This window comes from Miscanthus floridulus, chromosome 8, assembly GCF_019320115.1.
Source record: "Miscanthus floridulus cultivar M001 chromosome 8, ASM1932011v1, whole genome shotgun sequence".
Taxonomy (NCBI): domain Eukaryota; kingdom Viridiplantae; phylum Streptophyta; class Magnoliopsida; order Poales; family Poaceae; genus Miscanthus; species Miscanthus floridulus.
The window spans coordinates 181689643-181761731 of record NC_089587.1 but is presented as its reverse complement, the minus strand read 5'-3'; the positions used below and the strand labels follow the sequence as shown (position 1 = coordinate 181761731).

At 45.3% G+C, this 72089-nt stretch overlaps 2 protein-coding genes across 3 annotated transcripts; both read right to left on the bottom strand.

Annotated features, from left to right (window-relative positions):
• Positions 1 to 17565: 17565 nt before the first annotated feature.
• On the bottom strand, positions 17566 to 25086 carry LOC136474198 (DNA topoisomerase 2-like). Its single transcript, XM_066471796.1, has 8 exons — positions 24854 to 25086; positions 24306 to 24402; positions 23561 to 23757; positions 22705 to 22996; positions 22563 to 22632; positions 22214 to 22478; positions 18957 to 19109; positions 17566 to 17885 (listed from the first exon to the last, which is right to left on the bottom strand). Exons 2-5 carry the CDS (start codon positions 24391 to 24393, stop codon positions 22616 to 22618), a joined length of 594 nt encoding a protein of 197 aa, XP_066327893.1. The 5' UTR covers positions 24394 to 24402; positions 24854 to 25086; the 3' UTR covers positions 17566 to 17885; positions 18957 to 19109; positions 22214 to 22478; positions 22563 to 22615.
• A 623-nt stretch (positions 25087 to 25709) lies between these two features.
• LOC136474197 (acetolactate synthase small subunit 1, chloroplastic-like) lies at positions 25710 to 30726 on the bottom strand. Of its 2 annotated transcripts, none has more exons than XM_066471794.1 (12): positions 30399 to 30726; positions 30028 to 30253; positions 29101 to 29184; positions 28916 to 28984; positions 28737 to 28820; positions 28502 to 28657; positions 27630 to 27719; positions 27260 to 27364; positions 27060 to 27182; positions 26824 to 26976; positions 26449 to 26514; positions 25710 to 26030 (listed from the first exon to the last, which is right to left on the bottom strand). In XM_066471794.1, exons 1-12 carry the CDS (start codon positions 30635 to 30637, stop codon positions 25947 to 25949), a joined length of 1479 nt encoding a protein of 492 aa, XP_066327891.1. In that variant the 5' UTR covers positions 30638 to 30726; the 3' UTR covers positions 25710 to 25946. The 2 variants fall into 2 exon arrangements, with proteins under 2 accessions (XP_066327891.1, XP_066327892.1); XM_066471795.1 differs by having other exon boundaries at positions 30028 to 30241.
• Between the last annotated feature and the right edge of the window lie 41363 nt (positions 30727 to 72089).

Here is a 72089-nt window from a genome sequence, read left to right as displayed (position 1 = left end):
AGATGGACTAGTAATAAGGAACAAAGGAAGATTAGTGGCTCAAGGTTACACTCAAGTTGAAGGTCTTGACTTTGGAGAAACATATGCCCCGGTTGCAAGATTGGAAGCAATTAGGATCTTGTTAGCCTATGCTTGTGCCCACAACATCAAGTTGTACCAAATGGATGTGAAGAGTGTATTTCTCAATGTGTACATCAATAAGCTTGTGTATGTTGAGCAACCTCCCGGTTTTGAAGATGAAAAGAAATCCAACCACGTTTACAAGTTGAGAAAAGCTTTGTATGGATTAAAACAAGCACCTAGAGCATGGTATGAGAGATTTCCTACTCTCTAAGGGATTCAAGATGGGAAAGATTGACACCACTCTCTTCACCAAGAAGCTTAGAAATGACTTGTTTGTAATGCAAATCTATGTTGATGATATCATATTTGGGTCAACAAATCAAGATTTTTGTAAGGAGTTTGGTAAGATGATGGCAAGTGAGTTTGAGATGTCTATGATTGGAGAGCTTAGTTACTTCCTTGGTCTTCAAATCAAGCAAATGAAGAATGGTACATTTGTGAGTCAAGGCAAGTATATCAAGGACATGCTCAAGAAGTTTGGAATGGATGATAGTAAAGCTATTAGTATACTAATGGGGACAAGTGGAAGCTTGGATAGTGATGCTAGTGGCAACATAGTGGATCAAAAGATGTATCGGTCTATGATTGAAAGCCTACTCTATATGACCGCATCAAGGCCGGATGTGATGTTTAGTGTATGCATGTGTGCTAGATTCTAAGCCTCGCCAAGAGAAAGTCATTTGAAAGCAACAAAGAGAATATTGAGGTACTTGAAGCATACATAAAATGTTGGATTGTGGTATCCCAAAAAAGCAAGATTTGAGTTGATTGGATATTCGAACTCCGATTATGCAGGATGCAAAATTGAGAGAAAGAGCACATCGGACACATGTCAGCTATTGGGAAGATCGCTTGTGTCTTGGTCATCAAAGAAGCAAAATAGTGTAACACTTTCAACCGCCAAAGCGGAGTATATTTCGGTCGGTAGTTGTTGTGCTCAATTACTTTGGATGAAGTCTACTTTGAGTGACTTTGGAATTAAATTCAAGCAAGTGCCATTGCTATGTGACAATGAGAGTGTCGTAAAGCTCACCAACAGCCCGGTTCAATATTTAAGAACAAAGCATATTGATGTCCGCCATCATTTCATAAGAGATCACCAACAAAAAGGGGACATTTGCATTGAGAGTGTGGGCACCGAAGATCAACTTGTCGATATCTTCACCAAGCCACTTGATGAGAAGAGGTTTTACAAGCTAAGGAATGAATTGAACATACTTGACTTCTCCAATATGTGTTGATGCACCCCCAATTTATATGACATACCTCTCCTTTGAGCAATTCAAGGTAAAAGTTAATTGGCATGGCATACATCCTTGCTAAGGAAATGTTTAGTGCATCTAGACATATTTCACATTTGAATAGGCTCATTCATAAAAACAAATGAATTTGATGCTTATATGGTACCACTATTGCTTGTATGCTTGAAATGATCTAGTGGTAGCATATGATATGTTTATGGGCTTATAAACCTAGTGTTTGATCTAGAAAATAAGCTATAAGTGTTTAACTCAACATGGTACAAGATAACCCTTATTTGGAGGTGTGAAAAAGCTTGTCCTTGGATCAAACCGAGTTAAATATCTTTTACAAGTGATCTAGATTGAACCAAATTCGGAAAATGATCCTCATTTCACACGGTTTCACCCCAACCTATCTATAATTTGAACTCACCTTTTGTGCTAATTATTGACAAAGGGGGAGAGAAATTCACAAAGATAGTAAGATAGGAGGAGAAAACAAATGAAATAACATTGTAAAGGGATTATAAAAAAAATTACACACAAGTAGGGGGAGCAAGCTCATAAACTTGTATGTTGCATTTGAATGTGCATTTCATATATTTGCTTGCATGGCACAAGTTCAAAATTTCAATATTCATGCTTGTGTGGTGATGCTAGTTATAGGTTTGAATGATGAAATGAAAAACTAGCATGCATAGGCTGAAGTAACTAGACTTATGTTCATTCTATGGAAACTAGACCCTTGCTTCTAATGTTGATCTCATAGGGTATTCTAGTTTTTGTGTATGTCTAGTTACTAATGGTGCTAAGAAAGGTATATTGATGCACTCCGATTGGTATCACGCTTCAAAGGTCCATCTCTTATACCTTAGCATCATTTGGTAGACATTGTCTCCTATATTTCCTATCTAAGCATATGTGCAAGCTACAATCCAAACACTTAGCATATATGTAGGGGGAGCAATTACTACTATTTGGGATTCATGAAACTTGTTCATATCCTTTACACATGGTAAATATGCTTGGGCAAGCAATATGGATTCAATTAAATTTCAACTCATATCTTTGTGAAAGAGTTGTCATCAATTACCAAAAAGGGGGAGATTGAAAGCTCTAGTTTGATTTTGGTTAATTGATAAAACCCTAAGTGCTAACCTTGTTTATCAAAGTGATTATGAGATAGGTAGCACTACTCCAAGTGATGAAGTAATGGCGAAGATCATGACGATGGTAATGGCATGGTGATGATCAAATGCTTGAACTTGGAAAAGAAGAAAGAGAAAAACAAAAGGCTCAAGGCAAATGTATAAATAGTAGAAGCCATTTTGTTTCGATGATCAAGACACTTAGCGAGTATGATCACATTTAGGTTAGATAGCCGTACTATTAAGAGGGGTGAAACTCGTATTGAAATGCAGTTATCAAAGTGCCACTAGATGCACTAACTCATTGCATATGCATTTAGGATCCAGTGGAGTGCTAACACCCTTAAAAATGTTTGTGAAAATATGCCAACACATATGCATAAGGTGATATACTTGGTCGTTGGCACATTTGAGCAAGGGTTCGAAACTTCACCGGCGGAGTGTCCGCCCGTAGAGTGCGGATAGTCCAACGGTGCCACCGGCGCCCTATACAAAAATGACAGGGGTTCACAGAGTGACCGGACGCTGGTGGCATAGTGACCGGATGCTGAGGTCCTGAGTCTGGTCAGTAGCAGCAGTGGCACGCGTCTCGGCCTTGTGACCGGATGCTGGCGCGAAGAGTGACCGGACGCTGGCAGAGTGCGTCCGGTCAGTGCTGACCTACGCTGACGTGAGGTGCACAGAGGAAACGTTGAGTGACCGGACGCTGGGTGTGTCCAGTCGTGAAATTTTGTGTTTGGAACCTTACTAGAAATGACCGGACACTGGGGCCCTACGTCCGGTCACTTTCTAACTGACGCGTCCGGTCATCACTTGACCGTTGAGATCGGACGATCGGCGTTTGAAGCCGATGACACATGGCAAGCATCGGGCGATCGGACACTGGGGTCCTGCGTCCGGTCGAACTGATTGGAGCGTCCGGTCACCCCGAGTTGTGCCCAGTAAAGGGGTACAACATCTTTATTTCGTGGGGGCTTCTATTTAAGCCCCATGACCGGCTCAGGCACACTCTCTTGGCCATTTGCATTGACATAGCAACCTTGTAAGCTTAGCCAAAGCCCTCCCACTCATCTCCATCATTGTTTCATCATCATTGTAAGATTGGGAGAGAATCCAAGTGCATTGCTTGAGTGATTGCATCTAGTGGCACTTGGCATTCGTGTTTCGCTATGGGATTCACTTGTTACTCTTGATGGTTGCCGCCACCTAGACGGCTTGAAGCAGTGAGGATCATTAAGCGGAGGTTGGTGATTGTCTCCAGCTCCGATCGTGGTGATTGTGAGGGGTCTTGTGCCTTCCTCTACGAAGAGCCTAAAGGTAACTCTAGTGGATTACTCGTGTCATTGAGTTACCTCACTTGTGGGTAGGTTCTTGCGGTGTCCAATTGTGTGGACGAGGTTCGTGCAACACCTCTTAGCCACCGAACCACCAAGTGTTGGTCGACACAACAGGGACTAGCGTGCTGGCAAGCACGTGAACCTCGAAAGAAAAATTGGTTGTCTCTTGCTCTTTGATATTCTCCTGATGATTGATTTAATATTCATCTTGTGATTGGTTCACTCCCCTACATGGCGGTATAATCACCCTACTCACTCTTTTATATTCTTGCAAACTAGTTGTGGCAAGCTCTTTAGTGTAATTAAAATTGAGAGCTTGCTTTGTTATTTTAAGTTCATCTAGTGGAGCTCTTTAGAGTAGCAAGATTGTGAGCTCTTAGTGAGTAGTAACATTGCAAGTTGTGTACCTAGTAATCATTGCAACTAGAATTGTTGGATAGGTGGCTTGCAACCTTTGTAGAGCTAGAGCAAGTTTGCATTTTGCTATTTGTCATACTAATCAAATTGCTCTAGTTGATTTGTAGATTTTTAAATAGGCTATTCACCCCCCTCTAGCCATATTAGGACCTTTCACTTATATGTTACACAAGCAAGAAGATAACTAGCAAGCTCCATAGGCTAACTAATTACAAGAGCAACTACACAAGCACAATATATGAAATGTAAATACAAGCTTGTGTAAAGGAGAATGCAAACCAATGGGAAGACAAGGATGACACGGTGATTTTTATCCCGAGGTTCACTTGATTGCCACCAAGCTAGTCCCCGTTGAGACAAGCTTCAAGGTTGCCGTCAGTCCTCTTGCTAGTGGTGACCCGCAAGTCACACTCTTCCACGTGGAGTGCTTACCACAAACTCTAGCACTTGACATGACTGGACCACTTGTCACCCTTCATGTCTCGCTCTACTAGAGTTGCTCTTCGCGGCTCCCGCGAGGTGAGCACAACACCCCTCACAATCTTCTCTGGAGCACCGCACAAGCTTCCTTACGTGCTTCGACGGAGATCACGCCACCAAGCCGTCTAGGAGGTGACAACCTCCAAGAGTAACAAGCACCACCGACTTACGACTCGAACACCTAGTGCCACTCGATGCAATCTCACAATGCAATCGCACTAGAATCACTCACTCGCAATCGATTCACACTCTTGCAAGCACAAGTGAGTTAAAGGGCTCTCAAGCACGGACACAAAGTCTCCCAAGGTGCTCAACCACAGCCATGGCCGAGACCCCCTTCTATTTATAGCCTAAGAGCCAAAAATAGCCATTACCCCTTCACTGGGCTAAGCCCGCAGCGACCGGACGCGTAGGTCGAATTGACTGGATGCGGCGGTGCCTGCATACGATCGCACCAGCGACGCCATGTGTCACTAGCCGTTTAAAAATAGTTGTTGCCGCCCAACGGCTCTCTTCACGCGTGCATGCCACCAACTGACTGGACGCATAGGTCGCATGACCAGACTCACCAAGCGACAGCGTTCGATCGAGTCCAGTAAGCTTCTAGAGACGCCAAAACGCGATCGAACGTGTCCATTCATCAACGACCAGACACACCACCGCGTCCGCTCCTTACTACGCTTGCACAGAGCGGTGATGTCAGCGTACGTTAGCGACAACCTGACACAGGAGCGTCGTGTCCGATCACCTCCAGGAGCCAGCGTCCGGTCATTTGACTAGGACCGCGCCTCTCTGCTTACACTAATCGGACGCGCTAGGCAGAGTCCGGTCCTACCGAGGCTAGCGTCCGATCACTCTCTCTCTCACACTATTCCTCAACAAGAATTTCTTGCTTAGCAAAGGGAATTGCCGGCTTAGACTTAGCACCACTATTTTCACCATTTTAAAGTGCTATTTCTTCTCCATTTTCACCACCTTTGCAAATGTGCTAACACCACCAAGTGTTCACCATCTTGTACAGGTGTGTTAGCTTTTCATAAATATTTTTCAAAAGATTAGTCACTCAATTCACCACGCCACTCGATCCTAGCAACGATGCAAAGTTAGATCACTCGAATAGCACTAGATGACCGATATGCAAACAAGTTTACCCCTCTTGATAGTACGACCATCTATCCTAAACCCGGTTATAAAGTTCTCTACATACTTATGACCGGTGAAATAAAATGCCCTACAAATATATCTTTGCCTTGCGCATTCTATTCCAACTCCTCCATCATTGATGCAACACATGCACCAACTATATCACAAATGATATGATCCACTTCATATCATCACGTGACCTTGTTGGTTCATCGATCTTGACCTCACTTGTTTTTCACAATTGCCTTCGTCCATCGGTGCCAAGTCTTGCTCAAGCTTCACCGCCACGCGGTCCATCGCTCCAAAGTCTCCAACTTGCCTTTCACGCATGTAACCGATCCATCAAGCAAGTCTTGTCTTGATCTTCTCCACCTTAGTCACATGACTCCATGTCATGTCTCATATGCAATGAGCTCCTTCATCACATGTGTGAGCCTTACAACAAACCCAAGCCATCTTCACCGTCATGGCATGAGTTGCTCACACAAGTGTACCTGTGGACTAATCACCTGTGTATCTCATAATTAAACACATTAGTCCGACTAGGTTGTCACTCAATTACCAAAATCAAACTAGGGACCTTTCAATCCCCTTCAGTCAGAATTAGGGTGCAACTATGGGAGTCCTGGGCACCAGCACAGAGCGCATCCTTGAGATTCTAGATGCTAGTGACTCTGCACTTCTCCGATCCATCAGTTTCCACAGGCTCCTTGCTTATTTTCAAATTAGAATGCAAGAAGACCTTGCTTAGGTTTTTGTAACAGAACCGACCAAATCAGAAGAATGTAAGTACAAAAACAATCACCGAAGTGATCAAATTCCTGTACTTAAGCTCCCATAATCCCGGTAGTCCGGAAATCACGAAGGATTTCAACCAACTCTCGACATACAAACCAAGATCGTAGTGATTCAACACAACACATCATCTGTTACAACATTTCACAAGTAGCATTCGGATTACATCCATCAGAGTTTAAATAAAATATTACAAACCAAGTTCGAATGTGCGGAAGCAACATAGTTTAGTACATAACTTCATATTTTCAATTACATTGCCAGATCAGAGTCATGTCCCACAAAAGCATCATCAGGTACGAGAACTAGTAGAGATCACGCCCAACGGTCTAGTCTTCATCCCCAGCTGGGAGAAGGCAGTACTTGTAGCAACCAAAGTAGAACTGGTCATCTACAACAGGTGGGAGATAAACCCTGAGTACGAAAAGGTACTCAGCTAGACTTACCCGTCAAAACCAGAAATAAAAGACACCAAGAGTCATGCAAGGCTTTGAGGTGGGCTAGCTTGACACAGTTGCATAAAAGAGCTTATGAATATAGTGACCAATTTAAACTTAGCATCAAGCTTATCATCATTTACCTGTCCACTAGATTTGCACCTGTACTAGAGCACTCACTTATTAGGAGCAAACAATATTAACCATAGCAGGTATAATAAGGCTGTCATCATCATATCATTATTTCCGAACCATTATGTTATTTAGTGTATCTACATTGGAGATAAGCCCGTCAAGTTCTCACTAATCGGGAGAGACGGCGACTCGAATCGAATTACAACTCATCTGAGGGGGTATTCCTAACTCTCACCCTGGCATACTTAGCAAGGGTAGCCGTGGGTCACCTTTGGAACAACTCAGGAACCAAATTCACGGGTTCGATCAGCGCCAGCACTCTCAGGGATTACCCTTCTGCCAGGACGATCAGGACTTTTAAATCACCTAGCCCTTGGACTCACGCCTACGGCTCCCTTCCGAGGCGCACTTTATACTTATCGACTCCCGGCCTGAGGTGAGCTACTCGGCTTCGTGGTTGGTCTCCAGACCCGGCCAACTAAGAGAGAGGCATGCGTTCAACATGAACAGGAAAGGCTCCAAGATTCAGTCCTTAATCGACACAGACGGAGTCACTGCAAACCGGCAAGCCTCCGTCCGGTCTTCATTTCAAATTAAGATTGGTTCTTTTCCACGATAGCAAATATAGCCAACCGTGCCACATGTATATTCCTATATCTCGCAGGTGACAGGAAATCACCCTGACTTCTACCACGTTTAAGTAGGGCTAAGCACTATGCGAACCTAAGCTACATAGGATTCAGGGTAACAATATCTGGACAAGGATTGGATAACCAATGCAGCAAGTGTTTGTATCCAACACCTAAACTTAATGCAACAATATATATATGTAACAATAATACTATAACTGCATTTCGGAAATTAGGAGGCTTAATATGCTCCGGGGCTTGCCTTTCACAAAGTTGCACGGACGGTGATCCGGGCACTCAACGGCGACCTCGTCTGGCACTTCTCCTGAAGGCTGCACCTCCTGAACCTCCGGTGTCGGCTGCTGCTGCTCGCTCGGTTCCTCGAATTCCAGCAGTGTTACTCCCTCCGGTATACCTATTGCATGCCGATGCATAAGATAAATATCATGGATGCATAAGGAATGACATGATGTTCATGATGAATGAATCACAGTAAATGTTTAACGAAAACATCACTGGACACCCGTTTACCGAATAAAATAGCTCTATTCAAATTACTTTAAGCATGTATCTAACTTAACTTAAAGAACAAGATCAACTTATCTAACTTGCATAACCTAAGATAAAAATGCTCATCTTCAGTTAAAGGCCTAACACCTAGGAACATTACCATAAACTTAGAAATAGTAAATGCATACATAAATTAACATTTAAAGTTTCATATGCACACAAGTAGTCCCTTAACTCAATCACAACTAGAGTTCTACAATTCCAAATGACTTGCATGAGGATATTCTGGAAAGCTTATGAAATTCTCTACAAATCAATTGTAAACATCAAAGCATGATTCTTACGTTAACCAAATCGAATTCCAGTAAACCTAGAATCTGTCCAGAAATGACAGGGTTACTAACTTAATTATTTAATGATGATGCAAAAGCATAATTTGACCAAACCAAGTTTACCAACTTGTTGCACATACCAGAGGAACACTAGAAAGTATAGTGCTAACTTCTAAATAAATTATTTAATATCATTTTCAATTTATTTAGTTAATTAGGTGATTAAAGCAATATATAGTAAAAATGTTCATAAAAATCTACAAAAATTACAGTAGCTATCTTATGCTTCACATAGACTATCATAAAAATTTCAAAGCCATTGAGCAAGCAGAACTTGCTGTATCCAAAATAACAGGTGGCATGTCTATTTTAGCATAATTAGGAAACCCTATTCAAAAGTGTCAAGCAACAGATTTCTCATTTTCCTAGCCTCATTCTAGCATAAGAACAGCACTCACCAAATTTTACCTTTACTGGATCTATAGAAAAATTATGAAAATTCACACAAAATCCATCCATGCAAACAAGAGAATTTTCTAACTCCTACAAACAGTGTCCAAAATGTATGAAAATTTAACTACAAGCTATTCATGATATGAGCAGTACACCATAAAAATTTCATGCCATTTGGAGCTTACATAGAAAAAGATATAATTACCCCTAATTCCCACATGAATAAAAGAGATAATTAGTAATTCTATTTTCATAACAGAACATGGCATATATTATATTTTTAATATAAACTAGACATTATCATGAACTCAACAAAATTGGAACCACATCATTTGGATCTACCAACAAGGAGATACACATTTTTGAAAATGTACACAAATCTGTGAAAAGAATAAAAACAAAACAAAATAAGAAAACCAATTCAACTACTGGGCCGGCTCGAACAAATCCGGTGGCCCGCGAAGCTGGCGTAGGCGCGGCCTAGAAACGGCGCGGCCCAGCTGGCTCCCGCCTCAGCCTCAGCGGCTGACAACCGGGACCCGCCCGACAGAGAGACAGACAGGAGAGAAGGAGACAGTGGCGTAGCTCGTCGCCGATGGCTCCTCCGGCGAGGTCAGCGGTGCTACGACGTTCGCCTTGCCCGTGCGCATCTAGCGGTGTCCTCAATCGATGCTATTGTCGCGGCTACCGGGGTTGGCGACGAGCACGGCGGCGCGCGGCCACGGCATGGCCGGCTCCGGCGAGACTACGGCTCGAATGGGTGACCCTACGAGCTTCAGCAGCGCTCCTAGGACCTAGCGCAAGAGAGAGATAGGACGGGAAGGCCACGGTGGCGGCTGGCCGCGTGGAGCGCCATCTCCGGCGAGGTCAGCCATGGCGGTGGTGGAAGGAAACTGCGATTTCGCCCTTACCAAGGCCAAATTGGCACGACGGTGAGGTGGAGGAGGTAGAGAAGATCACGGCGAGGCTTCTGACGAACTGGGCAACTCGTTTTCACAGTGGCGAGCGCGCACGATGACGGCGACGCTCAGTCGGGAATGGCGGACGGCTGTTGCTCTGTTGCTGCGGAGCTACGGGCGAGCGAAGGAAATGGAAATGGGACTGATGAGCTGGTTGACAGGCACGTTGGGCGAGCTCAAGTCGTGGGTGGCCGTGCCAGGGCATCCGCAGCGCATGGCAGCGTGAGCAGGCGACCGGCGACACGCGGCGTACACGCGTCGGAGGTTTTCTGAAACGGCCAGCACTGTAGCTGGTCTGAAACGCGATTCAGTCATCCATTGACCCGACTGACAGAGCAAGTTTGACGGTGATTAGCTCCTAATCTATGACGATCTAGGTTATGCCATAGTTAACAAAGTTGAACATCTATATGTGAATTACAACTCTTACTATTGGAGCTCGAGCTGGTTTGGCTTTGTTAGGGAGATACAAGGTGAAAAAGTTGGGTACATGAAACTGAATCCAGTTATAACACTTAGAAATTTTTCAAGTGTTTGAATCAGCCTTCAATTTAGACTTGTGGGCCATGTTTGAGGTTGTTCCACACATTTTCATGAGTTGATCATAAAATAACTTTTGTTCCTTGATAAATTAGCTACAACTTTGGTAAAGAGTGCACAGCCATGCAAAGTCTCTAAGTTGGTCTTTTGAATCGGTCAAACTGTGGCACTCTAAGGGTCAATTCAAGTCAAACCTCTCCCAAGGGGCAACTTTGTCATTTTGATCTACATGAATAATGTCCAAACAATTACCCTAAGTGTAGTTAAGGTGTATTAGACCATGATCAACCACTTTACACAATTGTTATACCAATTCAAATGATCACATGTGATGAAACAACAAAACAAGCATTTCACCCAATTGTTGCAATGCAATGTTTCACATGTTTCATGACTTTGTTGTTATTTTATACTTGTCACATTACTACCATGTTGCCATGTTTCAAGGTATGAGAAATCCATGTTGCATTCACATGTTGCACTACCACCATTCATAAGCAATAAAGTACGAAACAAACAGAATATGCGAATGTTGCATATGTATGTTTCAATGATAATGGCATGATGACATAGATGATGCATATGTTTATGAAATGACATGCAATTTAGTGGAAGCCAAACACCTAGGGTGGTACAGCCCTCCCCCTTAGAAAAATCTCGTCCTGAGATTTGGAAAGCGTACCATTTAGTATAGAAAGTTGGATGATTTTCCTTTAAATAATCTTTCCGCTCCCAGGTTGCATCCCGTTCACTATGATTACTCCAAACTACCTTGTATAATTTAACTACTCGCGTACGAGTCACTCTTTCTTGAGTATCCAGAACTTGCACGGGCTTCTCCTCATAAGAAAGATCAGATTTCAAGTTGACTTTCCTTGTTGCTATTCTTTCCTCGGGAATACGAAGACACTTCTTCAGCTGGGACACATGGAATACCAGAAATATAGCTCCCATTTCATGTGGTAGATCGAGTTTATAGGCTACTCTTCCACTTTTCTTGATAATGCGGTAAGGTCCAACATATCGAGGCTCAAGCTTCCTTTTGATTCCAAAACGTTTTACTCCTTTCATAGGGGATACCTTCAGATAAACGTGATCACCTACTTCAAACTCAATAGGTTTTCTTCTCTTGTCAGCATAGCTCTTTTGTCTAGCCTGTGCGGCAGTCATATTCTTCTGTATAGTTCGGACTTGCTCTTTGGCTTCTTTTACAAAGTCAATACCATAGAATCTTCTTTCCCCGGGTTCCACCTAGTTCAAAGGAGTTCTACACTTGTGGCCATAAAGAGCTTCAAAAGGAACCATTTTGATACTCTCTTGATAACTGTTGTTATAAGAGAATTCAACGAGAGGTAACCAGTCCTCTCAAGAGCCTTTGCAAGAGATAAGACAAGCTCTAAGCATGTCTTCAAGGATTTGATTAACACGCTCAGTCTGTCCTGATGTTTGCGGATAATAGGCAGAACTGTGGATTAAATGAGTGCCAAGATTCTGATGTAAGCACTCCCAAAAGCGAGCCGTGAATTGCGGTTCTCTATCTGAAACAATGGATTTGGGTACACCATGGAGACGTACCACTTGTTGAAAGTAAATCTCAGCATAATTGTGAGGATGATAGGTAGACTTGACCGGAATAAAGTGAACGGATTTAGTTAGACGATCTACAATAACCCAGATGGAATCACAACCCTTTTTGGTAGTGGGTAATCCAATAATGAAATCCATGCTAATTTCTTCCCACTTCTAGCCAGGAATAGAGAGTGGCTACAATAATCCGGGCCTCATGTGAATAGCCTTGACTCTGCAACAGTTATCACACCTTGCCACGTAGGCTGCGATTTCTTTCTTCATCTTGGTCCACCAATAATACAGCTTGAGATCTTGATACATTTTACTGCTATCAGGATGGATGGACAATTTAGAAGAATGGGCTTCAGCCATAATTTGATTTCTAAGTTCTTTGTCTTTGGGTACCACAAGCCTATCATTAAACCAGAGAATTCCTTTGTCATCGACCCTAAAGTGCTTGGTCTCTTGATCTTTCATCTTCCGCTTGATATGAAACACACCCACATCAGTCTTCTGGAGTTCGATAATTCGACTTCTAAGAGAGCAATCCACAGTGATATTGTGGAGCACTACAGGATGAAGGAGGTGTGCCAGATGAAAGTCTTCACTAACTAAGGAATTGCAATGGGCCTTTCTGCTGAAGGCATCAGCAACCACATTTGCCTTACCAGGATGGTAGTGAACTTGAAGGTTGTAGTCTTTGATTAATTCTAACCATCGTCGTTGACGCATGTTCAACTCGGGTTGAGTAAAGATGCACTTGAGGCTTTTATGGTCAGTATAGATGTTGCACACATTACCCAGCAAGTAATGTCTCCAAATCTTCAGGGCATGAACAACTACGGCTAGCTCTAAGTCATGGGTAGGATAGTTGACTTCATGTTTTCGAAGCTGGCGCGAAGCATAAGTAATGACCCGGCCCTCCTGCATAAGAACACACCCCAAACCGGTGCCACATGCATCACAGTAGACATCAAAAGGCCTCTCGATGTCAGATTGTGCCAATACAGGAGCAGAGGTTAATAAGGTCCGCAAAGTGTGGAAAACCTCTTCACACTTCAGAGTCCACACAAACTTCTCATCCTTTTGAATTAATCGAGTCATGGGCTTGGCGATTTTAGAGAAATCCGGGATAAAGCGACGATAATAGCCGGCCAATCCTAGGAAACTTCGGACTTCTGTGACCGTAGTAGGTGCCTTCCACTCAAGGACTTCTTGCACCTTAGTAGGGTCAACCGAAATTCCATCTCCAGATAACACATGACCTAGAAAAGGTATCTTGTTCAACCAGAATTCGCACTTGCTAAACTTAGCATAAAGCTGGTTGTCACGTAACCGAGTTAAAACAATTCTCAGATGTTCAGCATGTTCTTCTTCATTCTGAGAATATACAAGGATATCATCAATGAACACGACGACAAACTTGTCCAATTCCGGCATGAATATAGAATTCATCAGGTACATAAAGTGTGCCAGAGCATTTGTCAACCCAAAGGACATGATGAGGTATTCGAACAAGCCATAACGAGTAGAGAAAGCTGTCTTTGGTATATCTTCAGGATGAATTTTGATCTGATGGTAGCCAGACCTCAAATCGATCTTGGAGAATACCTTAGCTTTGGAGAGCTGATCAAACAGAATATCGATGCGAGGAAGAGGGTATTTGTTCTTGATGGTAACAGCATTAAGGGGGCGATAATCCACGCACATGCGCAGAGACTCGTCCTTCTTCTTTACAAAGATAGCCGGACAACCCCAAGGAGAAGAACTAGGCCGAATCAAGCCTTTCTTTAGTAGCTCATTTAACTGACTCTTCAGCTCAGCCAACTCATTGGGCGGCATTCTATAGGGCCTTCGAGAAATAGGAGCCGTACCCGGAATGAGTTCTATCTTGAATTCTACATCACGGTCCGGAGGTAATCCAGGCAAGTCATCAGGGAAGACATCTGAAAACTCACAGACAACCGGTAGATCCTCAATGGCTTTGGCTAGGGTAGCATTGGCCGTATTGTGGATAGAGATATCACGAGGTAACTGCACTAGAAAACCCTTCTTATCCACAGGATCCCTCAACATTACCACATGGGTTGATGTATCGATCAACACTCCATTCCTGCCCATCCACTTCATTCCTAGGATTACATCGATTCCTACCCCCGGTAGAACTACAAGATCCATAAGGAACTCTCGATCCCCAATCTCAATCTTTACATCTTTAACTACTTGGTTAGTCAGGATATTATTTCCAGCAGCACTAATACAATAACCACCCTTGACAATTGTAATCACATTCATCTTATGCTTAGATGCAAAAGTAGAACTCACAAAGGAATGCGAAGCACCTGAATCAAAGAGCACAACTGCAGGGTGATCATTAACAAGGAACTTACCAGTGGTGACCACTTCACCAGCAGGAATTTCCTCCACAGTCGTGTAGTGAACACGCCCCTGACGGACGTTTCCTTGAGCATTCTTGGGAGGATAGGGACACTTATTAGCCCAATGACCCGGCTGGTTACAGTTCCAGCATGACCTGTTAGCTGGTGGAACATTGGAGCTGCTCTGCCCAGAGGTATTCTTTGGCAAGGAAATTGTGTACCCCTTGCGGAAACCAGTTTTAGCTTGATTCTTCTTCTGAGGTGGGCGGTACCGGACATTAGCATTGGGTGGACGGTACTGGGTCTTGGATACCACTGGTGCTTTGGACTGAGAAGCACCTGCCTCAAAGTTTCTTTTACGATTCTTGGAAGCAGCATATATCTTATCATTGTTCTCCTGAGTTAGGGTGTCACTAATAAACTCATTGAAGGTGACACACTTGCAGTTGCCCATAGACTTCATTAGTTTAGGGGAAATCCCCTCTTGAAACTAGCTATTCTTTTAGCGTTAGTATCCACGAACTCGGGAGCATACCTTGCCAGGTTGTTGAATGCCTGGAGGTATTCATTAAGACTCTTGTTGCCCTAGGTTAGCTTCATAAACTCGGTATGCTTAATGGCCATGAGACCAGGAGGGATAAAGTGTCCCTGGAAAGCTGTCTGGAACTGGTGCCAAACTATCTCAACGTTAGCAGGGAAGGTGGTCCTGTGATGGGTCCACCAGATGTCTGCAGGGCCTTGGAGCTGGTGTCCTGCATATGAAGCCTTCGTGCCTTCTGTCAAACAGAGCAATCCAAACCTTTGCTCTATCGTGCTCAACCATTCATCAGCTTGTAATGGTTCTTCTGCCTCTCTAAAGATAGGAGACTTTGTGTCCATGAAGTCCTTAAAGCTACTGTACTGGTTCGGCTCGGGTCCCTGGCGGACATGCCGATCCTCACGGTTAGCCATATGGCGCATAGCCTCAGCTAGCATACGCTGACTTTCCATGACTGTCTGCATTAGCTCAGCTGGTGTGGGCGGTGGAGGAGGTGGTTGTTCCTCATCTCCCATGCTACGACCGCGACGAAGGTTATAAGCCATCTGCAAAAGGTATAGCCAATGAGCACTGACGATGTGGAAACTTTTGTAGATGAATTGTATAATTATGCCAAACTGATTCCATCGGAGAGAATGCATTTATAATCAACAGAGGCACAATCATTCATCACAATCACACAACTCATCAAGCGCATCAATTAACACATAAATGCAATGAACTTAACCAACAACGAGATCCATAGACCGTAAAGATGAAATTCAGCAAAAGCTCACATACCTGGAGCATAACACGTTTGATAAGTTACATCCAAGCCATAGTGGTTCCAAACTGACATCAAAGATAACTTAGGGTCCGATATTACATCCCAACGATTAACTTATTATAAAGTTACTCGTTCATGCATGAGGATCAACAAAAGACTAGCTCTAGCGCATTAGCTAAGTAGTAAGCTAAACTACGCATCGTCCTCGGAGTCAGTGTCGAAAATCTCTCCTCCATCTTCATCACTAGCAGGCTCTAACTCCTCATCTTCCTCCTCATCAGGTGGAACGTCCTCAGGTCCATTGACCTCAATGCCATCATCATCTTCAGCCATGATGACACCAGAGCCCATCTCATCCTCATCATCAGGTGGCAGGAGAGGGTGAAGTTGATTGTGTAACAGGTGAACCTCCTCATGGAGATGGTCATTGTACTCTTCGGCAACTGCCAACTGCTGCTCTAGCTCCACCTGTCGCGCTCTCAACACATTCTCTTCGTGCCAGGCTTCATTCCGTTGGTTCATCACGTGAATCAACATATGTTCACAATTGCGGTGAGCAACTGTCAACCTCTGAACCTCTAGGGTCTCTTGGTCCCGTTCCTGTGTTACTTGCTCCAAACGCTGCTGAGCCGCATTCCTCTCAGCAGTCACCCAGGCCAGCTCTGTCCTCAGCCTTTCCGCCTCAGTAGGCTTAGGACGGGGCTCACGAGGAGCTAAACGGTGACGAGGCGCCCTGCCTCTAGCGGACTTGCGAGCAGTGAGTTTCGTGCGCACCATCTGTAGCAAAAAGTTGCAACGTAGGGGGAGAATCATTTAAGGGATACAAAATTTAATTAGTCGGGACAATCATATTTTAAGGGAGGGAGTAATGCAAGAAATGCCATGTATGCTTGAACATGATGCATGCATGATCCGTACGTCCTCACAAACCTAGAAAAAAAATTTAAAGGCTAGCGAAATATACGGTGGCATACATACGTTCTCTCGTATATGGTAGCTAGTCGATCTACAACGATACGTTGTTAGTGTACCTGCAGAAAAATTTCATTTCAGCCCAATAACTTCCCAACAAGGCATGTAAACTAAATACTTTCATACATACATCCCTGATGCATATACTCTAATATCACAGCTACCCGTCAGAGATACCCACATTTAAGTACTCTCATAGATACATGATTGAACATGTAAGTATGCGAGCAACCACAACCACTCTCCCCTAGACCGACGGTTGGACGGTCATGCTCTCACAACTCCCACTTACCAGAGCGTAGAGGTATTTTGATCCATACATTACCACCCAAGAGGATGGCATCCATACCATAGCACGCCGTATGAACGACAAAACAGAAACAAGCAGGAACCCCCAAGTTAGTACTTTAATAAGCCACCTAAGAGTCCTTATTTAGGCATAAGGGATATGACCACTAGCAATACTTAGTATTTAATTTAGGATTTTCGCAAATACTTTTGTTTTAAATACACAAATGACATGTTTAGTGTCGAATCTTGCTCTGATGCCAGCTGTAACAGAATCGACCAAATCATAAGAACGTAAGTACAAAAACAATCACCGAAGTGATCAAATTCCTATACTTAAGCTCCCATAATCCCGGTAGTCCGGAAATTACGAAGGATTTCAACCAACTCTCGACATACAAACCAAGATCGTAGTGATTCAACACAACACATCATCCGTTACAACATTTCACAAGTAGCATTCGGATTACATCCATCAGAGTTTAAATAAAATATTACAAACCAAGTTCGAATGTGCGGAAGCAACATAGTTTAGTACATAACTTCATATTTTCAATTACATTGACAGATCAGAGTCATGTCCCACAAAAGCATCATCAGGTACGAGAACTAGTAGAGACCGTGCCCAACGGTCTAGTCTTCATCCCCAGCTAGGAGAAGGCAGTACTTGCAGCAACCAAAGTAGAACTGGTCATCTACAACAGGTGGGAGATAAACCCTGAGTACGAGAAGGTACTCAGCTAGACTTACCCGTCAAAACCAGAAATAAAAGACACCAAGGGTCATGCAAGGCTTTTGAGGTGGGCTAGCTTGACACAGTTGCATAAAAGAGCTTATGAATATAGTGACCAATTTAAACTTAGCATCAAGCTTATCATCATTTACCTGTCCACTAGATTTGCACATGTACTAGAGCACTCACTTATTAGGAGCAAACAATATTAACCATAGCAGGTATAATAAGGCTGTCATCATCATATCATCATTTCCAAACCATTATGTTATTTAGTGTATCTACATTGGAGATAAGCCCGTCAAGTTCTCACTAACCGGGAGAGACGGCGACTCGAATCGAATTACAACTCATCTGAGGGGGTATTCCTAACTCTCACCCTGGCATACTTAGCAAGGGTAGCCGTGGGTCACCTTTGGAACAACTCAGGAACCAAATTCGCGGGTTCGATCAGCGCCAACACTCTCAGGGATTACCCTTCTGCCAGGACGATCAGAACTTTTAAATCACCTGCCCTTGGACTCACGCCTACGGCTCCCTTCCGAGGCGCACTTTATACTTATCGACTCCCGGCCTGAGGTGAGCTACTCGGCTTCGTGGTCGATCTCCAGACCCGGCCAACTAAGAGAGAGGCATGCGTTCAACATGAACAGGAAAGGCTCCAAGATTCAGTCCTTAATCGACACAGACGGAGTCACTGCAAACCGGCAAGCCTCCGTCCGGTCTTCATTTCAAATTAAGACTGGTTCTTTTCCACGATAGCAAATATAGCCAACCGTGCCATATGTATATTCCTATAGCTTGCAGGTGACAGGAAATCACCCGACTTCTACCGCGTTTAAGCAGGGCTAAGCACTATGCGAACCTAAGCTACATAGGATTCAGGATAACAATATCTGGACAAGGATTGGATAACCAATGCAGCAATTGTTTGCATCCAACATCTAAACTTAATGCAACAATATATATATGTAACAATAATACTGTAACTGCATTTCGGAAATTAGGAGGCTTAATATGCTCCAGGGCTTGCCTTTCACAAAGTTGCACGGACGGTGATCCGGACACTCAACAGCGACCTCGTCTGGCACTTCTCCTGAAGGCTGCACCTCCTGAACCTCCGGTGTCGGCTGCTGCTGCTCGCTCGGTTCCTCAAATTCCAGCAGTGTTACTCCCTCCGATACACCTATTGCATGCCGATGCACATGATAAATATCATGGATGCATAAAGAATGACATGATGTTCATGATGAATGAATCACAGTAAATGTTTAACGAAAACATCATTGGACACCCGTTTACCGAGTAAAATAGCTCTATTCAAATTACTTTAAGCATGTATCTAACTTAACTTAAAGAACAAGATCAACTTACCTAACTTGCATAACCTAAGATAAACATGCTCATCTTCAGTTAAAGGCCTAACACCTAGGAACATTACCACAAACTTAGAAATAGTAATGGCATACATAAATTAACATTTAAAGTTTCATATGCACACAAGTAGTCCCTTAATTCAATCACAACTAGAGTTCTACAATTCCAAATGACTTGCATGAGGACATTCTAGAAAGCTTATGAAATTCTCTACAAATCAATTGTAAACATCAAAGCATGATTCTTACGTTAATCAAATCGAATTCCAGTAAATCTAGAATCTGTCCAGAAATGACAGGGTTACTAACTTAATTATTTAATGATGATGCAAAAGCATAATTTGACCAAACCAAGTTTACCAACTTGTTGCATATACCAGAGGAACACTAGAAAGTATAGTGCTAACTTCGAAATAAATTATTTAATATCCTTTTCAATTTATTTAGTTAATTAGGTGATTAAAGCAATATATAGTAAAAATATTCATAAAAATCTACAAAAATTACAGTAGCTATCTCATGCTTCACATAGACTACCATAAAAATTTCAAAGCCATTGAGCAAGCAGAACTTGCTGTATCCAAAATAACAGGTGGCATGTCTATTTTAGCATAATTAGGAAACCCTATTCAAAAGTGTCAAGCAACAGATTTCTCATTTTCCTAGCCTCATTCTAGCATAAGAACAGCACTCACCAAATTTTACCTTTACTGGATCTATAGAAAAATTATGAAAATTCACACAAAATCCATCCATGCAAACAAGAGAATTTTCTAACTCCTACAAACAGTGTCCAAAATGTATGAAAATTTAACTACAAGCTATTCATGATATGAGCAGTACACCATAAAAATTTCATGCCATTTGGAGCTTACATAGAAAAAGATATAATTACCCCTAATTCCCACATGAATAAAAGAGATAATTAGTAACTCTATTTTCATAACAGAACATGGCATATATTATATTTTTAATATAAACTAGACATTATCATGAACTCAACAAAATTGGAACCACATCATTTGGATCTACCAACAAGGAGATACACATTTTTGAAAATGTACACAAATCTGTGAAAAGAATAAAAACAAAACAAAATAAGAAAACCAATTCAACTACTGGGCCGGCTCGAACAAATCCGGCGGCCCGCGAAGCCGGCGTAGGCGTGGCCTAGAAACGGCGCGGCCCAGCTGGCTCCCGCCTCAGCCTCAGCGGCTGACAACCGGGACCCGCCCGACAGAGAGACAGACAGGAGAGAAGGAGACGACGGCGTAGCTCGTCGCCGGTGGCTCCTCCGACGAGGTCAGCGGTGCTACGACGTTCGCCTTGCCCGTGCGCATCTAGCGGTGTCCTCAATCGATGCTATTGTCGCGGCTACCGAGGTTGGCGACGAGCACGGCGGCGCGCGGCCACGGCATGGCCGACTGCGGCGAGACTACGGCACTACGGCTCGAATGGGTGACCCTACGAGCTTCAGTAGCGCTCCTAGGACCTAGCGCGAGAGAGAGATAGGACGGGAAGGCCACGGTGGCGGCTGGCCGCATGGAGCGCCATCTCCGGCGAGGTCAGCCATGGCGGCGGTGGAAGGAAACTGCGATTTCACCCTTACCAAGGCCAAATTGGCACGACGGTGAGGTGGAGGAGGTAGAGAAGATCACGGCGAGGCTTCTGACGGACTGGACAACTCGTTTTCGCGGTGGCAAGCGCGCACGACGACGGCGACGCTCGGTCGGGAATGGCGGACGGCTGTTGCTCTGTTGCTGCGGAGCTACGGGCGAGCGAAGGAAATGGAAATGGGACTGATGAGCTGGTTGACAGGCACGTTGGGCGAGCTCAAGTCGTGGCCGGCCGTGCCAGGGCATCCGCGGCGCGTGGCAGTGTGAGCAGGCGACCGGCGACGCGCGGCGTACACGCGTCGGAGGTTTTCTGAAACGGCCAGCACTGTAGCTGGTCTGAAACGCGATTCAGTCATCCATTGACCCGACTGACAGAGCAAGTTTGACAGTGATTAGCTCCTAATCTATGACGATCTAGGTTATGCCATAGTTAACAAAGTTGAACAACTATATGTGAACTACAACTCTTACTATTGGAGCTCGAGCTGGTTTGGCTTTGTTAGGGAGATACAAGGTGAAAAAGTTGGGTACACGAAACTGAATCCAGTTATAACACTTAGAAATTTTTCAAGTGTTTGAATCAGCCTTCAATTTAGACTTGTGGGCCATGTTTGAGGTTGTTCCACATATTTTCATAAGTTGATCATAAAATAACTTTTGTTCCTTGATAAATTAGCTACAACTTTGGTAAAGAGTGCACAGCCATGCAAAGTCTCTAAGTTGGTCTTTTGAATCGGTCAAACTGTGGCACTCTAAGGGTCAATTCAAGTCAAACCTCTCCCAAGGGGCAACTTTGTCATTTTGATCTACATGAACAATGTCCAAACAATTACCCTAAGTGTAGTTAAGGTGTATTAGACCATGATCAACCACTTTACACAATTGTTATACCAATTCAAATGATCACATGTGATGAAACAACAAAACAAGCATTTCACCCAATTGTTGCAATGCAATGTTTCACATGTTTCATGACTTTGTTGTTATTTTATACTTGTCACATTATTACCATGTTGCCATGTTTCAAGGTATGAGAAATCCATGTTGCATTCACATGTTGCACTACCACCATTCATAAGCAATAAAGTACGAAACAAACAGAATATGCGAATGTTGCATATGTATGTTTCAATGATAATGGCATGATGACATAGATGATGCATATGTTTATGAAATGACATGCAATTTAGTGGAAGCCAAACACCTAGGGTGTTACAGCTTTCAACTGCAGTTAGAAGTGATCATTCGTGCGCATCCAAGTCGCGCAATCTAAGGCTACCAAAGTGAACAGAACATACCGTCTTTCCAAAACTTCTGAGAAAGCTCACACGCTGATCCAAAGCTTGCAATGGGGGATATTAATCTATCTTTGGCATGTGAATCGAAGGCCGGATTATCAATGGAAGAATTAATGAAAATCCATAAATATCTTTTCACAGTTTGTGCTTTGAACGTAGCATCTTTGCTACTCTGACTGGTATCTGCCACATGGGTGTCAATTTTGTCAGCCACATAATCAACATGAGTTCCACCCCTTGTTGCAAACTGGTTGACAAAGCTGATCTACAACAAACAAAAAAACTATTTAGGTAGGTCACTTAAACCACAATAGAGAACCTACTCGCATGGAACATAATCCAGACTTACCTGTTCAAACTGTTGCCCTTCTCTTAGACACACGCATACCTCCCACCTGTCATTTACAATCTCATGTATCCTGAAAGAAATGAGAATGTCATAAGAGACAATATAGGTTTTATTTGTGGATGTGATAAGAAACCTTATAAACCTGGGGGTGCTTGAGGTATGTCCTTGGAAGCTGAGTGAATGTACAAATCTACATATTTTAAGAAGCTATTTACATGCAGCTTTTCTCCATCCAATTTGACAGTCACAGTGTTGCTAAGCAAGCCTGCAAAATCAACTACTCTCTTCCACATTAGGCCAACAATATCATCATCTAATTTAGACATACCGAACTTTGCAAGATCAGGCTTGAAAGTAATACTGGTCCACTTATTTCTATCCTTCCAATCGGAAATTTCAGCCTTCTTCCTCTTAACCATGTTTTCAAAGAATATCTGCACTTTATTCAAGAAGGAACATTAAGTCTGTCTCTGGAAAAGGGGTCTGTATCTACAATTTATTAGCCTTCTTCCTCTGAAGTAACATCCGAAATATATAATGAATTTGCACTGACTATGCCATCAAAGTCTATTTTTTAGCTTTAAATCAGCTTGATTAGAATAACCTTTTTGAGTGAAGCAATGACTTCTTTTTTTTCAAAATTAAAGGCTTATCCATTACTATTAAACCTTACCGAAATTTCCTCGTAACTTTAGCATCCACTGACCAGTACAAAACTAGTTAAGTACTTTAGATTAAGGGCATCATCGTCATCTAACTGGTTGGTTAGCTGTCTTTTTATTATGTATAAGCACTAAAATAGATATCCAACTGTAAAATTGTACTATGATTGATACAACAGACCAGAGATTATGGACATATACTAAAAAACCCTAAATAGCTGGAAATTCTATTACTAAACCTACATTCTTATCATTCAACTTGCACAAAGAATCTCCACTTTTAAACCCTGAGTAATCCAAAACATAAAATTGACACCATTTGAAAAGGCTACTTACCTGTTTGTACCTTTTGTGCCTGTCATATGTCTGGACAATGCATAGAGTGGACAAGATATTGGCTACCACAACATAGAGTGGACAAGATATTGGCAACCACAACGTCCTTGTACTTGCTGTTGGTGCGGTAGCTGCCGAATACCGCCTCCGGTTTGTAGATATCCTCTTTGTGGATGTTGACAGGGATGTCGCTTCCACTGTAGTACAGGGAGATAGCACCATTGTCAGCGTCAATTTTGACTCTAATTTCATTCATACCAGCTCCATGCTGCTTGTTGTTGGCGGCGCTGACGAGAACCTCATCGAAAATGCATAACACACATGGTCGACTACAACTTAAAAACGATCCAAAGGAATCCCAAACATCAAGCAACAGCAGCTGACCACTTAACAAACAACTCAAACCATAATTCAATGGACAGAAATTTAGGTGCCAACTAGAAAAATCATCGGAACATAATATTTCTTTTTGCCTCTGTTGCAACGCACGGGCATTAACCTAGTACAGAATAAAAAGCTGGATTCTTCTTAATTGAAAGGTAGAGCTCCTGCCATTACGTTAAAAAAAAAAGAATAAAAAGCTGAATGCAAGGGTGACTGAATGCTGAAAGAAGCACAATAAATAGCTAAATGGTTATGGAGTAAGACAGACCAAACATATGAATGGCATGATAACACTGATTATAATTTGTTTCTTAGAAAAATGAGAATGCTTTCCCCTTTCATCAATAAACCATTAGATTACCGTGTATGAGATCGATCATGGCAACCTCATTCTCAGAGCTATCAAAGACAAAAACAAAGTACAGTGTGGCAAAATGCTTGTAGACCATTTTTGTTCCCTGCAAAGCACAAAGAAAACCAAACCTTTGTAACCTTCATCAACTCTCTGTCGATAATATGAGCAAATTAACCTAGATAGAGCAATTTAACCACTGGTCAATTAGCACAGCTTAAATTACATACAGATGCCTAAGATACCAATCTGCATATATGAAGCAAAGGAGACAAATAGCATCTAACCAATTTTCATTATTTTTTCATTCATAGTTATTGGCCCGTAAGTATCTTTATACAGTTCTTGTGGTTAGCAAAATATTATATTTCCTGAATAAGTATCTTTATACAGTTCTTGTGGTTCTGAATTTGTTCAGCTCGGCAAGATCAGGATTGGAAGCCTGTGAGAACAGGATATCCCAATGGCATCTTTTTTAACTGAGATCTCTAATCTATATATAAATAGGGAAAAAGTGAAGGAGTTTCTGTTGAACGTGAAGTTCTTGTCGAACTTACCCTGGAATTTTTCTCGATCTGTGCACTGTGCTGGTGTCCCGATCCGAGCTGGTGTCTTCGTTGGATTGGAATCTGATTCCGACTCGCTACGTTGGGACCTGGCTGGCTGGCTCCCCTGTGGCAGCACCTCCGCCGCCGTAGGAGACCAGCGCCCGCCCACTCTCCGTCGCTTCCCGCGGCGTCTTCCTCTGGGTGGAGGACGACGGGCGCGAAGCCGCGGGGAGCGAGCAGGGTCTAGGGTCGCCGAAGCCCGGGCCGGGCGAGGCACGAAGCTACCGAGAACGTGGGGGTGTAGGGTCGCCGGAGCCCGGGGCATCGAGGAGTGGAGCCATCGGTGGCACAACGCCGCGGCAAGACGGGTAGGCAGTGGTGGTGAGGACGCTGTGCCGAGATGTGGCGGCGCATGCCATACGTGTCGCATGCGGAAGACGTGAGAGAAACACCGGGAGGAGCGGCGACGTTGAGAAGAAGCTAGACACAAGCGAGTGGGGCGGAAGCGTGCGAGTGAGAACGGTTGGGTCTAATAGAATGGGTCAGACGAAAAAAAGGCAGAAATTTTGCCTCGGTTGGGTCTAATAGAATGGCCAAACTAAAAAAAAGACAGAAATTTCATCTCTTTAATATTATATATATATATATATTTATATTTATATTTACCCATAACCTATCTGTTTCTAGTGGGTAAAATAATTTCTCCCCATACCCTACCCGTTTGATGTGGATGTGGATTTGGAGATGGTCCACGACTCCACATGTTCTGCTTCTCACCAAATCAGAAATCACCATACAGTATATATAAATAGAACTGAACTACAAAACGCAGGCAAGCTGATTTCGAACGATGCCTGCATCTCTCTTCGCTGAAGTAAACAGGTACGCTATGCATCTTATTCTGACCGTCGATGGGATACATATGCAACCTCAACGCGCATATACCGGGGGGAGGACATTATTGAACACGCAGGCCAGGGAGTTCACCACATAAACGAAACAAGTCCATAATAATTGCACAACACAACCCAGCGCGAGATGGTCTGCTCTAGAACAACCAACCAAGCTCTTTATCGGGCCCGCCATCATCACAAATGCCAGGCTACAATGGAAGAGAGTAGCCGCGTAGGTACTTGGAGTCGACCTTCGATTCACGGACCAGTGCCACTCGTCCAGTTCTGGCGACCTGTCATGTGTGCAACACAATGGTGACGACCGTGTACAAAACATCAAATAAGCTTTTCGGTGTAAAATCTGATGACAGCTTAAGCAGTACAGTAATTGCTTCTCTGAGGAATCAAATTAGAATATGGTTCATTATAGTCTTAACAGAACTTAGAAATGGTCTCGTTTGCAAAAGGCGCTACTAATTGGCTGCAACAGAACATCACTGGGTACTTTCGAATAGTTTTTATTTAGGACTATTTAACCATGTGGCATTGTGCACAATTGTTTATATTCTGTTTCACAATCACAAGCAATCTCAGAAGAAAACAAAACAACTGCTGGCATCAAATAAAAAGGCATTCGACTGTCCATTCATCCCAAAGGACCCAAAATTGGCTTTTCACACTTAAGTTGATGTGAAGTGACAAGCAACATACCTCGCAGATGCCATATGGCTCCAATAACCTTTGTAGTGCAACCATCTTGTCAAAATCTCCAGTAAGCTGCAATCATCAATAAGGGATCCATTATGCAAGAGTTTTGCAATAACTAGTAGCTTGGAGCAGTTAGATGAAGCAGCATGAAAAAAATAGTACTGGTGTCAAACATTCAGTGTTTTTATGGGTATGATGTTGTTATTGTTACCACAAGTGGTACTATGCAGCAGAAAATCAACAAATGCAATGTGATCTAATTTGTGGCTGTGCAGTGTGCACAGTGCTTTTTCTAAAACTGGCTCTAGTATCATCAGTGTTGGCAAAAAGGCACTGATGGAAATCTGGGAGAAACACACAAATTGTTAGGATGCCAACCTGAAGCGTTACTGTATGGTCAGAAATATCAACAGGTTTTGCTCGGAAGATTTCGGCAATATCTAGGATTTCCCTCCGAGCAGCAGTGTTTACAGAAACCTTAATAAGCATCAGTTCCCTTTCAGCAAAAGGTGAGGGGGTAATGTCATGAACCTGCAGGAATCGCATGTTTTTGTTAGTTAACATAATAAATTTGCAAACACAAATGATTTTGGTAGGAATTACATGCAGCTTACTTCATGCACATCAACAAGCTTGTAAAGCTGCTGAAATAACTTCTCAATGGATTCAACAGTACCAGGAACAACTGTTGTAATACGCGAAATGCCTTCCTTCTCAGCTGGGCCAACAGCAAGGCTCTGACAAGTATGCACTTGTCAATAACTAGTCTGGCACTATATTCAACAAGAAGAAAGAGCTTTTCGAAAAAGAAAACCTGTATATTGTAGCCCCTGCGAGCAAAGACTCCTGTTACAATGTTGAGGACACCAGGACAGTCATTCACAAGGATGGAGAGGGTATGCGAGCGAAGTCCAGTTGCCTGTACCACACAAAATCAATACTGGGATTAGCAGCTGCAAGATAACAACAGTATACATAAAGATGCAGGTTAAGCATTATTACCATTTCTTAAAGAGATAGGCTTTGCCTACAAATTGACTTCTTGCAAACATAATGGAAGTGTAAATGAAAACACACTCCAGTCACATTATAATTAGATTCAGGATGCAATTATGCGCAGAGCAAATCAGCAGTGTCCATGTAGCACTAAATGCAAATCACATGATGGAAATCTCTATACTTACATCATCATCATCATCCAGAACACCCCAATGAGCATCAAGTACATGGTTTGCTGATAAGCTCTCGTAAGATTCCACAGGATAGACATCACCCTGGACAGTTCCAAAGTCAAAACAACACGTGTTATAAGAGCCAGGATTAGTGTGTAGACTGTAATATTGTATCAAATGCATCCGATGGAAGTCTGAACAACTAGCATGCTGTAACCATTAATGGTATTAGTATTCGTCCAAACTACATATTGAGCAAACGTGAACTATGACTAAGACTGCAATGCCTGTTAATACTATTTATGTATGTTTGTGCACTATGGTGGGTATCACCCAACAATACAGTCCCATTAACACAATAGTAAATACATACAGTTCACACAAGTTCAATGTACCAGGTGTCATGGTACTGCACGACTCGCCCATCAGTAGTACTGTTTTATATGTGCAAATACTAAATATGTACATTCAGTTACCAGTTGATTATTCATAAGACCATTCTGCATTACCGAGCATTTATAGCTTCTGGAAGTAGTATCATTCAGTGGAAATGTATTGACTCTGGTGAGCTAACCCCTCTCAAGGCTCGAGGTAATTGTTCAAACGTATTAGACTCAGAAAACTAATATGCCAGCATCACTGCAGGTAATTACTTAAATACAGCCGGTGATTATTGGTACTTTTATCCGTTAACATAGAAGTTCACCTGCATTTGGTTCAAGTGAATAGGCATTACTGAAATCACATGGTTTTTTTTTCTTTAATGTATCCACCTCAAATTGGTTATATGCATCATTCGACCAAAACTAAGTATAAAATTATAAACAGAGCAGGACATGATATAAGAAAATTCTAGAAAGTTTTAAGAGTAAAAGGTTACATACCCCAGCATTGGATGGTTGATCAAAACTGCCATTCACTGTCCTATTTACAGATGTAATTGGATTTTTCGGCAATGCCTCTATAAGGTCTGGGTAAGAAGCAGCAGAAAATTGCCAGAAACGGGCTGTTGTACCAATCTTTTCACGTCTCAAAGCAATCTAAGAAGATAGGGCACTAAATTAGCATTATAGAAAATAAAAATATGTGTCCATGCAAGGAAAGAACATTAGAAATTACTTTTCCTGTCCTGCAAATTTCTTTGATTCCGAATTTCCTTAGATTCCTCTGCACTGCAGCAATTTTGCCAGGATCTCCAGCTACCTAACATTGGTCAAATGCCCATTAAACATACAGTTCAGTACAGGAAAATGGATACCAATCAAAATATGTACACTAGTTAGAGATTGAGTTTTTACCTCTATGGTAAGTGTTTTCTCAGATATATCAACAACTTTTGCTCTGAAAATATCAACTAAAACCATGACCTATCAGTCATGACAAGAAGCACCGTTGTAAGGCTCACCATGCAATTGAGAATCATGAGTACAGGATGCTAATTGAACTTTTGGATTACAAAGACTAACTCAACGCTACATCATACCTCAGGGCGCTGATCAGGTTCAATGTTTAGTTTTATAAGCATCAGCTCTCTTTCAACCTGAGGTTCTTTAGATAAATCTTCGACCTGTAATTGATATTACTCTTAATGCAAGTTGGCAACAAAATAGTAGTAGTAAATAATTTTTAGAGAGAAAATATCATGGTAGTTAAAACCATCTAAATGTTTAGTTGACACAAACAGTGAAGGAATGGTAATCCATGAAGTTTTTCTGGCTAAGAATTCAGAAGGAAAGTAAAGCAACGTAATATCTGCATAGTACATTCAGAGAGAACAATAAATCTTTTCCCCAAGAAACCAGCATCTTCAAATCGCAAGAACAAAGAAAACTCAGAATAACTCCTAACTGGAAGGCTGCTTTAGGTTATAGGATATAGACATGTACAGGGTAGCATTAAAATTGAACTAAATAAGTACTACCACAGAGTCAGAATAATGAAGTCAAGTATCTTATTTTTTCTTCAAATGATTAACCAAAGCAACTGTGCTTACCATACACGGCACAGGTGCAGAAACAGAAAGTGCATTACATAAACATAATACAGGGCGTATAATAATGATGTTGCATTTGAGGTATTCCCTAGAAAGGAGTATGTCCCTGACGTTGACATGACTGTAAGGCTGGCAGCGATTTCTAGGGGGAAAGGGAAAAGAATACTTTGAAGATGATTATGACCAAATCAGGAAGGAAAAAAGTTACGCATGTTCTGTCTAGCTATACAAAAGATGCACCACGAAAGTGGAAACGATCCTATAACAGAATAAAAAGGACAGAAGATTCGGGCGGGCTAAACTCATGGAACAAAATCTCACTGTGTTATTGAATTGTCACCAAGTGCTCAAACCGGGGGCATCAAAATCAAGTATGGATTCGCGTGACTCTGCTAAATTTTGAGAAGGCGGACTCACACTGAGGACGTTGACAAGCTTATTGAGCTGCTCGATGACTTGGTTGAGCACCCTGTCGGTCCCGGAGACGACAATGGTGAAGAGCGCCTTGTCCTTGTTGAGCCCCACGGCGAGCGACTCGATGTTGTAGCCTCTCCTGGCGAAGACCCCGGCGATCCGGTTGATCATGCCGCTCTCGTCCCCGACGAACACCGAAATCGTGTGCCGCCGCACCCTGCATTTGGCGCTAGAATCCCGAGCAGCCTCATCAGAAGAAGATAACAAAACAGACAAAGCGGCGCGTGCACAAACAAAACAACACGAGTCCCGCGCACCGCGAGAGATTAAGAAACAAAGGAGGCAGCATTTCGGCGGGCAAGGGGAGCGCTTACTTGTCCCTGGCGGCGGCCGCGGGGGCGACCGCCGACACGGCGGCGGGGGCCGAGGCTGCCTCGCCGCCGGCGCCCGCGGCAGGCGCCGCCGCCGCCACGACGGTGCAGCGGCCGCGGTACGGGGGCGAGGCACCGGCTGGCCAGAGCGACACGCGCGGCGCTGCGGCGCAGCCCGGCCGCCGCGCCGGGCCCGCCGCCGCCGGCGACGGCCGCAGGTGGTGGGAGGAGGCGACAGACATGCCTGCCGCCGGGGCGCTAAGGTGGCGGGGACAGTGGCACTTGGCAGGGCGGGCGGGCTTGCTCGGTGGCCGGACGGGGCTGCCTGTAGTGGACTAGTGGTTGGTGGGCTGGTTTAGCCGTAGGGTTTATCAAGGGTCGTTTGTGAGGTGGCGTCGGGCGAAATGACGAGGCTGCCCCCGCAGTGGCGCAGGGAGGGAGTTGGAGGCTGTCGCTACGCGTGTGATCCGCGCGCAAACCGCCAGTGGGGTCACGGGGTGGTGTGGACCTGCTGTCGCATTCGGGCCGGGCGCGCGCCGGACCGCGGATTCCATCCGGTATCTCGTTGACGTTGAGCGCGAGCCGAGCGGCCGAGCTGGCCGGGGGGCACGCTCTCGCACTCGTCTCACGCTCGTCGCCCCTCGCGCGCCCGGCCTGCCCGTCGTCCACCCAAGCGGGCAGCCCAGGACTAATCCGTCATTTCTCCTCAGTCTCCTTTGCAAACGAAATGTTCACGCGCACGGCGTGGCCGCATTGTGTTGTGCTGGCTTTCCGCTCTCACCATAGGTGCTTGGCCTGACACGGGAGACGGGACCAAAAGTTGCTGTCGCATTTTTTGCTCTGGTGGTGTGGTGTCTGTCTTGCTCGCCAGGTGCTATGGGCATGGGCTTTGTTACGCGCAGCCTGTTTGTTTTTTCTTCGTCTTTCGAGGTTTGTTATACACTAATGCTTTTGCTTACTCGTGGAAAGACTTGCTCATGGATGACATGCCAATGTGTTTGTTTGTTTCGATGGATGACAAAGCCTTCCCCTCACGGGGACATTCACGGATAAGACATAGTTAAACTAAAAAAAGGATAAAATCACAACAATTTCTAATAGTTAAAACATAAGAGCACACAACAAAAGCAGATGACCCATGTGGGAGCTAAGATGACACGGAAGGTAGCTTCTCAATTTAAGATAAGTTCCCCGTAGGACATAAAGGATAGAGGATGATAAGGCCAATGACACCAAAGGCATTGCTCACTAAATCATGTTTATCCGTAAAAGAAATCATTTTATGACATGGCATGAAGATTGTAGATCTTAGGATAGCAAATAGACTTTACCTACAACCATCTCGTCTCATGTGTTTTTATTGCACTGTGATTATAATAATCAACTTATTAAATTGTGATCTAAAGAGGCTAGATCATCAGTTGGATTATTACATCCAAACACCATGTTACAATAATCCAATAACCCATCTCGGATATGCTTTTTGGTGATTAAGAGTACTTTTTTCACTTGAACTAAGAATAATCCATCATAATAATCCATAAAATCCAAACTTACCGATTATTGTAGTTCATAGTTTATATTATTATAATCCTATAATAATCTAGTTGTGATGCAAACAAGTCCTAAACTACTATGATATTTGTATAGTTTTAGAGACATGATCTACCATGCCATAAGATAAACATGCACCACATTTAATTTGCCAGTTATTGTTTGGTTTATAACAAAAATTTGACATGCCAACGTCAATAATCTACTAGTTGTGATCCAAACAAGCACTAAACTACTATGGTTATTCGTATAGTTTTAGAGACATGATCTACCATGCCACAAGATAAGTGTGCACCACATTTTATTTGCCGGCGATTTGGCCGCTCTCGCACCCCTCCGCGATCGCCCAGGGCTGTGCCTCCGGAGCTCGAGGGCCTCTGCTTCCGGTGTCTTCAGCCGGGGCACGTCAAGGCGCAGTGCCGGTCGCTGCCGCGATGTTACCGCTGCTGGGGCGAGGGGCATCAGGCTGCGGGGTGTCGCCTTCCGCCACCCCGGGAGCGGGTCGGTGACAAGCGGGATCGCTCCCCGCGCCCGCACGATGCTGCTCGTCGTGTGTCTGCCCACCGGCGCTCTTCTCTACGACGCCGGCCGGCGGGTCACAGCGCCGGCCCCGCCGACACCATCTCCGGTCAGTCGGTCTCTACTGGTCGTTCCTCGTCCCTCCCGCGGTGGCTTTACGCTTCTTCCGCTTCACCGGGGCCCCCACCACCGCCGCCACCCCCATCGCCGCTCCCGTGGCCTACGGTGGCCGGGGCGCAGGGGGGTGCCGCTAGTGAACCTAGAGGTGGTGCCAGGGCTCTAGACGACTTGGGTCTGGTACGGCTTGACGCCGGCGTGGCCCACCGGAACGTCGCCATGGTGGTCGTGCCGCGCTCAGCTGAGATGCTGGCAGAGGAGGACTCGCTTCATGAGTTGGCGCTGGTCGCGACTGTGGGTGGCAGTAAACCTTATGTGTCCACAGCCATGATCCACGCTGCACTCTACAACAGATTTGAGATCCAGCGTGATGATGTGGACATTCGAGGACATGAGCTAGAGGATTTCATTGCTCGCTTCCGCCGGCGTGAGGATCGTGACCGCGTTCTGGCGTCCCGCCCCTGGGGTGACCTCATGCCCCTGCGCTGGCGACCATGGACGAGGATGGCCAGTGGGGTGGCCAGGGACTTCGGCTATCGGGTCCTCGTGGTGCTACGGTGCGTGTCGGCGCACGCCAGGAACACGGTCACCGCGTAGACTATTCTTGGCCGCTATTGCGCGGAGGTGGAATTGACGGACCTGTGCGACCATCCAATGGAGGACGGCAGGGAGTTCTTTGTCATGGCTTGGTGCAGGCACCCGAGCTATATTGAACCAGAGAAGGTGATTTTTATCCCTAGACCGTTGGTTCCGGGGGTGGAGAATATGCGGAGAGGGCTCCATTACCTGGTGCGCGTCCGTCTTGTGGCGCACCAGAACGCCGCGGCTCCGCCTGGACTGCCAGGTGATGGTGGGCACGGAGATGACGGTGGTGATGGACCTGTTGATCGAGATGAACGCGATCGTCGTGGCGGGGATGGGGACGATTATTGGCCATCGCCGCGTCGTGACTCTGACGACGAATCTTCTGCGACGGACCTGCGGCACAGGAACGACCATCCGACCTGTTCCTACCCGCCTGGTGGCTCAAGCGGCAGCGATGGGGCGGGAGCGCTCGACTCGCTCGTTAGTGCTCGAGAGGTGGGTCAAGAGATCATGGTGGGGGGGGGATCGCCTGCCCCCTCATGCGTGCCCAGGAGGACGCTATGGTGGTTGAACATGCGGCGCCTGAGAGGGACTTGGCGGAGGACCGGTGGCCCATGTTGTCCTTCCCGCTGACACCGGTGGTGACCTTGGGGGCCTGGGTCATGCTCGCCTCGCCGACGATGGACCGTGCTTCTGGATCGCGTGCCCCAGCGCGTCTTCCTCACGGATGGGGCTCGTTGGCCGCTTTCTGGCCATGGCACCACAGCTCTTGCAGGACGGGAGGTGCGTCCAAACCCTGCCGCTGCGGTGGACGTCGGACTAGTGGCTGGAGGTGGCGGACCTCGAGCTTAGACAGCCCATGCCTAGGGTCTGCACGCTGAGTGAGCCCACCGCTTCCCTGGATGGGGGCCGGCCAGACTGGTGGCCGGAGATGGTCCACGCAGAGCTCCAGGGCCACACGGAGCTCCAGGCGCAGCGGGAGGCTGTCGTCTTCGCGCTGCCTGAACTGCCGGCCGTGTGTACGCCACCTCCACAGCCGCGTGCCACCCTAGACGCCCCCGGTGCCCCGGGACCGGCTGAGCGGCCGCTTGCTGACGTGGGGCTATCGATCCAGGAACAGATTGAGGCAGCGGTGTGTCTTCCGCTGGCAACGCCGATCATCGCCGGTGGCCCGCGCCTGCGCCATTCCCTGCACGCCAGGCTTCGGTGCAAACACTTAGGAGGAGCGACCGCATCGCAGCTATGCCGCGGGCGCCAAATACCACCCTGCAGGCCCAGCGCCTGTTGCTCAAGAAATTGGGAATCCATGTGCACGAAAACGCGTCAGGAGCTGGACATTGAGGCCAAGATCAGGAGTGCATTCCGTGCCAGCAAACTGTCCACGAACAAGAAGAGGTGCCTCAACATGCTCCTCAATGTGGGCCTGGACTGTGGCATCAATGGATCTCGAACCTCGATGGTCTAGAGATCGACTTGGCCTGAGCATCTTTGCTTGGCCCGGAGCGCAAATGGTTTACCTATGTTAGCGAGCACTTTCGATTTTCTGTTGGAACGCACAGGGGCCTCAACGACCGTGCGCGTCGCAATGTGGTCAGGACCTTCATCCAAATGCATAGGCCGTCAGTTATCTATATCCAGGAGACGAAACTCTCCTCAGTCTGTAATGTACTTGCTAATGATATCTTCGGACCGGCTTTTGACTACGATTGTTTGCCTTCTGTTGGGACCGCTGGAGGGATTCTGGTGGGCTGGGCAAGGGAGATCTGGAGGCCCGTGGCACCGGCCGTCCAGGGCAGGTACATGCTCTTAGTCTCGCTTGGGCCGGTGTCGGCCACGACTGGTGCCTGGTGCTTCACTGGGGTCTATGGACCGCATGATGATGATGGCAAGGTCCAGTTCCTCGATGAGTTGCTGCAATTTGGGAGGAGTTTAAGTCTGCCTTGGCTCATTGGAGGAGACTTCAACATGATTCATCGCGCACAAGATAAAAACAATGACCGGCTTGACCGGCGATCCATGCGTCGCTTGAGGGCTTTCATTAACAGAGCACAGCTAGACGAGCTCGTGCTGTAGGGCCACCGTTTCACATGGTCGAATGGACAGGGGTGGCCAACCTTGGAGCTGCTGGATAGGTTCTTCATGATGGATGGCTAGATGACGGCGTTCCCCCAGCATGCCCTCAAGCCGCTCTCGTCCGACTGCTCTGACCACTACCCCCTGCTTCTCTAGCTGCAAGCACTCGGGCCGCCTAAGCGGCGGTTCAGATTTGAGATGTTTTGGGTCAAGTGCAAGGGGTTTGAGGAGGTAGTGGCGCGCGCTTGGGTGTCAACGCTTGATGACGTTGACCCATTCCGGCAGCTAGATCACAAGCTGTGGAACGTGGCATTGGAATTGCGCAAATGGAGTAATGTAATGGTTGGGAGCGTCAGGCTGCAGCTTGCTATGGCTCGTGAGGTGATTCATAGATTTGACGAGCAGGAGGAGTCGCACACGCTGGACGTGTGGGAGCTGGACACCCGTCACGGCCTCAAGGTCAAGGTGCTCGGCCTCGCATCTCTACTGCGTACGATCCAACGGCAGCGCTCTAGGATTATGTTTTTGCGAGAAGGGGTCGCGAATACAAAATTTTTCCACCTACAGGCGTGCCACCACCGGCGCCAAAACAACATACACTCCCTCAGCGTCCAGGGACTGCAGCTGGTCGCGGACCATGCAATGGCCGATGCCCTGTACAGCCACTACGTCGCTCTGCTTGGCACCGACTTCACCAGATCGTGAAGGATGAACATGGCGGCGCTGGGCCTACCATCCTTGGACCTGCAGGCCTTGGGGATGCTCTTCACACAGGTGGAAGTCGCGGCCGTCATCCGTGACCTGCCGTCGGATAAGGCACCGGGTCCGGACGGCTTCACTGGGCTTTTCTACAAGGTGGCGTGGCCCATCATAAAGAATGAGGTTATGGCAGCTATAAACGCTTTCTGGGCGCAAGACTTCCGGAGTCTTCAGCATCTAAATGATGCTCATATGATTTTTACTTAAAAAGAACGATCAGCCATCGGAGATCAAGGACTACCACCCAATCAGCCTTATCCATAGCTTCGGGAAGCTCATCACCAAGTGCATGCAAACAGGCTGGCTGGTGATCTCGACTGTTTGGTCCTGATGAACCAAAGTGCCTTCATTAAGGGTCGCAGCATTCCATGACAATTTTAGAGACGTGCAACTGGCGTGCAAGGAGATCCACAGGCAAAGGTCGCCATGTGTTTTGCTTAAAATTGACATTGCTAAGGCGTTTGATTCGGTCTCCTGGACTTACCTGCTCGATGTTCTAACCCACATGGGCTTTAGGTTACGATGGAGGAATTGGGTGTCAGCCATCCTTGTGACGTCCAGCACTAAAATTCTCCTCAATGGAAGGCCGGGGAGGAGAATATGCCATGCTAGAGGATTGAGGCAGGGCAATCCGTTGTCACCGATGCTCTTCGTGCTGGTGATGGAGGTGCTCAACCACATGTTGCAGTGGGCTGAGGAACAACGATTTCTTTCACAGGTACCTGGGTTGGTCACGGCAAGGGCCAGCTTATATGCTGATGACCTCGTTATTTTTGTGGCACCGGAGGAGCGTAGCCTGCTGACCATTAAGGAAATCTTGAACACCTTCGGACGTGCCTCTGGTTTGTTCGCGAACCTTGACAAGAGTTTGGCAACGCCGCTGCACTGCACGGAGACTGACATGGAGTTGGTGCTCACCATTCTTTCTTGCAAGGTGCAAGAGTTCCCCTGCCGCTATTTGGGAATACCGCTGTCGGTGTACAAGCTGAAGAGGGCCAACGAGCAGCCTTTGATAGACAAGATCGCTGCACGCATCCCGGGGTGGAAGGGTCGGCTGCTCAACGTGGCCGGCCGATCCACACTAGTCAAGTGCACACTCTCTGCGAATACGGTCCATACTTCGATTGCCCTTGGCCTGTCCCCTTGGGCTATTGCGGCGATCGATAAACTGCGGCGTGCCTTTATTTGGATCGGGTCGGACAAGGTTGCGGGAGGCAAATGCAAGGTTGCATGGATCAATGTGTGCCGGCCCAAGGAGCTTGGGCGGCCTAGGCATTGCAGACCTACGATGGGCTGGTCTGGTGCTGCGGGTCAGATGGATTTGGCGGGACAGGAAGCGCGGCATCGTGCTACCCGCGTGTGAGCGTGTCGCGCTCCAGTTGTTCCAGGCTGCGACCACGTTTACAGTGGGCAATGGTGAGTCCACTCTATTCTGGACAGACCGGTGGCTCAATGGATCAAGCATCGTGCAGGTTGCCCCCGCTGTTTTTGCGACAGTTCACCCTAGGAAGAGGAGGGCGTCGGTGTCTGAGGCTCTAAACGGTAACACTTGGGTACGTCATCTGTCTGGCACAGTTTCCATGACGATGCTTCTTCAGTTTGGGAGGCTATGTGATTTGCTAGAGAATGTTCAGCTCTCATCCGATCCGGACGTCCTTTCTTGGCACCTAACTGAGAGCGGGAACTACTCGGCCGCATCTGCTTATGGGGCCATGTTCCTTGGCTCTTCGCCGGTCAGAGGCGCTGCACAGTTGTGGAAGACGGCTGCGCCGCCCCGTGTCTGCTTCTTCTATTAGCTGGCTTTGTAGGATAGATGCTGGACCGACGAGCGTCGTCACCGCCATGGCCTTCAACCAACGGACACTTGCATCACCTGCGACCAGGAGCCAGAGACAATTGATCACATCTTGCTGGGCTGTGCGTACAGCCGCGAGGTCTGGGCGACCTGGATGGACTGGCTTCACTTGCCTAATGTGGATGTTCGCCTGCAGCCGTTCATGGAGTGGTGGCTGTCCAATAGGAAGCGCGTCGGCAAGCACTTCAGGCGCGGGTTTGACTCCATCGTGTTCTTGATCGGTTGGATGCTCTGAAAACAAAGGAACGCGATGACCTTGGATGGCAGTACACGTACAGCGAGGGAGCTCACCGTGGACATTTGCCTCGTCGCGGAGGACTGGCGAATGGCTGGGTACAGGCAGCTCGGCATCCTTCTGTCTGGACGATGAGCGCAGTCCCGTGGAGTTCTTAAATTTGGTTCAATCATGTAGTCCCCTGTGTTGTCCGGTGGGTGCATGTGTGTGTTGGCCTTGGTAATCAATGTATTACCGAGTTTGTTGTTTCGCTTAAAACTCTCTTTCTGCTTAATGAAATATGCGTCTAAAGGCGTCGTCTCAAAAAAAAAATTATTTGCCAGTTATTGTTTGGTTCATAACCAATATTTGACATGCCAACGTCAAAACAATTGGATGGCTAGTGCGCCCCCTACCCCCACCCCTATTTTTCAAACAGAGGGCCTATTTAGTTCCCAAAATTTTTTGCGCAGTACCTATCACATCGAATCTTGCGGCACATGCATGGAGTACTAAATGTAGACGAAAAAAAAACTAATTGCACAGTTGAGTGAGAAATCACGAAACGAAACTTTTGAACCTAATTAGTCCAGAATTAGACACTAATTACCAAATACAAACGAAAGTGCTACAATAGCCAAAACCCAAAAATTTTTGCATCTAAACACGCCCAGAATCTGTGTTACCTTGCATAGGTACATGCATGGAGACAACCGTACATCTGCATGGCTAGTTGGCTACATGTACTCCTACTCAGATATTTTCTTTATAAAACCTAAAAAGAACAATTTACAACAACATTTAGTTAAAAAACACACAAAACGAAAGGCATATGTCCCATGGAGCTAAGACGACACTGAAGGTGCATAGGCTTCCCATGATAAGTTCTCCGTAGGCCAATGACACTAAAGGCATTGGTCGCTAAATCATGTGATCCATAAATAACAATAAAAAAAATCATTATGAGTCAATAAGATTTCAATTTTATGACAATGGCATGCAAATTGTAGATCTTATGATAGCAAACTTACCTACAACCATCATGTCTCATGTGTTATTCACCACGTAAAAAAGGTTTTGTAGGGGCGGGTGAAGATCGTTTGTAGGGGCGGTTTGTCCAACCGCCCCTACGTAAGGGTCTCTATAAATCATGTATTTGTAGGGGCGGTTCCCAGACCACCCCTACAAATCGATTTGTAGGGGTGGCTGGTGTTATTAGTCACCCCTACAAATCGATTTGTAGGGGCGGTTGGATATTGAGCCGTCCCTACAAATCAATTTTCAAAAATCACGAAAAAGAAGAAAAAAAAATAACAATTTTTTTATCCGAGGAGGACCCCACCGACAGCCACACAACCCACTCTATGATTGTAGCATTTTTTTAAAATTTTTTGCACACTCGGCATTTGAACCCGCGATCTCTCCCTCGCGCGTCATCTCCTCTACCACTACACCTCACATTCACTTGTGTCTACAATCCATTTTGATTTCCCACATATTATACAAAATGGAGCATAAATTGATTGTTTAAGGCCCTAAACTAATTCAAATGAAAAATTTGTCAACAACAAAGTTTTATAACTTTTCGAGATCTACAACTTTTATTTTGGTAGTTTCTTCATCCGAGATTACTTATAAAATTTGAATTTTAAATTTGAGAAATTCGAACGTAGTTTTCCATGACAAGATGATTTCAAATGAGCAACTATAAAGTTTCATAACTTTTCAAGATCTACAACTTTCATTTTTACTGTTTGTCCATCCGAGGTCGTTTAAAAAATTAAAATTTCAAATTTTTGGAAATTCAAACGTAGTTTTCCTTGACAAGATGATTTCAAATCAAAAAGTTGTCAACTATAAAGTTTCATAACTTTTCGAGATCTACAAGTTTCATTTTGGTTGTTTCTCTATCCGAGATCGTTTATAAAATTTAAATTTTAGTGCTTAATTTTTAATAAATCTGTCTGCTTCGTACTCGAGTATTTTAGGAGCGCGTGACAACCAGCATGCATGCATGGGTATAGGGCTTAGCTGATGTGACAGGGTGCATGCACCTGCACCATGCACCTGCCGCCTACAGGGGTGCATGCACTTGCACCATGCACCTGGACCGGCTGGGTCAGACACAGCGGCAGTACAGGCACCGTACTCGAGCGACGTATATAACTTTCCTGATTTTTAATAACGGGCATGTATTTGTAGGGGCAGTTCAACATTGAGCCGAGGGACGATCGGATATAGAGCCGCCTCTATAAATCGAGTTATTTATAGGAGCGGCTGATAACACCGGCCGCCTCTACAAATCCATTTATATGAGCGGCTCATTTGACAACCATTTGTAGGGGCGGCTCAATATAGAGCCGCCCCTATAAAGAAAGGGAGGCGTTGTCACGAAACCTTTTTTATGTAGTGATTGTAAACTACACTGTGGTTATTTGTTTAGGTAGAGCCATGATCTGCCACGCCTTAAGTTAAGCATGCATCACATTTTATTTGTGTCATGTTATTGTTCGGTTCATAGTCAAAATCGAGCACGGCAACGTCCTTTGGCGGCTGGTGGTTGCTACGTCTCAACTGTCAACAAATTCACATCAAAATGTTTGACCGTCTTCTTCTTTGCTAGTACTCCATACTAGATTTTACGCGAGCACATGCAAAAGAAGAAGAAGAAAAAAAAAGGAGCCAGCTCTCGTCAGCACTAACCACTGTGTCCTGCTTGTTCCTTCCTGGGTCCTGGCGCAAAAGCCAATCATGCTAGACTGATAGACTCTGGTTTGTCGCGTGCATCATGCTCTCTCTTTCACTACAGCCCATCTGAGGTATGACGCGGTTTGTTTGGGTTTCGTAAGAACCTCCTTGTTTCTTGCTTCTACCATGTTATACTAAAATAAAGCAAATAAAAATTGGCTACTAGTTGCAGGTCGGTGGTACATAAATGGTTATTTCTTATACTGTTGGTAGGTGCGTCATTTATGCATTAAAAACTTTAGTTGCCAGGACAAAATTGTGACGCATTAGCCGTTGTGGAATGAGGCTTAGTATTTGATGTGTCGTCATTACGTAACATGTATGAAAAATAATGCCATGTACTCGCTTTGTTCGAAAACTTATTACGTTTAGTCGTGTCAAAGACAAATTTTCTCTAGTTTTCCCCGTAGGCCAATTTTTATGAAGTAGGGTGAGCAAGTTGAGGGTGGCGGCTAAAGATGGCAACAGGGAAATCTCCGTCGGGGGTTGCTTCCTCATTCCCGTCCCCGCGGGGGAAGAAATTCCCTATCCCCGTCCCCGTCCTCATGCCCGTTGAAAGGATCAAGATGCCCAGAAGGAGGGTGAATTGGACTAATTCTAAATTTCTTTGTAATAATTAAGTCATATGGTTAGCCTAATTAACTCATTATGCCTAGAAAGTGTTTCTATTGATCTACCGTACAAAAGTTTAGCAACATATGTTTCAATCATACTCTAGCATGGCAATTTTATGAATGTAAATGACAAGAATTGAATTGCTCAAAGTAAAGAGAGAAGGAGGAACACAGCGATGTTTTACCGAGGTATCGGAGAGTCGCCACTCCCCACTATTCCTCGTTGGAGCACCCGCGCAAGGGTGCAGCTCCCCCTTGATCCGCGCAAGGATCAAGTGCTCTCTACGAGTTGATTCTTTGACACTCCATTGCGGTAAATCACCCACAACCGCTCACAACTTGAGTTGGGTCATCCACAAGCTCCGTTGGATGATCACCAAGCTCCCAATCACCACCAAGCCGTCTAGGTGATGGCGATCACCAAGAGTAACAAGCACGAACTCTCACTTGACCACGACAAGCCTAATGAGAAGGGTGAATGCACACTTTGCTACTCTTGCTTTCACTAATGAGGACTCTCTTTGGGATTCTCAAATCTCAATCACCTCACTAGGACCTTGCTCTTCTTGGCACTCTCAAGGGTGTTTCTCAGCTGTTCGAATGAGCAAAAATACCCCCACACACAAATGGAAGAAGTATTTATACACGCGGCTGAAAAACGAACCGTTATGTGCCTCTGCGGGGTGACCGGACGCTCCGGTCATGTTGACCGGACGCTCCACTCCGGTTAGTTCTCCTCAAACTCCAGTGTTTAAGTTGTGACCGGACACGTCCGGTCATGATTTTCTCTCTCTGGAACCTTACTGGAGTCGACCAAACGCGGGCACCCAGCGTCCGGTCGCTCACCTTTCAGCGTCCGGTCGCACCATGATTTCACCTTGATCAAATGAACTGACCGGACTCTGCGCCAGCGTCCGGTCAGTATTTGACCCTCCATTCACTTCCAACTCTCAATTATACGTGAATGAAGTTTGCTCTAATGGATCTAAGAGCTTTTTAGGAGCTACCTAGTGCTAGATTTAGCAAGTGTGCACCACACCTAACTCACTAGACTCACCTAGGTCAAGCTACCCGTCCATACCCCCCTTAATAGTACGGCCAAAGGAAAAACAAAGTCCTAAACTACTCTAAGTGTCTCCTCAACACCAAACGACACTTAGAACTAGTCCATCCTTAACCTCGTCGTCCATCATTTGAAAACCAAAATGATTTCCATCGTAGGGCATGACCACCATGATAGCCCAATCGATCTCCATTACCGTGACCTAACTTAATTGCCTCTACAAATCACACGTTAGTCATAGTAATCACGTATTGTAATTAATCACCGAAACCCAACTAGGAGCCTAGATGCTTTCAATCTCCCCCTTTTTGGTGATTGATGACAATACCACCTCGAGTATGTGAAAGAGATGAGGTTTTTAACATGTTTGGTTCATATAAGCTTTTGACAATGAGAACAAAAAGTTAGGCAAGCTTATATGACCCAAGCCAACATGATGTACTCAATAGATATGAAATAAGCATGAGTACAAGTAATAAAAGCTCATTTGCATCGGAGTAAAACGCGGAAGCAAAGCAAATGAGCATAACACAAGTGATATGACATATAAATAATTCAAAGTAGAGAGCACACATATCACATATCACATAAATATCACGATCACATTAATATCACGATTACGATCACACTTAAGTAGTTCAATGCATAATAGTAAACATGAATGGATAATGTATCACACATAAAACTCCAAATATAATAGATAATCTATAAGCTAATAGATAGACTCTCCCTAAATGTATCACTCCCCCTACGGCTAACATCCTCGATCCCTCTCCCCCATTTGGCGTCAAACACCAAAACCTAAGGGTCGGTCGGTAGGGCTACAGCAAACAAGTTGGGCACTGAGGTACGAGGAGCGAGCTAGAACTGTGTGCCATCATCATTTGATCCTGAGCTCTAAGCAGTCTGACCCTCTGTAGCTAGAAGTGATGCTAAAGCGGTCTAGGTCGGATCTATAACTGGCGCTGCCTGCTCTGATGATGCAACTGACGAAGGGAGTATCTCTGTAGTCCTGGTAATAGGTGCAACTATAGAAGGACCTAGAACATGTAGCTCTAGCAGTGTAGGCTACCCTATTAACTCACTGAATGAAGCACCAAGGCTCCTGGAAACTAGGGTGAGCATTGACAAACTCTGAGGCGGAGTAAAGCCCGTATGAAGAGGAGTGAAGTGTGGGGCTGGCACTGGCAAAGCAAACCACTGGGACACCTACTTTGTAGGAGAAGGAAACTATGCTGGTGGCTATCCCTGACTCTAAAGCCCACTAGGCTGTAAAGCTAGAGTCATAGAAGTGGTGGCAGGCTGGCCAATCTAGGGTGAAGGCTGTGGCGGTGGAGCCCCAATAGCTGTCACTACATGCTACATAAACCTAAGTAGCTGCTGCTACATGAGAAGCTGTTGCTGCTGCATGGTCTGCTGCTGCTGCTGCTGGATTACCTGCTACTGTCGCTGGAACTCATCCTGCTGAGTGAAATTGTGCAAAAGTAGCAGTGGTCTCCTGAGCCTAGCACCATAATACTCTACCAGCATCTCAGGTGGCCTCACAGTAACTGCCCTATGGATCAGGAATGTAATCCAGTGAGCATATGGCAACTGTCTGTGGCCCCTGAACCCCTCTACAATAGTATCCTCCATCTTTGATAGAAGGAGATCCCAAATGTCAAATACAATCTATTGCATCAGAGAGTTCAGTAGCCATAGCTGTATGCGAGTCAAGCCCTTGCAATACCCCCTCCTCGAAAGCAGTGTCCTCCTCATAATAGCATCAATCATTCTAGCAGTAGGAGTGAGATCACTGGGTGTCCTGCTCGACCCCTCACTGAAAGGCTCTGTGAAGCAATGATAGACTAGATCTATAGGGGGCACAAGACCATCGTGAGGGTGTCTGGGAGGCATTGTCTGTCCATAGCAAACCTCATGTAGCCGGATGGGCTGCTCCTAAAGCCTGAGTATCTCTCTGACCCTAGAGCTCATCAGTTTGTAATCTCTGCCTCTAAATGCAAAGTGAATGAATCTATGCAGCGGGTCAATCCAAAGTGTAGCATAGAACTCATGGACCCAAGATGGAACATATAAGCCTGTCCATCCAAGTAAATCTGTCAGCCCTGGCAGGTAAGAAAGGTAAGGGCGAATATGCTCTCTAGCTGCTGCTACAATGGACTCAATATTGCACACCCTCTGAGATCTGAATACTACCCCATTGTTAAGATATGTATTATAAAAATCTTCCTGTAGTGGTGTGTAGAAGCCCTCTGAAGCTCGGTCATCCCTCCTCGATGGGAACCACTGCTCAAAGTCCACAAATCTGAGCTGCTGCACCTGCTTGGCCATGGCGGCCCTCAAATCTAGATGAGTCACTAAAGGCGGACTTTGTGGTCTAGGAGGCGGACGAGAACCCCTCCGCTGTGTCTCTGGCCTTGGTGTGACTAGAGCATGGGTACGACCAGAGCAGTGTAACTGTGGCTGAGGTGCCTACTCTGTCTCCTCGGCCTGCTCTCCCTCCCGAGTCTGATCTGCTAGCTGTGGCTACTGCTATGACTCCTTCTAAGGCTGACTCTCATCAATAGCCACACGCCATCCTCCAACCATGACAGTCCTAGCTGGACCACCATGACGGCGCTCAACCTGCTCAAGTGCAACCCTCGTAGTTGGAGAAAACTGATCTCAATAACAACACCGCTCCGAGTACCTCCTCTTTCTACGCACTCTACGGCCTCTGCAACTACAGCTGCTCTTGTTGTATCTGCATCAGGGTACTTGTGCTTCCTCATTGCTAGCTTCTTTGTCGCCTTGCCTTTTGTATCTCTCAGATCCTCATCACCGGGACCTCCTCCAACATTCTTGACACGAGCCATCTGATGGAGCTGAAAAGAACAACTGCCGTTGACAAAGATCAACTGCCAACTATCACTTCTGAGGCTTGGCCTTATTCCGTACTCATGAGCTTGGCCCTGAGTTGACTGTCAACTACCACTGAGACCTCAGAAATACCGACTCACTACATGTTAGAATAGATCAGATTTATAAACAATTACAACATATCTAGAGATACGAAACCCTAAGAAGCAAGCATTGGGTACGAAATTAGAACCAAGGGCTTGCTACCTGATGAATCGATGATCCAAAGAGAAGAGAAACGACACGCGGGGAACCACTGAATCGGCTAGGGTTAGGGTTTTGACTCGACAAAGTTCGGCGAACGAGAAGATGTGGAGGCAGTGGCTAGGTCACCGACGAGGAGCAATGTAGCACGTGCGCGTGACTAGGGCTACTAGCATGGTGGCGCTGGAGCAGGGTAGGGGCACGGTGGTGCTAGGGTACAGCGTGGGTGAGCTGCGGTGTGGGCGCGGCGGTGTAGTAGGGTGGCTCACTGGCATGGTGAGGCACGGCTGTGCGGCGAGCCAGCGACACTGGCATAGGAGCAGGGCGGCGTGGCTACATGAGCACGGGCATGGTGAATTGGGCACAAGATGCACGGCGAGCAGTGGAGGCGCGGCGGCGATGTTGGCAGATGCGGCTTTAGGTCAAAACACCAGCGCGATTAAATAGTGGCCCCCAACGTGACGGGAAAGGAAACAGAGAAGAGTTTGAATCCCACATGATATCTACTGACCGAACGCTCCGGTGGCAACGACCGGACGCTGTCACCCAGAGTCCGGTCGATTCCAGAGAGGTCCAAAACCCCTAGAATCGTGACCGGACGTAGCCAGATTTCGGTCCACACTGCCTCCATCGTGTTCGCTTGATCGAACACTGAACCACCATCTGACCCGATGCTGAACAACAGAGTCTGGTCACTCCATCGCAGTAGGTTCACCTCCTATGAACTGACCGGACGCTGGACTTCAAAGTCCGGTGCAGCGTTCGGTCACTCTTTTTCTAGCAAATCTTCAAAGTCCTTCGTGCTGCTTGTTCCCAATCAAATCTTCAAACACCATGGAGTATGAGGCCTTCATCAACAGACTACGCATTGCCATCAAACTTGGTGCTACATGACTCTACGTTCGTGGTGATTCGGAGCTGGTCGTCGATCAGGTCATGAAGGAGTCCTCCTGCAAAAGCCCCCTCGTGGTGGCATACTACCAAGAGGTGCACAAACTCGAGGACAAATTCTAGGGAATCGAGCTGCATCACTTCCCCCAAAAGGACAATGATGCCACTGATTTTCTCGCAAAATTGGCCGCCAGGCGGGATCCGTCCCCGAGCGGTGTCTTCATCAACGATCTCCATGAGCCGTTCGCCCACGTCCTAGAAGGTCCGATCTAGACACACCCTGATGCCAAGCTGACGCCCGGGGGCTCCGACCCCGATGCCAAGCCAGCGCTCGGGGGCTCTGACCCTAGTGCCTTTATGACGATGTCACCCGCTGATATCGCCGTATTGGCACACAATCAAACTGACTGGCAAGCGCCGCTACTCGCCTACCTCCTCGAGGAGGTTCTTCCACCTAAAAGGACTGAAGCTTGATGGATCGCTCGATGCGCCAAGACCTTCATCGTGCTCGGTGGCGAACTCTACAAATGGAGTTTATCGGGGGTGCTCATGAAGTGCATCCCCACCAACCAGGGGAAGTAGCTCCTCCTCGAGGTCCATGCTTGGATCTGTGGACATCACGTGGCCTTGAGGTCGCTGGTTGGAAAAGCCTTTCGCTAAGGATTTTACTGACCCACCGCACTACTAGATGTAGAGGAGGCCATCCGTAGGTGTGAGGGATGCAAATTCTATGCTCGGCAAACTCATTTGCCGGCATAGGAACTTCAAACCATCCCCATCACCTGACCATTCGTGGTCTGGGGCCTCGATATGGTAGGACCCCTCAAAAAGGGCTTGGGTGGCTTCACTCACCTACTCATAGCAGTCGACAAGTTCACCAAGTGGATAGAAGCCAAGCCCATCACCAACATCCGCTTGGAAGAGGCGGTCAAATTCTTCCTCGACATCATCTACCGGTTCAGTGTTCCTAACTATATCATCACTGACCATGGGACTAACTTCACCAGAAAGAAGTTCCTAGACTTCAGTAATAGATACGGCATCAGGATCGACTGGGTCTCGGTCGGACACCCACGTACTAATGGCATGGTCCTCTAAGGACTTAAGCCACACATCTTCAACCGACTCAACAAGTACACAGGGCAATGGGTTGCAGAGGTCCTAGCGATCCTCTAGAGCCTGAGAATGACCCCAAACTGATCCACAGGGTTCACACCCTTCTTCCTAGCCTATAGAGCTAAAGTAGTACTGCCCTCCGACCTCGACCATGGTGCCCCAAGAGTGAAGGCTTTCGACCATGACCAAGCCGTGGAGGCTCAGCAAGACGTAGTCGACCTGCTCGATGAGGCCCACGAGATGACCATCATTCGCTTCGCTCGCTACCAGCAAACTCTCCGTAGGTACCACGAAAGGAAGATCAACAAGAGGATCCTTAAAGTCAGTGATCTCGTACTCAGGAGAACCCAGTCAACAAAAGAAAAACACAAACTCTCTCCACCATGGGAAGGACCCTATACGGTAACCGATGTGATCCGACCGGGCGCCTATCGACTGGAGGACGACAACGACAATGTTCTCACCAACACTTGGAACATTGAACAGCTACGTTGTTTTTCCCCTAAATTTGGTCTTACCACTTTTTAGTCAAACACTTGCTCCTATAAAGCACCCTAGCCGAAACACTTTTAGCCTGGGTCACTTAGGGGCTCCATGAGGGAGAGGCCATGACACACACCACTGGACATAACCACTGCCATAGGAGCCCGCCTGGTTCTGCTCCATCGACTTCGGTGAGCGCAACGGGTACCTCAAGGGACCCACCCAATTCCACTCCCTCAACTTAGGCGAGTGCAATAGGTACCTCAAGGGTGTCACACCCATAGATGCTCAACAGAAGAGCATGGAGCTCCTGACATTCTCATGTAGTCGAGGTAGCTCCTGGGCAGGGATGCTGCCACCGAGGTATGGCCACCGTGGCTAGAAGAGATCTCATCAAACTTTATGAACTAGCCAACCTAAGTAGCTATAGGCACGAAACCCTCCACCAGCACGATCCTAGGCAATTTCCCCTCTGACAAGGCTTGCCCAGTGAAGATCCACCAGAAAGAATCCACACACGGATCCATCCCAAAAAAGGCCTCACAGATGAATCCAGCGCACCACCTCCTTTGGCGAAAGCCGCCCCTTCTTAGGCAAAGACAGCCAGCACTACCTCAGGCAGCCTCCAGCTCGACATCATGCTCTAGATTCACGAAAGGATCTATAAGTCCTCCCCCTTGCTTACCCTCTCTCTCACTTAGGAACTACTGTGGCATATAGGCACTCTCGGTGAGGAGGAAGAAGGAGGAAAGGCAATAGTTGGAGAACAGGCAAAGGGCTACGACAAAAAGCCCTCTCTTTCCCCCTATTTAAAGAGGAAACGCGATAGCTGAAGAAGGGCAAAGGATCAGAGCAAAACTCCCTTCCCCATTCAATGCGGATGGGAAATGATGGGACACACCCTGACCGATGGGAGCACACTGGCCGACAGAACGACGCCTGGTCAGACGGAACGACGCATGGTTAGACGGGACGTGGCCTGGGTATGGCCCACCACTACAGCACGTCAGGCACAAAAACCAAAGCATCACCACATGTAGGCAGCTCTCTGCCTCCCCAGGTGGGACTTGGAAAAACCTAGACAATGAGATCTCCGCTAGGAGTGACCATTGGGCTTCCTAAATCAATCGAACGGCTCAAGAAACACTGATAGACAGGTAAGGAGCAAAGGGACACCCCATGTAGGCCATGCCGACTCTGTCACGAACGACGAGCATGGTTCCTGGTCGGACATTTCTAATTGGAGCTCTTTAAACCCCGTCACTCAAGTCATCAAGGTAACACTACTGACACCCTCTATTTCTTTATAAACATTTCATACATCCATACACTCATTTATTTCATACGCCCGTGCCCCCTAGATGATTCGGGCCCTAAATCACCTAGGGGCTCAGAAACTAAGGCATCGCACATGTGGCAAAATGCATCACAACGCTCTGTGTTACGTCATGAAGTGGCATTTGTTTCATTCAAACATGAGCAACGACCGACCGGGGTTCGAAGGCTGGCCCACAAAGGGCTCAAGACCACCTCGTGTCAAATAGATCTAGGGGAGAAAACGTAGATGAGCCCCATGTGGCCCTTGCCCAGTCTACCTCGAAGCAGATAGGGTCATCTCAACCTTCTCATTAGATCCTAAACCTTTCATCAAGCCCACAGAATCTCCATCGAGGGGAGGCTAGGAGGCCACCCGGGTCAGTCTTCGAAATAACCTAGGCATCTGCCGGATTGTAGGTAAAGGAGTAGTGGAATGTCATAAGAGTGCTATGCCAACCCCATCACGAACGACGGACCCGAATTCCACTCGATTATACCCATTAGCGAACTCACCTAGCGCGTCGCTCGAGCCTGAGCGATCGAGGCAAGCGACAAAGCTCAACCCCTCTGGTTGTGAGAAACCGAGGACGGGGTAACGCACATAACTCAAACTGACCCCTACCAAAGCCCAACAGGCCTCAGGGGCTCAAGACACCTAAACACCTAGGTCTGCGGCCCCGAACTCACCCCATCCCTCAGCTATGCCTCGACTGCACACTAAATGCCTGGGTTTGTGACCCCGAACTCGCCCCATCCCTCGGCTACGCCTTGACTGCACACCAAAAAACATAGGTCTACGACCCCAAACTCGCCCCATTAGGATCCATGACTCTGACTCGCCTGATCTCACAGCACACACCGACGCTAGGATCCGCGAGCTCCGTCTCGTCCGATCCCTAAACTAAGCTGCCTTGGATGCGCGGGACTACACCGATGCTAGGATCCATGACTCTGACATGCCCAATCCCATGGCACGCACCGATGCCAGGATCCACGAGCTCCGTCTCGTCCGATCCCTAAACTAACTACCTCGATCCCACGGTGCGCACTGATGCCAGGATCCATGAGCTCCATCTCGCCCGATCTCTAAAACTAAACCACCTCAGTGGCACAATGACACCTTGGTTGACGACTCCGTCTCGACTAAAAAACATGCACACACACCCGCTGACAAAACCCCCTAGGTGATCCTACCCAAATCACCCAGGGGCTTAGGGGCTACACCCGTGGGTGCACTCGCATGCACCCGCTGACAAAATGAAACTTCCCCCGCTAGCAACATGAACCCCCCAGACGATTCTGCTCAAATTGCCTAGAGTCTCGGGGGCTACACCCGTGGGTGCGCTCGTGCGCACCCACCGTCAAACACAAAAATCCTCCAAACGATTCTACCCGAATCACCCAGGGGCTCAGGGGCTCCTGTCGGGTTCATAAACCTAGGGTCCCTCATGGACCGGCCTCCTAGTAAAGGCTCAGCCAAGCAAACAATGTTGCAAACCAATGCGCAACTCCTAGGTCGGCCCAAGTACCTAAACGACAGGCTAGAAGTGCGATCCAATCACCGACCGGAAGGCCTAGTCGAGGAGAAACAACGCTCGCTTCTGACTCTGGCCTGCCTCTTTGACCAGAGCGCTCGCTTTGGTCTCCATCCCACCTCCGGACGGCCTCTCTGACCGGAAGGCCTGGCCAAACACCACTTCCGACTCTGACCCACATCTCCGACCAGGGATGCGTTGAACCCCTGCTCACTGCTCTTCTCCAACTGGCGCATTTAGAGCCGACTGGGACCAACCGACCGGGGACGCCCGCTCGGTAAGGACTAGGAAACGGATGGAGAAAGTAAAGCAGGGCGCACAAGTCAAAACTGCAATACCGAGGACCGTACCCTATAACCTATAGGACAGTACCCTATGACCTCCCTGGCATGACAGAGCCCAAGCAGTGTTGTAGGCGCCAACATTTTCCCCTACAGTGTTGTGGGCACCATCAACTCCCATACCAGACAAATACGGTAAGGCTCCCTCCACGTGCCTCTGAGGCATTGACAGTGTTGTGGGCACCGACATTTACCATACTAGGCAAACATGGTAAAACCCCTTGCATGCCTCTCGGTAACAATAGTATAGCAGGTACCGACATCTGCCATACCCAAAGAAGATGACACAACCTCCCACGTGCATCTGACATTCAACAGTATTGTGGGCGCCTACCATCTTCTTGTACCCGCCAGCATGGGCATCAAGACTTAGCGGCGAACGTACTCCCTCCATCTCGCTTGTAAAGCCATCCCCTTCATCTATAAAAGGGGATGCGCTCTCTTCCAACAAAAAGGTGATTGAGAACGATCAAGTTCACTAGTACACAACAGCAGAACCACTAGGTTCAAACCACGAGCACACGCTCGAACACTTATCATATAGCGGAGCTCCCATCTCTCTCGGTCCCTCTAACCAGAGTCCGACCGGACCTCTTATACCCCCATCTTCCTCCTTCTCGTTTGTAACCCCACTGCAAACTTCGAGCACCTAGGCTTAGGAATAAAGTCACCGACCGACTCAAACTAGACGTGGGGCACATTGCCTAAACTAGTATAAACCCTGTGTCATTGAGTGCTAGGCCACCTCCAATCACAACATACGACAAAACTACAAATATTTACGTGTTGGTCACTTTCTACACCGACACTATCCTTAAGTCATGACTAAAATAATCTTCCCTCATGTTTTAAAGTTGTTTATTAATGGATTTTTTGGTTCAAAACGAAACTAAAAATAGAGTGTATTGGGCTCATACCTGACCGTGGATGAAGCGCGAGGCGAGGTGGCACTGTGATGGGCCGAGCGGCCTACTCTTGGGCCCATCTCTGTCCAACTTTGGCAAGCGCGGTTCTTGGTCCATTGCTTTCTGAATTTCGTGACTTTCGCGATTGAATCTTGTAGGATCTCTAGTTGGCATAGAGGGAGAGGGTGAATAGGCCTGCCAAAACAAACACTTAAACTTTTATCAAATTCACCCTATGGCACTATATCGCTCTAGAGGGCGGCACTATCGGACTGCGACACTGCCGGGCCAGAATAGCAGCACTGCCGCACCTGTAGACAACTCCGAGACATAGTTCAAAGTCTGTGAATGAAAACTTAGATCAGAGAAATTTTCTAGCTTACTGTAGGTATGACAATCATAGATCAAGAGCTAGAAGTAGTAGGAACACCACACACAAGTAGATCAACTAGAAACCCTAGAAATCACCTCAACCACAATATGTCATGCAAGTAATGTAAATCAAGCAAAAGTGACACAACGATTTATCCCGTGGTTTGGCTCGCCACCAAGGCTTGCCTACCTCCACGTTGTTGAGGTTAGCCACTAAGGCTTAGGGCTTTCCAACCCTTCCTCGTTCTCAAGTCAAGAGACTTAACTCTTGAGATGAGGGGTGAGTTTACTAGCTTCAAGAGATGGTTACAAACCTCCTGGGGCTGCCACACAAGTTGGTAAGCTCCATGGGCGATGCTCTAGCCGGCTAGGAGCCAAGCTCTAGGAGTAACAAATACAACCTTCGGCCAAAACATGAACCAAGTACTCTTTAGAGTTGGGGAATCAGTGGAGCTGCTCTCTAATCAAGTTTTGGACCCTTTTCCCTTAAGGATTGACGGGGAAATCAATGGATTTGCTTGGGGGCTTGAGGTCAACAATGGAGGGAGAGAGAGAGAGAGCTCCTGCTCTATTTTGGGCATGCTGAAGTGAGGAAGAAGGGGCAGAGTACCATTGGGAAGGAAGGGGAAGGGTATAAATACCCCCCAGCCCCCAACGGTCACTTAAGTCACGGTAGTGCCTCGGCTCAAGTGCGGTAGTGCCACACTACGACAGTGTCTCTCTTCAACTGTGGCAGTGCCGCACCACGCAAGACAGCAAAGGTAAGAGTGAAGTGTAGACTATCTTGGCTGTGAATATGAGGATGCATGTCTATGTTTGAGCACTTGGTAGCACATATTAGCTTAAGCATTGTGTCCCCCTTTATAGTACGGCTTTTCCTATACTCAAATTCAAAATATAAAAAAATTTAAACCTCCTTCGAGTTTGAAGCCATCTACATTTGTAATTGGGGTCTCCTCTATTTCATGTAGCATCCTCAAACATGAATTCCCTGCTTGTCATCTCGATAAATCTCATTAGTTCTCTAATTGCGTGGTCATTATCACCAAAACCCATAATTAGGGCTTGATTGCACTTTCAATCTTCCCCTTTTTGGTGATTGATGACATCCCAATCAGAGCTTACAAAACATATGAAATAAATACTGAGATTTTTGAGCCATGGGTGTAGAGCCTCCCCCTAAGTATGTGAATAGAGAATTGAATTCTCAAATTGGCATAAAAAGCCAAGATTCACATTTTAGTGAAAGTGATGGGGCTCCCCTACATCCATGCTCCTGTGGGGTGCTGCATACTGTGTCAGGTATGTAAAACATGATGCAAATAACAGTTTATGCACAACATGGTTTGTTGTTGCAGCTGGGTGCGGCATTGCCGCACCAGAGTGCGGCACTGTCGCACTTATTATAACAGCACAGATCAGAACAGATACCACACAACATGTGATACATATAAAGATATACATTCTAGCACAATTGTATCACAAGCGACAACATGGATTAATATATGTCCATATCCCACACATATAAAAAGTTCTTAAGTAGCATTATTACATAAATAGAGTTTCTAATGGACTCTCAAACTCTCACTTAATGAAGACTACTCTAAACGGATACGAACATGACTCTAGCTGCATCAACCTCCTCTCCATGGTGTCAAAAAAGTTGTTGACCCCTCTAATTTTCTCCCCCTTTAGTATAAAGCACCAAAAAGAGAAGAAATGAAGAAAGACCAACACTCACTCCTCATCCTCTTGGATGGTGTCCCAATCAACATCATCCCCACCAGCAGCTCCACTAGCACCTGCAACATTCTCCTCTCCAGCATCATCATCATCGTCATCGTCGTCGAAGGAAGAAGAAGAAGGCACCATCACCCTCCCTTGGCAATGAGTGGTCGAAGTGTGGCGATCATGCCTGGTGCTCCTTCTCATGGGCTGCAAGGTACACCTCAAACTCATGTGAGGATCAAGCTCTGGCTGCTCCTGCTCCTCCTCCTCATCCTCTAAATCTATCTCAAAAACACTAGGGAGGTCATCAAACCTCAGCGGTGACTAAACTAGAGAAAGAGGTGGCAGCCCTACATGCTCTCTAGCCTCCCGATTGGCTTCATGGTTCTCCAACCGATCCTAATATGCGGTCCTCGCTGCATAAGTGCATGTGGTGAAGATGGCCTTGATCCACTTCCCAAATTTCTCCATCTTCTTTTCCTTGCGAGGCCTAGAGCGGGATGACTCAGGCACGTCCTCAATTGATGGAGAGCGTCTCACTGCCCTTCTAGCACCTACCCCTTGGGTCTTCTCAATTTTGTAGATGGTGTGAAGACCATCCTTCTCAAATCTGTAGCCAGAGACCCTCTCAATCATAAACATGAGATAGGGGCATAGGGTATCCCCTTTCTCCCATCCTCCATGGCGTTCCTCAGCTCACGCCACATGAAGCGAGGGACATTAAACCTGTCACCTCTATGAGCAAATCTAGCAAGCACATTCCTCACATATCCATTAAGATCAGAAGCTGCTCCATTGTTAGGATTGATAATGTGTCTAATCAAATTGTTTAGAATATAATAATAGCTCGTGAGGCCACTAACCTTCCCATCTGCACTCCTCCTATCAATCCACATATATGCAATGTCGCGGATCTTAGCTCTAGCCTCATTCTTTGCCTTCATCTCCTCCAATCAACATACTGCACTTCTCCTATCAATCAACATAATGCATCTTGAATTCTGGCTCATTCTTTGCCTTCATCTCCTCCAATCAACATACTGCATCTTAACAACTTTGGATTTCTTGGAGTTGAAGTTCATAGATGCATAGAAGTTGGAATGAAACTCATTCCCAAACCTATAGTCTATCTCCAAATCCTTTGGCTGCTCATAGGGATTGTTCTCACGTGCTTTCTCCACCATCTTTAGCTTTCCCGCATAGTTGAGCACGGGATGAGCACGTGTGTCAATAGGACACCTCATGACTGCATTCTTAGAATACTCTCTGATGTAGCTCCTGTCAAACTCCTCAAGATGAGGTGGAGTATCTGGGAAAGCACCTAGAGGAATAGTGTGGCCAGCCCTCTCCAAGTTCTCCTCCTCCTAGATCATATGATCTCTCCTCCCCCTGTCTCTGGCAACATCTCTTCCTGCTACACTGCTGCTGCCCCCTATGGTCCTGCCATGACCACGATGAGGCATCTGCTTATTCCAAGGCTCTATCATCTTTCTCTTCCCCCTTCATTCAGCATCACCTCCAGAGGTCATCTACGCAAAAACATAGACCAAAATGAGAAACTGTACAAATGGAGAGTAGGAGTTACCCTATAAAGCAAGTTAAGTAATCAAGAAGAGTCAACATGCAAGCGAGAGAAGCAGCTGATGAGGTACTGCCCCCAGATGTGTGGCACTGCCGCACCAGCTGTTTCACCAAGACTACACTTTGCATCTTATTGTCTACTGAACTTACTTCATAATTTAACTCACAGCCCACTATATAATCTCATAAAACATATGCATGTCTATGTCATCAATTCATAAAGATATGATTGAGAGAAAGCCTAGTAATCATGAATCTTAGCATTGGGTGCTGAGTGAAATAGATAAAGTGAGTCAACCATCAAACCAGGAGTGTAGCATTGCCATCTTTGCCATAGAGGTGCGGCACTGCCGCACTAAGGGTGCGGCACTGCCATAATAGTTAGTTTGGTTCCAAAGATGAATCACAATTTCTACTTCAATCAATCCTCAATACACCATCCAAACTACTATATACCTTCCAATCAACCATCCAAGACAACTAGAATTGACACATTGCATAGATTGGGAAGGATTTAGGGTTTCACCTTGGTTTTCATGGATTGAGGAGGAAAGAGATGAAACGGCTCTATCCACGAACTACAACAGCTACTGGTGATGATGAGGAAGACTAGCAGCATGGCACGGCACTACTGGAGGTGGTAGCGGCGTAGGGCGTCGGCGTTGTGCGTGAGAGGGAGAGAAAGGAGAGAGAGAGAGGCGGTGGCTATAGGTGAGAGTTACCCTGGGGCCAGGTGAAATAAGAAGAGTAAATGGGCCCCATGGTAACTGCTGTCATGGGCTGAATTTCGATTGACATTCAAAGTGCAGCACTGCCGTAGTCCACATGCGGCACTGCCGCAGGGCAGGCGCGGCACAGCCGCACTTCCCAGTACAACAAATTTAGCTACTAACTAAATACCTCTCTATATATAGAATATGGACACATATTTCAAGCACACTATGATCTGCAACAAGTAATCAATACAAACATTTATCATAATGCACTTGTTTCTGATGATAAAACATTTTAAGCATAATATTTGTACTTTTGCAATCCATTTCTCCTATCCATGCTAGTTCATCAATCAAGGTGTGCTATAGTTCAAATCATGTTATGAGAATCAAGAATATTTAGCTCACTACGCAAAGCATAAAACCTTGACTCATCAAGAGGCTTAGTGAAGATATCGGCTAGTTGCTTTTCGGTGCTCATATGGCGAATTTCGATATCTCCTTTGGCTTCGTGGTCTCTCAAGAAATAATATTGGATGTCTATGTGCTTAGTTCTTGAGTGGCTTACGGGATTGTTGGCTAACTTTATGACACTTTCGTTGTCACACAAGAGTGGGAGTTTTATGAGGTGACATCTAAAATCTTGAAGGGTTTGCCTCATCCAAAGTAGTTGAGCACAACATGCACCTGCTGCAACATACTCGGCCTCGGTGGTGGAAAGGGCTACACAATTTTGCTTTTTAGAACTCCAAGACACTAGGGACCATCCAAGGATTTGACATGTCCCTGAAGTGCTTTTTCGATCTACTTTACAACCGGCGTAATCGGAATCCGAATACCCAAGTAGATCAAACCTAGAGCGCTTAGAATACCACAAGCCAAGGTTAGGAGTGTGTACTAAATATCTCAAGATTCTCTTAACAGCCACTAAGTGACACTCTTTTTGGTTAGCTTAAAATCTAGCACACATGCACACACTAAGCATAATATCGGGCCTAGATGCGCACAAATAAAGTAGAGAGCCGATCATAGAGCGATATACCTTAGTATCCATGGCTTTCCCATCATCATTGAGATCTAGATGTCCATTGGTTGGCATGGAAGTTTTGATAGGCTTGGCATTCACCATGTCAAACTTCTTGAGCATATCATGGGTGTACTTCGTTTGGCTAATAAAAGTTCCATCCTTCACTTGCTTGATTTGAAATTGAAGGAAGAACTTCAATTCACCCATCATGGATATCTCAAATCTCTTGGTCATAATCCTACTAAATTCCTCACAAAAAGAATGATTAGTACTACCAAATATTATGTCATCGACATATATTTGGCACACAAATATATCTTTGCCAACTTTGTGAGTGAAAATGGTAGGATCGGCTTTGCCTATTTCAAAGCCTTGTTTAAGCAAGAATTCCTTAAGGCATTCATACCATGCTCTTGGTGCTTGCTTAAGCCCATAGAGTGCCTTTTGGAGTTTGTAGACATGGTTAGGAAACTTGTGATCTTCAAAGCCCGGTGGTTGCTCAACATAGATAAGTTCTTGAATATGGCCATCGAGAAATGCACTCTTCACATCCATTTGATATAGCTTAAAGTTGTGATGAGCGGCATAGACTAGAAGCATTCGAATTGCTTCAAGTCTTGCCACCGGTGCATATGTTTCTTCAAAGTCTAAGCCCTCTACTTGAGTAAAACCTTGAGCAATCAACCTTGCCTTGTTCCTTGTCACAACTCCATTCTCATCTTGCTTGTTGCGGAAGACCCACTTGGTGCCAATGACATTGGTATTGGGTCGTTCCACCAAAGTCCACACTTGGTTTCTTTCAAAGTTGTTTAGCTCTTCTTGCATGGCCATCAACTAATCCAGGTCTCCAAGTGCTTGTTCTACCATAAGAGGCTCCAAAGAGAAAACAAATGAGTAAAATTAGCAAAAGTTTGCTAAATGTGAATGAGTTATTACCCCTTTCAAAGACTCCCTAGGATGTTGTCAATGGGATGATCCCGTTGAATTGTTTGCCTTAGCCTTGGATGTTCAATGGCCTCTTGTTTATCTTCTAGATCTTCATCATCATCTTGCTCAAATATGGGTTGTAGGTTTTGTCCTTGAGCTAGAGTCAAATCAGCTGCTGCTGACTATGTAGGTGCGACACTACCACCCTCAAGTGCGGCACTGTCATGCTCTAGAGTTGCAGCAGATGCTTGCTGTAGTGTAGCATCAGGTACGTCAGCGGAAATAGGTGCAACAGCAACTTGAGGAACCTCCACTTTAGTGACTTCTTCTTGTGGTCTAATATCACTAATAGCCAATTGCTTGATTACTTCACATGGTGGATCCTCCTTTCCTATAACACTTGAATCAACTTGCTCCACTTGAGAGCCATTAGGTTCATCAAATGTCATGTCTACTGCAATCTCAACTCTCTCAGAGGTTTTTGTTGAAGACACGGTAGGTGTGCTCATTTGATCCATAACTAAAAAGAAAACCTTCATCAACTTTAGGTGCAAACTTAGAGATTTTGGGTTTCTTGTTAAGTATGAAACACTTGCACCCAAACACTCTAAAGTAAGACACCTTAGGCTTGTTACCGGTTAGAAGCTCATATGAAGTTTTCTTCAACTTCTTGTGTAGGTAGAGGCGGTTGATGGCATGGCAAGCGGTGTTGACGGCGTCACACCAAAAGATGTCCGTCGTCTTGTACTCATCTAGCATTGTTCTTGCCATGTCAATGAGTGTATGGTTCTTCCTCTCTACTACACCATTTTGTTGAGGGGGTGTATGGAGTTAAAAACTCATGCTTGATGCCCTCTTCATCAAGAAACTCCTTAACTAGAGTATTCTTGAATTCGGCCCCATTGTCGCTTCTCACTTTCTTGATGGGAAGACCGAACTCCTTTTGAGCTCTTCTAACAAATATCTTCACCTTCTCTTGAACTTGGCACTTGTCATGCAAAAAAACCCCAAGTGAAATGGGAATAGTCATCAACAATAACTTGGCATTTGTTACCCCCGATACTTAGGTAGGCGACTGGTATAAAGAGATCCATATGTATTAGCTCCAATGGTTGCTTGGTGGTCATGATGCTCTTTGGTGGGTGAGGTGCTCCAACTTGCTTTCTGGCTTGACAAGCGCTACAAATCCTATCTTTCTCAAAGTGAACATTTGTTAGTCTAAGAATGTGTTCATCTTTTAGAAGTTTGGCCAAGTTCCTCATCCCAACATAGGCTAGTCGGCGATGCCAAAGCCATCCCATGCTAGATTTTGCCACTAAACAAGTCTCAAGCTTAGCTTTACTTTTGTTCAAATCAACTAAGTAAAGCTTGTTCTTTAATTGACCCGTAAAGACAATAGAGGAATCCTCCCTTCTAAAGACTTCCACACCCTTATCCAAAAAGAGACAATTGTAGTCCATCTCACACAATTGAGAAACAGACAATAAATTATAACTCAATGAATCAACATGTAATACATTTGTAATTGAATGCTCAAGGGTTATAGCAACTTTACCGAGACCAATCACATCCCCCTTTGAATTGTCTCCAAAGACAATACTTTCATTTGAGTGTGTCATTGAGGAATATGATGATAACATACTCCTTTCTCTGGTCATATGATTTGTACATCCACTATCAAGCACCCAACTTGATCCACCAGAGGAATATGCCTACAAAACAAGTTTAGTTGCTAGATTTAGGTCCCCAATTTGACTTGGGGCCTTGCATGTTAGTCACAAGAATCTTAGGAACCCAAATAGAAGTATTCCTATACATGTTTGTTTCCTTTCCAACATATTTTGCAACCACTTTCCCACTGATGTTGTTCCTCAAAAGAAAGCATGATGTCAAGCTTTGTCAAGGTGCATAAGTCTTCGGTTGATAGGCATACTTATTCTTGGTGGCCGACACTGTTTCCTTAGGCTTCTGGAAAACCTATTTCTCCTGGTACACCTTTTTCTTGGGCTTAGTTTGATCAAGAGCAGAATTGGTAGCCTTCTCATTTTTACGGGGCGCGGCACTACCACTCGAGGACGCTACACTACCGCGATCAGTGTAGGCTGATCTATACCAAGTTTGCCCTTCCTTTCAAACTGCACACACTCATAGACATTCACTATCCTTCTTCCATTTGTCTTGGTTCCTTTTGTGTGTCCAAGCCCATGCTTGATTGAGGGATGCCTTCCTTGCTTGAATTGTGGCCCTTTTGATTCATCATTCTTCTTGTCATTGGATTGGGTCTTACCTATCCACCCTTTTCCAATGATTTTGTTGATCCTAGCAATTTCCTTTCTCATAGACTCCATGTTTGCAAGGTTAGTGGAATAGGTATTCAAATCAAGATTAAAACATCTTCCACAACCTTGACTAGTGGAGGGAGTAGAGGTTTCCTTTGCCTTAGGGAGATGTGAGTTGCTATCCCAAAGAATGACATATTGCATCTCAAGTTCTTTGTGCTTTTCATCCAAGTCATAATACTTTTTCTTGAGAGCTTTATTTGCTTTCTTTGTAATAGCATGGTCCTCTTTCTCTTTGGCCAAAGCCTTGCTCAAGGATTCCACCTCACTTCTCTATAATGCAAGAGTTTATTTGCTAGCAATGTAGAGATCCTCTTGTTGGATAAGAGTCTCTACTCTAGATTCCAGCTCGGCTTGGACACTCTTTAAATCCTCCATTAGCTTAGTGTTGAATAATTTGATCTTTCCATCTAAATTTTTAGTTATCATGTTTATTTCTTTATCACTAGATTCATCATCACTAGAGCTATCACTAATATCACTACTAGTGATATCACTAGGAGGTGGAGGAGATTTGGTCTTCGATTTGGATTTTACCTTCTCACCCTTTGCCATGAGACAAATATGAGGGGAGTAGTAGTCATCATCGGATATGTCATTGAAGAGCCTTGGTGTAGGGGATGACTTGTTAATAGCAATAGTTGCAATCTTCTCATACTCTTCACTTATGTTCTCTTTAGTTGAGTCCCATTCATGCCCAATGTGAGCCTCTCCCATGTACTTCTTGCTCTTTTTACGGTCGGCCTTCTCCTCTTTCTTGTCCTTCTTGTATTTGTTGTCCTTAATCTCATATGGACACTTGGCAATGAAGTGATCGGTGCTTCCACAATTGTAGCATGTCCTCTTTTTCTTGTTTGGAAAGCTTCTCTTCACTACTTTGTAGCCTTGCTTCTTTAGCCCCTTGTGATACCTCTTCATAAAGAGAGCAACATCATCAACTTTCTCATATTAATCATCATCATTTTCACTTTCATTTGAAGATGATGTGGTCTCTACTCTTTCTTGAACTTGCTTGCTTGCTTTGGGATTGCTAGTTGAAGTTTGTTGGTTGATCTTGGACTTTCTTGTAGAGCCTTGCTTGCTTGATTTGTTGGCCTTGAGAGCTACATCTTTGATATTGATGTCCTCTCACTTTGCTTGCAATTCTCCAAGTTTCTTCCTCTCATTTGCTTCTTCTCTTTGCATGTCAAAGGTCAAGATCCTCCCAAGTACATCATTTGGTGTGAAGTACTTAAACTTCTTCTTGTCTCTAATTAGAGTGACTATGGTCTCATTTCTAGGTGAATAAGCTTCCAACATAATCTTGACAACTTTGTGATCATCTAGCTCATCACAACCATAGCCTCTAATCTTGACCACCATCATCATCAACCTATCAAACATCTCATGTGGCCCCTCTCTATCCAAGATTACAAACCAATTGAGCTTTGACATCAAGTCAATTCTTGTCTTTCTCACTTTGCCAACTCCTTCATGTGCTAGGTGCAAAGTGTCCCATATTTGCTTGGCAACATCAACTCCAATCACTCTATTGTACTCATCACCATCCAAGGCACTAAGAAACATGCTTGTGGCTTGACCATTGAGGTGAATGATTCTCATCTTTTCTAGTGTTGGGTTCTTGGGATCAACCGATGGCTCAAATCCAAATAATCTCTCAAATGTCAGGGTGAAGACCTATAAGATAGGCTCTCATCAAGTGCTTCCACTTGGCAAATTTAGTCCCAATGAAATGAGGTAACTTGCCCATGGGCATATTGATGAAAGACCTCTGATCATGGTTAGTCATAGGAATAGAAGAATAGTTAAAGGATACGGTGGCATATTTGTTGTTGTCGGACTTGCCCTTTTCTTTCTTCTCCTTCTTGTTCCCCTTTGACACTTGGTATGACTTATCATCATCTCTATCTTTGGAACTACTTGATATGCTTGATGATGCACTTGTTGCCTTCTCTTCTTCTTCCTTCATCTTCCTAGCTTCTCTTCTTTTTCTTCTTGCTTCTCTCTTGAGCCTTCTTTCTTCTTTCCTTTGTTTCTTCTCCTCTAACCGCTGCTCCTCCTTCTTCTTCTCTTTTGCTTCTCTTTTTTAGCTTTCTTTCTTCCTTCCTTTTTCTTCTCTCATTCTCATTGAGAGCTCCTTCAGCATCGGTAGCCTCAAGATGTGGTAGTCTGGTGTTGCTTGCTATCGACGCGCTCAGCTCACTGCTGTCTGTATCGACATCCACCCACTTTGCATCACTAGTTCTTCCTCTAGGCTCCATACCTCACATGGTGAAGCGTATATGAGGTAACCGGCTCTGATACCACTTGTAGGATCTCTGGTTGGCCTAGAGGGGGGTGAATAGGCCTGTCAAAACAAACACTCAATGTTTTATCAAATTCACCCTACGGCACTACCGCTCTAGACGGTGGCACTGCCGTACCTACAGACAACTTCGAGTCACAGTTCAAAATCCATGAATGAAAACTTAGATCGGAGAAATTTCCTAGCTTACTATAGGTATGACAATCACAGATCAAGAGCTAGAAGTAGTAGCACCACACACAAGTAGATCGACTAGAAACCCTAGAAATCACCTCAACTATAATATGCCATGCAAGTAATGTAAATCAAGCACAAGTGACACAATGATTTATCCCGTGGTTCGGCTCGCTACCAAGGCTTGCCTACCTCCATGTTGTTGAGGTTAGCCACTAAGGCTTAGGGCTTTCCAGCCCTTCCTCGTTCTCAAGTCAAGAGACTTAACTCTTGAGATGAGGGGTGAGTTTACTAGCTTCAAGAGATGGTTACAAACCTTCTGGGGCTGCCACACAAGTTGGTAAGCTCCACGGGCAATGCTCTAGCCATCTAGGAGCCAAACTCCAAAAGTAACAAACACAACCACCGGCCAAAACGTGAACCAAGTGCTCTTTAGAGTTGGAGAATCAATGGATCTGCTCTCTAATCAAGTTCTGGACCCTTTTCCCTCAAGGATTGATGGGAAAATCAATGGATTTGTTAGGTGGCTTGAGGTCAACAATGGAGGGAGAGAGAGAGAGCTTCAACTCTGTTTTGGGTGTGCTGAAGTGAGAAAGAAGAGGCAGAGTACCATTGGGAAGGAAGGGAAAGGGTATAAATACCCCCAGCCCCCAACGGTCACTTAAGTCGCGATAGTGCCACAGCTCAAGTGCAGCAGTGCCACACTACGGCAGTGCCTCTCTTCAAGTGCGGCAGTGTCGCACCACGTAAGACAACAAAGGTAAGAGTGAATTGTAGACTGTCTTGGTTGTGAATATGAGGATGCATGTGTATGTTTGAGCACTTGGTAGCACATATTAGCTTAAGCATTGTGTCCCCCTTTATAGTATGACTTTTCCTATACTCAAATTCAAAATAAAAAAAGAATTTAAACCTCCTTTGAGTTTGAAGCCATCTACATTTGTAATTGGGGGCTCCTCCATTTCGTGTAGCATCCTCGAACATGAATTCAATGCTTGTCATCTCGATAAATCTCATTAGTTCTCTAATTGCGTGGTCATTACCACCAAAACCCACAATATGGGCTTGATTGCACTTTCAAATCTCGTCTTGCTATCTCGGTGTGTCTCCTGCACACTTGTTTTCCTATATACCTTTATGCACAACATGTGAAGACAAACACATGTCCAAAAGAAATAGCGAGTAGATAATACAACTCCATTAATTTTAATAAGGCACTTTATTACAGAAGCACAAACTTTTATCTTGCTAACACCAACTTTTAACCATCTGAGCTAAGCGACAAACCTAAACACACAATAACACTTAACCTAACACTCATGCCTTATCACTTGACCGATTACTTAGTTTTGCTTCTTATCCCTAAGACAGCGGGAAAGGATAGAGATTTCACTTTTCCAATTCTTCCGCTGGAGATGTTCTAATTCCATCCTATTATGCATGGCTTTGATAGTCTTAGTGAGGAGATGGGTCTTTTCTTGGAGGGTTGTGACTACCTGAGTAAGGAGATCAACTCTCTTCTCAAGGGCTACCATGGTCATCCTCTGACGCTTCTCTTTCCTCTCTAGTGGAGCTAGGGTAGACCTCTTCGGTGTCTCCTTCGGTGGAATGATCTTGATCTGCCCTGGTGCAGCTCGGACTCCATCAAAAGCAATTCAAGGTTTGGCTGTAGTATACTTGGCACATGTGACATCCCTGAACTTGTTGGTCTTCACACTCATAAGCATCTCATTAGGCCTCAAGGGAAGGAGCTTGATGTCCTGCACTTGAATCGTTGGGCCCTTCATCTACCATGGCTTATCCTTTAGGAGCTGGTGCTCATGCGATAGAGGGAGCGCTGGTTGACAAACTTGGGCATAGTAGAACTGCTCATAGCTTCTTCTTGGAGGAACCAGAGCTATGTGCTTGGGAGGAACAATGGCTAGGGGGAGAGGTTCTCTTAAAGGGATAATGGCTAAAGACTCATCTACAGGAGGTGGCTTCCTTGGGTTGGTCCCAAAGGGGATGATCTGCTTGTTGTCCATGGGAACTAGGAGAGGAGGGGAGCTTCACTGCTGTTGGAGGAGAAAGCTTTGATGGGATGGCTATGGAGATAGGCAGGGGCTCATTTATATAGGGGGTTCAACTTGCAGCAGGGGTTAAGATCTATCCATATAAGGTCTCATAACGAGAAAAAACATAATGCATTGAAAAACTGCGGGATTATGAAGAGGAAGGATCTAGAAGACACGAGAGAGTTGATGGGACGCGAGAGGCACTCACAGTGGGTTGGCGGCCTCTAGGTGGGGCCGGCTAGCCCCACATGTCGGGGTCTCAGGGTGATTTTTCTCGTGGTGGTTTCTAACTCCTATCTAATCCCAAAAAGTATATTTTTGCATTACAGTTCGTTATGGAGGACGACAGTGGTGTAATTTATGGTAAAATCTCAAAATCTACCTCATCCAAATTCTCAGGTGTTTTTTAGGTTCTAGAAAGATCTTGAGACAGTGGCCATTTACCTTAAATAATGTACCTTCCTCATTTTGAAGTGTTACCGCTCCATGCGACAAAGTGCTTATCACCTTGAATGGTCCTTCCCATTTGCTCCGAAGTTTTCCATGCCCGAATAATTTAACCCTGGAATTAAAAAGTAATACCTTATCTCCTAGGGCAAACTCCTTCTTCTTGATCCTCTTGTTATGCCATCTCTTTGTCCTCTCCTTGTATATCTTGGAGTTGTGATATGTTTTCTCTCGCCATTCATCAAGCTTAGAGAGTTGCATCTTTCTTTTAGTTCCCATGGCTTCAAAGTCCATGCTCCATCGCCTGATGGCCCAGTGAGCTTTGAATTCTAGCTCCACAAGTAGATGGCAGGTCTTTCCATAGACCAATTGATATGGTGACATCCTCAATGGTGTTTTATATGCCATTCTATTTTATGGACCAATTTTATAGGCCCATAGTGCATCAGGTAGTCTATCCTTCCATGCAGTTCCCATCTTGTTGACTGCCTTTTGTAGAATGTTCTTGATTTGTTTATTTGATGTTTCTACTTGGACACTTGTCTAAGGGTGATATGGAGTAGCAACATTGTGACAGATCCCATGTCTCGACAAGTAGTTGTGAAAGTTCTTGTCAGTGAAGTGAGTGCCTCCATCACTAATCACCATCCTTGGAACTCCGAATCTTGGAAATATTGTTTCTTCAAACATCTTCTTAGAGTTCTTTGCATCATCAGCTCTACATGGCATAGCTTCAACCCATTTGGAGACATAGTCAACTCCCACCAAGATGTACTCATAGCCTTTTGACTTTGGAAACGGTCCCATGTAGTCAATTCCCTAGACATCGAAGAGTTCGATCTGGAGGTTGTTGGTGAGTGGCATGGCATCTCTTGAATTGATATTCCCATGCCTCTGACATGCTCCACATCTCTTGATGAAGTCCTTCATGTCTTCATACATGGTTGGCTAAAAGAATCCATTCTGCTAAATCTTCGAATGAGTGCGGAATGCCAAATAATGTCCTCCATATGGTGATGAGTGGCATCATTCAATAATCTTGATGCCTTCCTCTAGCGGTACACATCTTCTGAGTAGGCCGTTAGAGCAGACTCTGAAGAGGTATGGTGCATCCCATATGTGGAGACAACTTTTATAGATGAGCTTCCTTTTGTTCTCCCCTGGTGGTACATAACCTACAACCATAAAATTGACAATATTTGCGTATCGGGGGTCAGATTTGGAGACCTTGTAGAGCATGTCATCTCGTAGAGAATCATTGATGGGCAGATCCTATGAATTCTCAAACCGCATTCTAGACAAGTGATCGGCAACAGAATTTTCTACTACTTTTTTATCTTTTATTTCTAAGTCAAATTCTTGGAGTAACAAAATCCATCTTATCAGTCTAGGTTTAGCATCTTTCTTAGTGAGCAGGTACTTCAAAGCAGCATGATCAGTATAAACAATCACCATAGCTCCTACTAAGTAGGATCTAAACTTATCAATAGCAAAAACAATAGCCAGGAGTTCTTTTTTAGTTGTTGCATAATGAAGTTTAGGTCGTGTCAATGTTTTGCTAGCATAAGCAATTGCATGATGCTTTTATCTTTAGTTTGTCCCAAAACTGCCCCCATAGCATAATCACTAGCATCACACATAATTTCAAAAGGTAGCGACCAATCAGGGGGTTGAATGATTGGTGCAGAGATAAGTGCTTTCTTAAGAATGTTAAAAGATTTTAAGCATGTATCATCAAATTCAAAGGGAACATCCTTGGCCAAAAGATTAGTAAATGGTCTAGCAATATGTGAAAAATCTTTTATAATGCGGCGATAAAAACCAGCATGACCAAGAAAACTATGGATCCCTTTGATATTTACGAGAGGAGGTAACTATTTAATTACTTTAATTTTAGCTCTATCAACCTCAATCCCTTGTTCAGACACCAAGTGTCCAAGCACTATGCCTTCTCTAACCATAAAATGACATTTTTTCAATTAAGGACTAAGTGCTTTTCTTCACATCTTTGCAAAACCTTGTCTAAATTTTCAAGACAATCATCAAAAGTTTTTCCATAAACAGAAAAGTCATCCATAAAAACTTCCATGATTTTTACAATCATATCAGAAAATATAGACGTCATGCATCTCTGGAAAAAAGCTAGAGCATTACACAGTCCAAAAAACATTCTATGGTAAGCATAAGTTCCATATGGATATGTAAAGGTGGTTTTTCTTTGGTCATCTGGATGAATCAGAATCTGGTGATAACCTAAATACCCATCAAGGAAATAGAAAAAGAGTGGTTCGCCAGTCGCTCTAACATTTTATCAATGAAGGGCAACGGAAAGTGATCCTTCTTTGTTGCCTTACTAAGTTTTTGGTAATCTATGCACATCCACCATCCAGTGACGGTTCTTTGGGGGATTAATTCATTCTTTTCATTTTTAACTACAGTCATGCCTCCCTTTTTAGGCACAACTTGAACAGGGCTTACCCACTCACTATGTGACATAGGATAGATAATCCCAGCGTGCAAGAGTTTTAAAATATCTTTCTTAACAACCTCTCTCATCGCATTATTAAGCCTACGTTGGGGCTCCCTAGAAGGTATAGAGTTAGGATCTGTAGGGATGCGATGGGTGCAAAGAGCAGGGCTGATACCCTTAAGGTCTTAGAGTGAGTAGCCAAAAGCAGAATGATGCTTTTCTAAGACAGTTAACAAGCAAAGGGATTCTTCCTTAGAGAGTTCATCACTTATGATCACAGGAGAATCCTGATCATTATTGAGAAAAGCATATATAAGACTAGAAGGTAGGGGTTTAAGCTCAATGGTAGGTTTAGGTGGTTCCAGCAATTCATCTAGAGGTTTAGGGTCTATAGGATTTTTGTCTTCCTCCTCGATGAAGAACTGGGCAACATCTTCAAGGTTGGGTTCGATCAAGTCATCAAGAGATGCAACCTTAACCTCTTCCATTGGATCTTCCTTAGGAATTGGTTTAGACTCATCATTTAGAGAATGAGTAATGGGTATAAAAAGCTTAAAGTTTTTCCCAAGTCTTATATTCAACTTCCCCATTTGTCCTTCTTGGATAAGTCTTTTAATTGGTTGTCCTATCAATAGGTTGAACACCATAATATCAAAGATATAGAAGCTCAGATGAACCTTAGTTCCTTTTACCTTGATAAGAAGGACATAAAGTATTCCCAAACTTGGGAGAATGTGTCCTGAAAGACCTTTCAATAACTTTCTTGTTGGGGTTAATGGCATGTGTTTCAATAAATTATGAGCAAAAGATGCAGACATGACATTAACACCCACAACTGGATTGTAAAGAGTGTCGAAAGGAGCTCTATTAATTTAGCAATGAATGAAAATAGAAGGTGAATCTAAGCAAATCATATCAGAGGAAAGCTCTGACTCTTTTAGTCATTCATTACTTATAGTAGACACTAGCTCTTTCGTAGTCTTTTTAAGGAAAGCTTCCTTAGGAGGGTCTAAAGGTTCTACATGAGATGATGATTTTCTAGACTTCTGGGGTCTCCTCATAGTATGGTAATTCAAGGTATTTCCATATTCATCAAAAAGTTCATCCTCGAATTCAAGCATGAAATCCGAAATTGGAGTTTCCTCCTTTTTCGGTGGTTCAAGATCTAAGATAGCTGGAGTTGGTGATGGGTTTTCTATGGATTCAGATTCAGCTATCTAGGATTCCTCCTCTAATGGCTTCTCTTCTACTTCTTTAGGGGCATCCTCTAAGATTTTAGTAAGAATGCTTCTCCCCATATTGGCGGAGACGTGTAAGAACGAGCCTCTTGAGGTCGTATTAAGATGCTTCGAGGTTTTCCTATTAAGACCCATATAAAAGTGTTGAAGAAAAATAAGGTCTTGAATGACAAGGTTAGGGCTAGTTTTAATGATAGTATTAAAACATTCCCATGCCATGCCTAGAGATTCTTTTTTCTTTTGTCTAAAAGATAGAACATCTAAACGAAGTTTGACTACCCTAGAGATGGGAAAGAATTGCAAGCAAAAGCTAGAGCACAGATCTTCCCAATCTCCTTGTCTACTATCAATGGTGAGATTGTACCAACGTTTAGCTTTTCCCATCAAAGAGAAGGGAAAGAGCTTCCATCGTAAGATTTCATCTAACATGCCCTCAATGCATAGGCATGCACATGTTTGCTCAAACTCATTTAATTGAGAATAGGGGTTTTCATCACCTTCGCCTAAAAAGGGTTGATCCTGAACCATGTTGATTAACCGCAGGTGCAGCTCATAGCCAGGTGTTAGGACAGGCTTTGAAGATTCTTGTGGTTATAGGCTTGTGCCCATGGGTGCACCATATTGGTAGATAGGGGTGGATTCTAGATCCATGGTAAAAATGAAAGAAAAGATAAAAGGATAAAAGTATAATACAAGGTTAAGCTAGACTCGAAGTTAACTCAGCAACCGTTCTCCGGCAACGGTGCCAGAAATGCTTGTTGGTATAAATTAATGCACACAGAATTATCCGTAAGCGCATAGATATTATACCATTGTAGCACTTCACCGAGAGTAACCTAGTTTTATATCGAACCCAAAGGAATGGAGGTGAGAGTAACTAATTCTAACTTAACCCAACTTCACAATCAAGTCTAGATAATAGGAGCATAGAGGAGACTGCTAAGGTCTGCTAGTTCTAACTTTGGTAAGCTTTGTCTTCTATTATTCAATTCTAGGGATATTACTAGAGAAAACACGAGCATAGTATATTTCCTATAGTAAGAAAGTCCTGCTAGGCCTACTAATGGGAGGTGGACTAGAGAGGATTCAACGAGGCTATAAGAGTTACCCTCACGAGCTACCACCAATCCAAAAAATAGGGTACATCCACGAGTAACTGAGTCTAAGCACCACGCTTACACTACAAATACTACTTTAACCTAGGAGCTACAAGGATTAAAGTACTAAAAATAGAGTCACAAACCTAAAGAACAATATGAACAAGATGCTTATTTGAATTAGAAGTTGATTACCAGAGAAATCTCAGAAGCAAGCTCTAGAAGAACTTGATTCCATTAGGGTACAAGTCGTAGAGAGAGCACAAATAGGATGGGACTCCTCCAAAACTATTCCCTCTCACTCTATCTCTCTATCTCTCATACAAGACTAGATCCTATCGAGGACTAATCTTCTCTTGATTGCTAGCCCTAATCCTGGTAGACATATGAATTAGGGTTTCTAGCTTCTCAGTTCTTAGGATCAAATGAGGCTTATGCCTAGGGGGAGAGGCTGGGACTAGATTATATAGCCCTGAAGGTCCAACATGAGCCTTTGGATCAAACCGACTTAAGCAACGGCGGAGATGCGTCCTAGGAGGCGGTGGGAAACTGACATAGTGATGAGGCTGATAGGTGGGCCTATAGGGGACCGAGTGGCCTGACAGTGGGGCTGGGGGCCCCACATGTCATCCTCTGGTCCTCCGCTTTGATGATGTGGCTCCTAGATCCTTCTAGAGTCTTCCCACATAGGTACAGCGGTGAGATTCTGTGTTTTCCTTTGACGATTAGGTTCTCCTTGGCAGTTTTCTGATTTACTCCTGCTAGAAACACAAATTCATAAAAACTCATAGAATTTGCTAGTTTAAACCCCTAAGTCTACATTGGTGATTCATTTATTCCCTTATATATGTTTAATTGATGGTTAAATATGTATGATAACTATCGTCAATAGGAGGCACACATGGACGTCGTTGCTATTGTGGGGACTAGGGAGCCACGCGTGAACACTGGTGCTGCCGTGCGGAGGCATGTGCAGACGTTGCTATTGCCATGGGGAGCCATGTGCGTATGTCGCTTTCCGTCCTTGGGAGCCACAAGCGGACGCAGATGCTGTGGGTGAGGGACCGCAATGTCGCACATGAACGGTGCTGCTGGGAGTCTAGGAGCCTACACATCATGGTGGCTGGGGCAGATTTAGGGTTAGCGATGCAAATATATACTATGTTGGTTGGATGGGCCTTCATGGGCCAATTCATGTTTGTAGAGTTGGTGAGGCTGAGACGCATATACGCGTGAAACTACTAGGGATACAGGGATCGGGGACGGGGAACACGCAAACATCCCCACCCTCATCAGCCTCGATGAGGATCATTCTTCTACTATTTAAATCCCCATGGGGATAAAACTACAAGCATCCCCATCCCCTAAGGGCTACTTTGGCAGTAGCTTTCCCTGTTGGGATCCCGTCGTTTTCTCAGGGCTGGAAACCCA

Bases quoted from the DNA above. Each gene is read 5' to 3' on its own strand.
- LOC136474198 (XM_066471796.1), bottom strand. From the start codon at position 24,393: ATGGTCTACAAGCATTTTGCCACACTGTACTTTGTTTTTGTCTTTGAT. The intron at 23,758-24,305 runs GTAATCTAATGG...CCTGTACTACAG, and splicing joins CATGATCGATCTCATACACG to TGGAAGCGACATCCCTGTCA. The intron at 22,997-23,560 runs GTAAGTAGCCTT...AATAAAGTGCAG, and splicing joins GGCACAAAAGGTACAAACAG to ATATTCTTTGAAAACATGGT.
- LOC136474197 (XM_066471794.1), bottom strand. From the start codon at position 30,637: ATGTCTGTCGCCTCCTCCCACCACCTGCGGCCGTCGCCGGCGGCGGCG. The intron at 29,185-30,027 runs GTGAGTCCGCCT...TATCAATTACAG, and splicing joins AGCTTGTCAACGTCCTCAGT to GTCGAAGATTTATCTAAAGA. The intron at 26,977-27,059 runs GTAAGCTGCATG...CGATTCCTGCAG, and splicing joins AGCTTGTTGATGTGCATGAA to GTTCATGACATTACCCCCTC.